Source organism: Benincasa hispida, chromosome 12 (genome assembly GCF_027475165.1).
Source record: "Benincasa hispida cultivar pf3 chromosome 12, pf3_genome.v1.1, whole genome shotgun sequence".
NCBI classification, from domain to species: domain Eukaryota; kingdom Viridiplantae; phylum Streptophyta; class Magnoliopsida; order Cucurbitales; family Cucurbitaceae; genus Benincasa; species Benincasa hispida.
In genome coordinates, this window is record NC_143489.1 from 70,761,939 (window position 1) to 70,834,027 (window position 72,089).

At 34.4% G+C, this 72,089-nt stretch overlaps 3 protein-coding genes and 1 non-coding gene across 5 annotated transcripts; 2 read left to right on the forward strand and 2 right to left on the reverse strand.

Moving 5' to 3' along the window:
* The first annotated feature begins 7,609 nt into the window (after positions 1–7,609).
* On the forward strand, positions 7,610–11,541 carry LOC120067932 (BTB/POZ domain-containing protein POB1-like). The gene is given in 7 exon segments (XM_039019575.2): positions 7,610–8,166; positions 9,065–9,190; positions 9,311–9,426; positions 9,525–9,588; positions 9,701–9,980; positions 10,511–11,174; positions 11,176–11,541. Coding segments are annotated over 7 exon segments (1,653 nt in total). The 5' UTR covers positions 7,610–7,913; the 3' UTR covers positions 11,326–11,541.
* Positions 11,542–24,438: 12,897 nt separating this feature from the next.
* On the forward strand, positions 24,439–25,754 carry LOC120067733 (transmembrane protein, putative (DUF1191)). Its single transcript, XM_039019295.2, has 2 exons — positions 24,439–24,572; positions 24,654–25,754. The coding sequence occupies exon 2, from the start codon at positions 24,714–24,716 to the stop codon at positions 25,623–25,625; it is 912 nt and encodes a 303-aa protein (XP_038875223.1). The 5' UTR covers positions 24,439–24,572; positions 24,654–24,713; the 3' UTR covers positions 25,626–25,754.
* Positions 25,755–26,487: 733 nt separating this feature from the next.
* Positions 26,488–33,498, reverse strand: LOC120092699 (GDSL-like Lipase/Acylhydrolase superfamily protein). Of its 2 annotated transcripts, none has more exons than XM_039050852.2 (5): positions 32,930–33,498; positions 30,529–30,753; positions 30,105–30,262; positions 29,318–29,588; positions 26,488–26,839 (listed from the first exon to the last, which is right to left on the reverse strand). In XM_039050852.2, exons 1-5 carry the CDS (start codon positions 33,183–33,185, stop codon positions 26,571–26,573), a joined length of 1,179 nt encoding a protein of 392 aa, XP_038906780.1. In that variant the 5' UTR covers positions 33,186–33,498; the 3' UTR covers positions 26,488–26,570. The 2 variants fall into 2 exon arrangements, with proteins under 2 accessions (XP_038906780.1, XP_038906779.1); XM_039050851.2 differs by having other exon boundaries at positions 26,488–26,842.
* Positions 33,499–48,064: 14,566 nt separating this feature from the next.
* On the reverse strand, positions 48,065–48,171 carry LOC120068611 (small nucleolar RNA R71). The gene has a single exon (XR_005479249.1). It is a non-coding gene; the product is annotated as a small nucleolar RNA R71 (small nucleolar RNA).
* Between the last annotated feature and the right edge of the window lie 23,918 nt (positions 48,172–72,089).

Genomic DNA, 72,089 nt, shown 5'->3' on the forward strand with positions numbered 1-72,089 from the left:
ATATTAGGACTATGTTGTATTGTTCATTAGAGGGACCAGTGGTACTTAAGGAGGAAGATGTAATTACAGGGACAAAACGGTAAATTGGCTTGCTGTAATTACGAGCATCTGTGAAGGGTCATCGTACTGATGATTGGTTATATCCAATGGACATAGAAATATATCTATGGCAAGTAGAGTTCAACTATCGGTCTTTAGTGGAATGCCTAGCAATTAACGGATGGTGGATGTCGTGACTAAAGAGTTTAGTCAGCTATTCACGTACCGTTGGAGCTTTGAGCCATAGGTTCATAAGATCCCCTTGGTAGCTTGGATACAAGTTGAGAGTCAGTTTTTTGGGTCAATTTGAAATATTCAAATTGACAAAAGGGAGTTCGATTATATATGATTAATTGAACGAGTTAATTAAATATGATATAATTAACTTTATGTATGAGATACATTAATTTGGAGGAAATTGGATATAAATATGATTTATATTTAGTAGAGAAAATATTATAATTAATATATGATATTAATTTATATGTTATGAATGTGATAAGATCACATTCATTGGACGGTTATAAAGGAAATGGGACGGCGTCTCTTCTGTTCTAAATAACGGATGAGTGCATTATAAATAGCTGATGGTGTGTTGAGCATGGAGGTGCGGACATTGTGTTAAAGAGAGTGTCATCATTTAGAAAATCAATGCCTATACGATAGTGCCTGCACGATCGCTTATATATACAATATTGCTAAGCGATCGCTTACCGATTACACCTTAGCGCGCTATTAACTAAACGATCGTTTACCTTTTTCCTAAGCAATCGTTTAGCTCCCGATATTTACTAAACGATCGTATAGACGATCACTTGATTTTTCCTACGCGATCATTTAGACGATCGCTCACTCTTTTCCTACACGATCGTTTATACGATCACTTACCCTTTCCTACACAATAGTTTAGACGATCGCTTACTTTTTCCTACACAGTCGTATACTTCACCTAAACGATCAAACATCTTGTCTATACGATAGACGATCTCATCTCTCACTTGCTTAATCGTTATGTATGGTCTCTCTTCCTTCTTCCCTCTACCAAATCTGAACAAAGTCCACACTTTGGATTCTCACTCCAAGAATATTGAGAGTTGTGAGTGGTGGTGTCATCTCCGTTTTCTTCTGTCCGAGTGGTGATTGTTCGAGGTAGACGGTTGAGTTTTAGACTCGCTGTGAAGAAGAAATCTTCATCTGGTATGATTTCTTGATCTCTTTAGCATTATGAATGCATATTAGTATTTTTGAATGTATACGTGATAATTTTGTCACAATGAATTGGAATGATCCGCTTCCGCTCGTAGGTACTCTTGAATAAGAGTTCCTTCAGCATAAGCATGCAATAAAATTTAATAATGCAATTATATATACTATAACATTTATAATATAAATGATGCATGAATAATGCATAACCTATAGTGGGATTTTACTATAGGGCATACATTATGACATATATAATTAAAAATAAATCATACATCAAATGTATAATTTAAACAACAATTTATGGATAGGGATTGGACTCCTAAACCATTAATTAAATTAATATAACATTTATATTAATTTAATTAATCAAAAAACTAACTATTACATAAATAATAGCTTGACCGGTTCAAAACACCTTGAATTGCATGAACTAGACCACCCAAAACCCTAACTGATTGCGAACCACTCAAACCAAGCGAACTAGGCACGAACCAGCTGAGCCACGAACTGAACCGCGCGTGAACCGGAAAATTTTTTTCGTCTCGGAGCATTGCAACTCTGTGACCTAGCGTTGCAACGCTCGTGGAAAAATGTTTCGTCCGCCTTATCGCAACGTTGCAATGCTATTATATAGTGGCAATTTGCTTCGTTTCTTCTTCGATTTGGGCTTCGATTTCTTCAGAAAAACACCGGAATCATCACGGACGACTCAATATAACAAATTTACAAACTCGATCGCAATTAATACTGAAAAACAACGAGTCTTTACAGACCAATTGTAAAGAAAGCTGTAAATCTAAAGCTTAATCCCGTAAACATCCACATATTGCAAACCATTTAACATTCATCAACATGAATAGAATGCAACCCACCAAAGCACTGTAAATAAATTCTCGAAAAATAAAATTGGGACCAAGAACCTAACTCTGATACTAATTGAAGGAACTGTGAGGTCCGCAGTGAAAGCAAGATCGTTTTCAATTTCTATTTTTCATAAAATTAAAATTCACATAACAAAATTATGCATTACAAGGAAAAAATACAGCATTCATAAAAGAGAATTAAAGAGGAAGAAGGGTTACGAATTTAACTCACCCTTGAAGAACAACTTCTTCATGAAATTCCTCCTCTCCAAATGGTCACGAACAATCAAAATCAAATCACACAGAAACAAATCTCAATGTGGACACCACCACAAGTTGAACCTTCTGTATTCTTTGTAGGAGATGAGAATTTTAGGAGATGTGGGTTCTGAATTCTTTTGGAAAGTGGAAAAGAATTTTTTTAGAGAGGAATAATTCTTTCTGTGAGTTCTAGAAGAACAATTGAGACCATTTTGTGTGAAGCCAGAGGAAGAAGATCCAATCTTCTCCAACTCCCCACAATACACGTCTTTCACAGAAAAGAGGGGGAGGGAGTTACAACTCCCTCCTAAAATTAATTTTCAAAAAATTAATTAATTTTTAATAAATTATTTAATATATATATATATATATGATAACAACCTTATCATATAATATATATTGAACTATATGTTATATCAAATATAATACATAACCTATAGTTTTTATATTGTATCAAATACAATATAACTTATAGTTTTTATTTCTCTCAATAATGCATGGTATTTAATATAAATCACATTTATACTAAATATAATTATATGAATCTCATCCATATAATTAATATTCGAATCATATTCAAATACTTAATTCCTTTCAAAATAAATTTTATATTATAATGTATCAAATACATTATATTAATTATATCACTATAATTAATTTTAATTAATTATATCATATATAATTAATTCTCAATAGTACCTGTTGAGCTACAGAGGAAACTTTATGGACCTGTAGATTAAAGCTCCAATGGTACTCGGATAATTAATTAAACTCCTTTAATTAAATTATCCAACATCCATTAACTGTTGGTCACTCCACTAAAGACCAACAACTGCATTCTTCGCACTACATATATATTTCTGTGTTCATTGGATATAACCAATCAACAGTGCGATGACCATTCACAAATTGCTCGTAAGTACAGCTAGACCAAGATTATCGTTTTCCCTCAGTAGTTACATCTAACTCCTTAAGTACCACTGATCCCTCTAATGAACAATAAGTCATAGTCCAACTATGACCAAACCCCTCTCGGGCCAAGAGAGGGTGTGGCGCCACATTGTTCAAGTCCCAGAATCAGCTCTTAAAGGAGCAATTTATCTACTTACCCCGACATTGGGGAATGGGCGAATTCCGTCTTGTGTAGTTGTGTTCCCAACTCCCCAATCATACAAATCCCCAAAATGGTAGGCTTATTGAATCGATGATCCAGACACTCTTACCCATACAAATCAAAGGATCGCCTTCATCGGCGAGAACTCACGACTCGTTTAGGATTCAGGTCATGTCACCTATGGCCATCCTAGTGAAATGTAAGTTTCTACTATTAACGGCGTTATATAATGAGACTATTCTTTTCGTTGTCCGATCTTATACAAACCCTTTTATATAGAACACCTTCGCTCACATGTCGCCACATGAATGATCAAGATCATATCATTTGTAGCACTTTACCACAATTATAACATCTACAAAGCGGGTCGTATTTTTAGTGCCACCAGGATAAGGTATCCAACCTTATCCATCTACTACAGACCATTTATGTTATCACTTAAACATGATCCATCTGTATGTCTCTACATACATGTTTAAGCTACAAAAGATAACCTTGGATGTTAGTTTATTGGTTTTGTGGGTTAATGCTACTAAATTTTGAAATAAAAATATCTCATATTTTATTAAATAAATAAATCGTTTGTACATTACAATTACAAACTACAAAACCTACGAGATTTAGGGCATCAATCCTAACACGAAAAAGATGTGGAGGACACCCCACCGACACTTGAAGATGGTAGTCAATCCATTGTGGATGAACTTAAAGAAGTGAATCTTAGTACGGTAGAGGAACCACATGAACTTTTGTTAGTGTGTCCTTTTCTAGTGAGGAGGAAGGTGAATACGTGTGTTTACTCACCAAGTACAAGGACATATTCACTTGATCATATAAAAAGATGTCGAGACTTGATCCAAAAGTAGAAGTCCATCATCTTGCGATTAAACAAGGGTATCGACCAGTTAAACAAGTTTGACGATGCTTTTGACCAAAGCTTATTCCCCAAATTGAAACCGAAAAACATATAACTTGTATTTTGACTCAAACTTTATCTTTTTTCAAGATTCATCCACCCATACATGTACATAAATCTTGAAAATTGGACATTTCTTGAATGAGAAATTTTGGATCAATCACAAACACCACGTCATTTCCCAAATTATTGACGAAATTGCAAATTATCAAATTTGGGACCAATTAAAAAGTTGACATGTGTCTTAAATTGAAATTGAAGACATAAATTTGCAAATTTCAATGATGCCACTTGTTTTATCATGACCATTGGATTGAATAAAATTAATTTAGTCCCATTTAATATTATAATTTGGGCAAAAATCCAATTAAGCCAAAAAAAAATAGGCTTAATTTGACCCAAATATTAAATTAGGCCCAAATTCAATTAATTAGGCCCAAGGGCTAGGTCCATAGACCAACCTTGTCCAAGCCCATAAAACTCATTAAAGAACTCTATAAATAAAATAGTTCTTTTCATTTGCAGGGGACAATGGTTTTTCATTCCAGAGAGCTTAGAGAGAATTCTCTACATTAAAAAAACTCCTTGACTCCTGAATATTAAATCACTCCTTGAAGCTCAAGTTTTGAAGATACAAAGATTCTTTCAAGATTTCAACTTCAAGAACATCACGCGCTTCGCTTCCCCAAGTCAAACGTATACATTCAACAGAGAGAGAATCAGAGGATCAAACATTAAACACCGAACTACATTGCATCAAATTAACACAAACACAAGTTCAACTCCATGAAACAAGTTTCTCCGAAAACCTTATGCGAACAGGGAATTTTTAAAAATAGAAAAATAAAGGAAACTATTTACATAAAATAACAAAATTTTAATCTTTTTTTATAGAGGCTGATAAAAGTTTATCAGTGTTTAACACAGTGATAGAAACTGATGAAGTCTATCACTAATAGACATTGATAGAAGTTTATTAGTGTTTACAATAATTTTTTTTACCATTTTTGTAAATAGTTTGACATTTTTTTCTATCCAGTGAAAATTTTTCATTAATATATAAAAGGGAGTTAATGCTTCATTCCAATTGTTTTGAATAGAATATATGCAATAAGCTTCGAAAACCATTCAAAATATGAGGTTAAGAACTACCCATATTTTAGCTCTAAAAATGCAATGGCGGCTCAAAATATTTTTTTTAGATTAAATTTAAATTTAATAACCTTATTTTAAGTTTGTTTGACCATCTTTAAATTCATCTATTATTTAACTAATGTTTTACTTATTATGGATTTATTTCACATTAGGTTATAATATTTCATTATTTTTTTCCAAAGTAATATTTGAATCATCATAGGTTGTAACCGTTAAATTTTTGTATAGTTCACGTACTAACTACACAATTAAAAAAAAAATAAGGAAATTTCTTAAAAAAGAAAATAAGAGGTCAAAGTAAACTTGACCTAATAGTATTAACATGTGTTTTGATTTCAGAGGTCAAAGGTTCAAACTTTCATTTAAATTTAAAATCATCTCATAAATCTATTTAAACTTTGACATTTCATTTAGAATCATTGAAATTTTGATGTGCTTTAAGATTGCGTCTCATGTACTTTTAAACGTTTAATTTTCATCTACATATTTTTAATAAATCTTAAAAACTCGATTATGTAGTTAGTTTATTGTTGATTCGTTTTTTTAAAAAAATCTGGTCTCTACTAACATTCCCTTTATCAATTGTGAATTATATTCATATAGTATATTTTTTTCATATGATTTTTTTATAATTATTTAATAAATTTTGATAAAAATTAGCATTAGAATATAAAATTTGAAATTTATTAAGAGTTCATGGACTAAATTTTAGATTCTATCAAAATTGAACAACTAAAAATACATAAACTAAAAAATGAAATAGAACCGAAAAATAGAATAACCAAAATAGTATAATCAAAATAAAATACCAAAAGGACCTTGTAATAATTAACTTAAGAAGAAAAATAATCAATATATTATAAATTTCTAAGAAGTTGCAGATGACCTAAATCCATCTGCTTCAACAAGCCTGCCAAAATTGACAATTTGACTTTGTCTAAGTTTGATCGTTCAAATTCATGGAATTTTATACTTCAAATAAATCCCTACGTTTCTGATTATTTTAAATCTTAAATAATAACTTTCCTTCCCCAATCTTAAATCAATTTCAATTTGAATTTCTGAAAACTTTTGATTATTTCATTTTGTTCTCTCTTTCCTATGCATTTTTCTTTTTAAAATAATAAAGCACGTGACCTAAATCAGTAATTTTCCTTTTTAAGTTCAATATTGCAAGTTGTGACTCAAATAATAACAATATTTTAGCTTGAATTATATTTAAGATGGTGTATAATTCATTCTAAAAAAAGACATTAATTTAAGTTTTGACAAATTAAAATATAAACTTCTTTTAAAAAACAACAGTTCTTTATATTATATTTACAAGACAATCCCCATCATTTACATAATTTTATTTAAGATGGTGTATAATTCATCTCTAGAAGAAGTTGATTTTGTCTAGTCCTATATATGTGTATCCCTCCTTATTTTTTTTCTTGTTTAGTACAATTAAAAGTAGATGATTCAGACCACATATCTCGTGATTTTTAGTACATTCGAATGTCAATTGAGCTATCCATGATTTGGTATATCCCTCCTTAGGTTGATTTCTTTAATTTGGGTAAGGTTTGTTGTTTTTAGTATTTATTAGGTTTAATGAAATCAATTTTTTTAAAAAATAATAATACATACTTTTTAAAATTTAAACACATAATTAAAACTTATGCCAAAATTCATATTACCAATATTTGATTTAAAAACCAGAAACACAAGTTAAATATAAAATGGGGCGAGGAAAAAAAATCAATGTTGAGTAATAATTACGTTTAAAATATTAAAATAAATATAAATCAAGTCAATTTTATTTGTTAGTAAAGAAAGAAATTAAATATACAAATTCGTTGATTACAAGAATGAAAGATTATATCAAACAATTATAATTTAATATTTCAATATCAATAAAATGTTATAGATTTTTTTACCATTATTATTTTATATCATAATAAGTATAAATATTAAGTTATTATAAATAAATTATGATATCTTACTATTATTTATAAATATTTATTTTTGGCAGAAAAAAGAATATAGTAATTAGCTAAGATTTCTGGTAAAGTCAGTGATGAGCAGCCGCGAGTGAGAAGGACAAAATTAACAAACCAAACGGAAGCAGAGCGGATATGGGGAAAAATGAAGGGTTTTGATTTTGAATCCAACTGAACCCAAATCACTCGCCTTCTTCCTTCCAATTATCTCTCTTCCAATGCATAAATTCTCATCTTTGATTCCTTCTTCTTCTTCATATTTTTCCACCCTTTTCCCCCTGCTTTCCTAAGGGTTTTAGGGCTTCAAGATCAACACCCTCTTATATTTCATCTGGGTTTCTGTTCAATCATTCCTGTTTTGTTTCATTCCACCAAATATGAAAGATCCCAACACTGATTTGTTCGACCCCAGAGCCGCGATTGACTCCGATTATGTGCTCGGTGCTTCCACTTCGTCGCGGGATTCTGATTTTAGGTTCGCTTTTGACGATAGTAACTTCTCCGATCGCTTGCTTAGGATTGAGATCGTTGGTGGGTCCGATGAAACCGAGCAGGAATTTGGTGGGTGTAGCAGTGTTCTCGATTGGGCTCGCCGAAAGAGGAGGAAAGAAGAAAAGAAAACGGAAAACAGTGAGTTTTCTACCCAATTGTCTTGGTTTCTCTTTTGGGTTTTTTGAGAATGACTTTTTTTTTCCCTATATTTAGACTAGTTAGATTTTCTGTTGGATTAGTGTAGGGAGCTCCATTAACGATTCTGGTTTATGAGGAACCTTTAAGAATTTGTGGAATCTCTTTCTTTTCTAAAAATAATTGTGGGTTTTAGGTCTGTTTCTAGTAACTCACGAGAGTTCGTTAGCTCAAATCCATCTGGGTTTATGGATGTTCATATGTCTCTGGCTTTGAGTCCATACAAAATTGTTTTTAAAATTCAGAATCTCGGGTATATGAGTTTCCTTTGGATGCACGTTAAGCCGAGGAAACGAAAGAGGAAATGTACAAATTTAAAGTCTACGTTCTTAATTTTTAATCACAGGCTTCTGTACTTTGGATGGATTCCAGATTTTACCAAGGTCCATTTTCTCTATTTTAAACTCTTTGCGTAAGGAACACTTATGTTGGAGTTTTTTTATTTTCCAGTTGCCACGAATAACAATTTATTTCTTTGTTTTGTTCATACTTTACAAAGTCTCGTACAGGGTTTCTAATATTAAAACTTGATGTTAAATGGTTATAATGGTCGATTCTTCCTGAAAGAACAGATAAAAAAAAATTAGGGGAATTGGTGGTTACTTTGATTGCAGTTGTCTATGGGAAATCTGAAATTTTTCTTCAGTGTCTCTGTCTATGTATAAAACATTGGAACATCGAGAGATCAATTTATGTTTTCAGTGTGCAGAATTTTCATTTTCTTCCAATATTTCAGTGGGATTACTTACTTGATGCATTGATGGTGTAACTGTTCTTTTGACAACTTCGTGCATTGAAAAGTCGGCCAGAAAAATTAATTCCTTTTCCTTTTTTAACACAGCTCTGGATCTCAGTAAATGTCCACAGCAGCAAGTTTTAACATGTAATCAGCCTGATATGGTTGATGTCTTGTCCTTTGAAAATCCGGACGAGGAACCTGTGGCAATGATTGAAGAATCTCTATCAGGTAATAGAAACTGGAAAGTCTGTTCAGAATTTCAGTGGTCAAATAAAAGGTTGATTTATTCAGGTTTTAGGGTTTTATCTGAATTTCGAACATTGTGTTTGATTCATAGTGTTATTGTAGGTGATGAAGCTGCCAATACCAATGATTTAAATTTGGATTCTTCTACTGTGATGAGGGTGAAGACTTTGCATATTAGCTCTCCTATTTTAGCGGCCAAAAGCCCCTTCTTCTATAAGGTAAAGGTTAATTGTCTTTTTTTGGTCTTGTTTCATAACTATTATGCATAACAATCCTAAGACAGTTCCTTTTCTTATTCCATCTTGTGAACTTCTAGCTGTTCTCAAATGGCATGAAAGAATCAGACGAACGACTTGTGACCTTACGGATCAATGCCTCTGGTGAGAAATAACAAAAAATTTCTTCCAATTAAAAACTGTTGATTGATTGTTTTTTGGTTGTGTTATACAGAGAAATCTGACTTGTTATATGATGTCTTTTTACTTGGAACAGAGGAAGCTGCTCTCATGGAGTTGTTGAACTTTATGTACAGCAATACCCTGTCTGTTACCACAGCTCCTGCTTTATTAGACGTGTTAATGGCTGCTGATAAATACGAGGTTTCTTCATGCATGAGGTATTGCAGTAGACAATTGCGAACTTCGCCTATGACACCTGAGTCTGCGCTGCTCTTTTTGGAGCTTCCTTCCAGTGTTTTAATGGCTGAAGCTGTCCAATCACTTACTGATGCAGCAAAACAGTACCTTGCTGCTCGTTATAAAGACATAACTAAGTAAGTTCACATTTCACATGAAGATCATTTTTTTAATTATAATTATTTTTTTCTTGACAGTTTGTGCTCCATAATCTATTATTTTAATCTAAATTGAAGAACGTATTAAAATTATGACTTTTAAATGTCCATTCCGTCAGTTGTTTTCTAAAGTTGAAAGTTTTGGGCCTATCACCTATTGGGCACTTTTTGAAATTTCGGGAACCAAGCATATACAAACTTGAAAGTTCAAGAATGTAAAATTTTCAATCAGAAATTTGAGTTAGGATACCAGAGTAGTCAATCTGAATTAAGTAAACCTGAGACATTGGGAATTTTTTCCTAATGTAGATTGTTGTTACTTGGAAATGACCATAGGTTTAGCTTGAAATCATACTCTTTATGCCTTCTTTTGATGTTACATTTAGGCTGCTCCTAAATCTTTTGGGTACTCAATCCATTGGGCATGTAACAGTGGCAGAGTTAGATGTTTTCATAAGGAGAGAAAATTTTACGGTTCTACACTTCTGACTATAACGTGCATATGTCAGGTACCAAGAAGAGATATTGGTGTTCCCCCTTTCTGGGATAGAGGCAATATTATCTAGTAATGATCTTCAAGTAGCATCAGAGGATGCAGTATTTGACTTTGTTTTGAAGTGGGCAAGGGCACATTATCCTTTGTTAGAGGAGCGGCGGGAAGTCCTTGGTACTCGTCTTGCTCAGTTCATTCGCTTTCCTTTCATGTCCTGTCGGAAGCTTAAGAAGGTATTGACATGTATTGACTTCGATCATGAGGCTGCTTCCAAACTTGTGCTCGAGGCACTCTTTTTCAAAGCGGATGTTCCACACAGACAGCGAGCCTTGATTACTGATGAGTCTACTTCGTCAAATCATCGCTTCATTGAAAGGACCTACAAGTATAGGCCAGTTAAGATCATTGAATTAGAACTTCCACGACAACAGTGTGTGGTATACCTGGACTTGAAAAGAGAAGAATGTACGAATTTGTTCCCATCTGGACGAATTTATTCTCAAGCATTCCATTTGGGAGGACAGGGATTCTTCTTATCTGCTCATTGCAACATGGACCAGCAGAGCTCCTTCCATTGTTTTGGATTGTTTTTGGGGATGCAGGAGAAAGGATCTGTGAGTTTTGCTGTGGATTATGAATTTTCAGCGAGATCGAAGCCGAGCGAAGAGTTCCTCAGTAAATAATAAGGGCAACTACACCTTTACGGGCGGGAAAGCAGTTGGGTACCGGAACTTGTTTGGTGTACCTTGGACTTCCTTCATGGCTGAAGATAGCAATCACTTCATAAATGGCATTCTACATCTCAGAGCAGAGCTTACCATCAAGTCATGACCTTCCCTTTTGTTTCCCATCTCACATTTTCTATATCATAGCTCATGATCAAAGGATTTCTTTTCATGCTGACTAGTCCCTTTTAGATAATTTTATGTATGGCAGGAGAAAGAAAAAAAATGTAGGTTCCAGATTTATACTTAATTCTATAACTTTTGTAAGTGTACCCTTCTTGAATGTGTTCAGCAATTTAAGAGAATATCTCCTCCTTCTACACCTTAACCGTGTTCTACCTCTCTTGTTTTTAGGTTGATGAAGTGAACTTTTATGGATATTATCAACAATTATGTGACGTTTGTTCATTGGGTGGAGCCAAAAATTTCCATGAGGGAAAAAATCTTACTTTCTTGTTATTATGTGTAATCTTAAAATATAAAGGAATTTAGTGGGCAATGAAATATTCACCAACTTCGATGAAGAATTTTTTAATCTTAATAATCACATGTCATGCTACATACATGGTGATTTTATGTCTGCTGGGTTATGTTCAATTTATTTAGAAAAAATTGTCTTTTTGTCTAGATTTTGATATTTGGACAGTAGGTTTTAAAATATTATACATTTAGTTCTTAAGTTCTAAATTTGGTTTCAAATTTAGTCTATAAATTTCAAAATTTTGCAATTTTATTTTGAGATTTGAGTTTTGTTTCAATTTGAATGTTTCAAGATTTACACTTAATACTCATTTGTCGTCTTTAATGTTAATTAGGGGTGTTCAAAAAATTCGATGACTCGAGAAAACCGATCAACCCAACCCAACCCGTGTAGTTTTGGTTGGGTTATCAACTCATTTGGACTGGTTGGATTCAAATAAGTGAAATTTTATGGGTTGGGTTGGTTCATGGGTTCACCTAATATAACTCAAACCAACTCGAACTAACCCGAATTTATTATTAACTTTAAACTATATATTTTTTGTTACTTATAACACAATTATTTATACATATATTGGTTTTAGTTTTATTTAATTTCAATATTTTTTTGAATAATTTATTCTTCAATTAACTTTTAAAAGTAGTTTCTTTGCACTTTAGAAATAAAATTTTCACCATATAAATTGAAATTGAGCAGTTAATCTTAATTCAATATATGAAAATAATTAAATTAAATTTTTACATATTTACATTTTGTTTCTTTTTAGAATAAAATTTTAAATAAATGACCCAATTAACTATTTAGGTTGGGTTGGGTTGGGTTCATTTTTTAATAAAGGTTATTTAGGTTGAAGAAATTTACAACCCGAATAATTGGGTTGGGTCTAAAAAATCTTTCAACCCAACCCAACCCATGAACACCCTTAATGTTAATGTTTGTAATTTAAATAATTATAATTAGTTAAGTTTCACTATTTTTTTATCACTATGAAAATTAAATCTAAAACTTCATTTTATAATTATTTTAAATTAATTAATAGACATTGATATGAATGATTGAAAAGAGTATTTAATGAAAAAATGAAGTTAAAAGTGTAAAATCTTGAAACCTAGGGCCAAAATTAAAACAAAACTCAAATTTCAAAGATAAAATTATAACACCTTGAAATTTAGGGACTAAATTATATAATATTTTAAATTTACGAACATAATGAAAACAAAAAATATAGGGACCAAAAAGTTATTTTTTCAACTCAAACTTTTATATATAGATGTTAATACTTAATAGAGGGATAAAACAGAGTGGCATGATACTTTGTACTTATTCAGCTATTTTGACCAAAACAACTTTATTTTATTTAGTTGGTTTACTTCTTTTATAAAAGAAATAAATATATAAAAAGGCATTTGGTGAAAAATATGCAAATATAAAGAAAAGAGGTTGAAAGGGACACAATGGAAGAAGAGAAATTAAGGGTTAGTTTGACAGAATTTTGTTTAGGGGTGTTCAAAAAACTCGGTAATCCGACCAATCCGGACTATTCAATCCAAACTGCAAGAGTTGGGTTGGGTTAAAAATGTTAAAAAATATTAAATTGGTCGACCCGACCCGACCCGACCCGAATATATATATATATATATATATAAAAGTTAAAAAAAACAGTCAAATTAAAAAAAAAAAAACAGAACCGTTGACCCAACTCGACCCAACCCAAAAATTTTGGGTTGGATTGGGTTGGGTTGACTCTCCAAAAAAGAACTAATAGGGTTCATTATTAGCCAACCCGAATTTTTGGGTTGTCCACAAAAATCTTCCAACCCGGTTCAACCCAGACTATATACACCCTTAGTTTTGCTATTAGAAATATATAAATAAATTAGTATTTTGTAAGTTTCAAATCCAAGCATCAAGAATTAGATTAGTGTATTATGAAATTACTATGATGATAAAAATTAGATACAGATTGTGTGAATATTTGTTTGACAAAGATTAAACATAAACTTATACACATATTTAAATTCAAAATTATATAATTTAAATTATAGGTTTTATTTGTTTAAATAATTTTATAAAAACATAACAAGGAAAAATAGGCTAACATTTAATCGGCATACAAAATCATTTTCTTTTGATTTTATAGTCGATTACATGTATCATAACCAGTTGATTGATCAAAATCATTAGTAATTAGTCTAATAGATGCATGTCATTTTAACATTCAAATGGACAGCATTGAGATTCAATGAACCAATCAAAATAAAAATGTCAATTCTGTAAAGAAAAAGAAAAAGAAAAAAAATGAGATTGTTGAAACTTTCTTTTTGAAAAATTTGTTAACTAAATATATAAATTATATTTTTACAGCCTTTCTATATCATTTGTAATAATAATAATAATAGTAATAATAATAATAAGGTTAAATTATAAAAAATAACTCTAAACTTTATACTTTGTGTCAAAAATGCCCTTGGAGTTTCAAAAGCTTCAAAATTACCCTTAAACTTTTAAAAAGAGTTCAAATAATACTCCGCAGTTAGTCTTGGATAGAAACCGTTAAAGTTTTGTTTAAAAACTATCCCTGAACTTTCAAAATGTTTAAGAAATACCAATAATTTAATAAAAGTTCAAAAATACTTTAACTGTTAGTATGTGAACAAAAATCGTTAATTATTCGTGTAAAAATGACTTTAAAAATAAAAAATAAAAAATGCACCTACTGATCAATTTGTTTGAAGTTTCCTTAAGTTCAGAAAAACCAATTTAAAAATAAATTACATAGATATCTTCACTTTTTTCATATCGGTACTCTCATTTTTTTATTTTTTTTTTTTTTTCAATTCTTAGCTTACATCAATGTTCTCAATAACCACAATAGAAACAAAAATTTTAAGTTAAAACATAAAATACCACAAAACTTCACAAAACTCCAAAATCAAAATCTCCTCTTAAAAGGACCTTTAATATTAATATTGTTGTTTTCAAAACTTATTAGAGAAATATTGTTGTTTTGAAACTTATTAGAGAAATATTGTTGTTTTGGGAGTTCGAGGCTATAAGTCGAGGGTTGAGGATTCAACTAATGTACAGGTCGAATGTTGAGAACTCGACAAACAAAGAAAAAAACTTGGAAACAATATGTAAATTATGGTTGTCGAGGGTTGAAGTTTCGATATACATAAGTTGAAACTTCAACCCTCGACAAGAAAAAGGAAATCTCGCTAGTTTTACATAAGTCGAAACTTCAACCCTCGACAAGGAAAAGGAAATCTCTTGAAAGGACCTTTAATATTAATATTGTTGTTTTCAAAACTTATTAGAGAAATATTGTTGTTTTGAAACTTATTAGAAAAATATTGTTGTTTTGGGAGTTCGAGGCTATAAGTCGAGGGTTGAGGATTCGACTAATGTACAGGTCGAATGTTGAGAACTCGACAAACAAAGAAAAACTTGGAAACAATATGTAAATTAGGGTTGTCGAGGGTTGAAGTTTCGACATACATAAGTTGAAACTTCAACCCTCGACAAGAAAAAGGAAATCTCGCTAGTTTTACATAAGTCGAAACTTCAACCCTCGACAAGGAAAAGGAAATCTCTTGAAAGGACCTTTAATATTAATATTGTTGTTTTCAAAACTTATTAGAGAAATATTGTTGTTTTGAAACTTATTAGAAAAATATTGTTGTTTTGGGAGTTCGAGGCTATAAGTCGAGGGTTGAGGATTCGACTAATGTACAGGTCGAATGTTGAGAACTCGACAAACAAAGAAAAACTTGGAAACAATATGTAAATTAGGGTTCTCGAGGGTTGAAGTTTCGACATACATAAGTTGAAACTTCAACCCTCGACAAGAAAAAGGAAATCTCGCTAGTTTTACATAAGTCGAAACTTCAACACTCGACAAGGAAGATAAGTGGGTGAAGCAGATTGTAAGAGAGAGCGAGATTGTAGGAGAGAGCGAGATTGAAAGCGAGATTGTAGGAGAGAGCGAGATTGTAGGATGGGACAATCTCCAACGTCTATGGAATGTATGCGTCTCGTTCTCTCCTACAATCTCGTTCTCTCTCACAATCTTGCTCTCTCTGAACATCTCGCTCTCTCAATCTCGTCCTCTCTTACAATCTCACTCTCTATATCTCGCTCTCTCTTACAATTCAAAATTATATTATTGTTGTTATTTTTTCATTAATGATTACTAGTTTTTTTCCTCATTGGTCATGTATATATATATTTTTTTTTCAACGATGGGATTTTTTTTTTTTTTTTTTTTTTTTTTTTTTTTTTTGTAAATCAATTTTTTCAAAGATTATTAAAATATATTATTTCTTAAATTTATTATTGAAATATAGTTGGCAAAAAAACCAGACAATTTTTTTTTGCCGTTTTTTCAAGAATAATTATTACATTTCTTGCATTTTAATGATAATTTTTAATAATAAAAAATACCCCGTAATAGCACTAAAATGATTTGTTTCTTTTCAAAAAAATAAGAGAAATTTTCACAAATAGAAAAAAGTTCAAATTTTTTACAGAAATAACAAAAAGAAAAACATTGATAGACGCTGATAAATTTTTATCAACATCTATTAATGCTAAACTTTTATAAGTTTTTACTTCTATCAGATTCTATCAACCTCTATGAAAAAATATTAAAATTTTGTTATTTTGTATAAATAGTTTCTTTTTTAGTTTTAAAAATTCCCCAAAAATAAAGAGAAAAAAATCTTCTATTGTTGATTAATTCTTTATATTAACATTAATATATAGAAGTTTGTACGCACAATGAGTAGATGATGAATAGGCATCATAAATGTAAAACTAAATTATAATTTAAAATTCTTCAAAATATATATATATATATATATATATATATATATATATATATATATTTAAAAAAAATCTTATTCATATTTTTACTTTTCATATATAAATATTATGAAGAGAAAGTAAGTATGTAATTTTCAAGAAAATATATATATTTGAGAATTTACTATTTAAAAATTTATTAGTAATGTTTGCATATAGGCTAATAATCAGATATCCATATATTTCTTCAAATATATATGTCCATATGTGATTGATTGTTCTTTAATTGTTTGGTTTTCCCTTTACATCATAAAATTGTTCTATTCAGTCAATAAACGACACCAACTAACCCTAAATACTTATATATATTATGATGGAAACCTATTAATTATTCAGCCTCAATTATTTGTAAAGAAATTATTTTCAATGATAAAAATGTTAAAAATATTTAACAACAATAATAAAATATTACAGTTTAACTCTAATAAACTACAATAGATCATGATAGACTACTATCGCGATTTATCGCAAATAAATAGTGAAATTTTGTTATATTTGTAAATATTTTGATTTATTTTTCTATATTTGAAAATAGCTCTTATCTTTATCTACCCAATAATCCCATTTCAAAATATAATAAACATAATTTAAAAAAAAAAAAACTACCTCGAGATATTTTATATATATGGTTTGATTTTCTTTTTATTTGTAGAATATATACATAGTTGAATTTTCCCTTGATACAAATCTAGTATAATTTAAATAAAATATTATAAAGATAATAGCTAAAATATAATTATTGATCTCATAAAAATTAGAAAACAAGTCATGTTAATTATCAATTCCAATTATTAGGATCAATCAATGTTCTGTTTAAAAAAAAAACAACCAATCAACATTCAACCTTTTTATTTACTATATAAATTAATGATTAATCATTAAGAAAAGAATACATCTTACTTACTTCTATGTTTTATTTGGTCCCTCAATTGTGCATAAAAACCTGCTTTAATTTTAAATATTGGTTTTATTTAAAAAAAATGTTTAAATATTGGTTTTTGGTCATCATTTCATCATAATCTAAGGCTATTTTGAAACTTAGATATATAACTATTACCCTTGGTTTCAAATATTCTCTCACATAAATGTCTATGCTAGGTTATTTATTTAAGCAACTTGTATAAAAAGAGATTAATAAATAAATAAACAAAAAGTGATGCCTTTCAAAATTCAAAGACCAAAAAGTTGGGAAAATAATAACTATCGTCAAATTTTAAAACTAAACTAGGATTTAACCTTAAATGATCGGTTAAAATTTTGTATTATATATTTATCAGAGGCTTTTGGAGATTGAAAATATTGAGAAAGCTAGGATAATGTGACTAATATTTTGTTAACTTTAGTTGATATATCCTTAATTTGGAGAGTTCCTCTTAAAAAAAAAATAGAGGGATTCGACATCAATAATTTTTTTATATCTTTTATATATGTTCTTAATATCAAAATAAATATGTATGTTTGTGATAAGACTGTATAACTTAAATTGATGGGTTATTTTCAAATATAGGAAAATAATCTTATTTACAAATTAGCAAAATGTCACTATCACAAAATTGATAGAGATGTATAAGTATCATAACTTATATATGTATATTCGTATCTAATTTTCATTTAGATGTGAGTGTCTATTACTATCTCTCGTTGATAGACAATCAAATTTTTTTATATTTGAAAATATTTTGAGAAATTTTATTATTTAAAGTAATTGTCCTAATTTAAAATTTAAAAAAATTAAGAGAGAATTTAAACAATTTAATTATTAATTTAAATTATTTTTTGTTTTTTATTTATAGGAAGGAGGAAGAGAGAGAGGGAAAAAATAAAAAAAAAAAAATAAAAGAAGTGCCGGCTGATGTAGGAATTGGACGCACGCAACGAGATCGGATTTGGGCGATTTCCACCTAAACAAAATATCTCCATTTTCTCCGTCAAACTCAAATTTATTTCTTTAAATAATTTGGTCTAAAACATTCTTCTTCTTCTTATTATTATTATTAGGTTAAAATATAAAAAATGCCTATGAACTTTATTTTTTTTTATAAAATATGATCTTGAAGTTTCAATAGTTTCAAAATTACCCTTAAATTTTAAAAGAAAAAAAGTTTAAAAGATATCTTTGTCGTTAGTTTTGGATAGAGACTGTAAAAGTTTTGTTTCAAAATACCCCTAAACTTTCAAAACCTTTCAAAAATACTCTTAACTTAATAAAAGTTCAAAAATATCTCCACCATTAGTATTTTAACAAAAATCGTTAATTCTTCGTGACAAAAATGATTTTAAAAATTAAAAAATATATATATGAAAAAGGAAAATTCTTATAAATAGAAAAATCCAAAAAATATTTACATTCTATAGCAAAAGTTCCAAAAGTGCTTTGTACTTTTGGAACTTTTTGCTATAAAGTGTAAATATTTTTAAATATTTTTTTTATATTTAAAAAGACCCCTATTAAAAATGCTCCTACGGATCAATTTGTTCGAAATTTTTTTAGTTCGAAAAGAACTAATTTTAAAATAAATTATATACATATTCTCATTTTTTTTCATATAACTACTACCATATTTCTTTCAATTTTTCAATTCATAACTTATACCAATTTTCTCAACAATCAAAATAAAAACCAAAATTTTAAGTTAAAACATAAAATTTCACAAAATTTCACATAATTTCAAAATCAAAATATCCTCTTGAAACATACCAAAACGATAAATAGTCAAATAAAAAAAGTATCAGCTTATATCATGTTGGTTCTTAGAATTTAATATTTATTGTTCTCAGATAGGTTGTCGAGCAAAAGAAGCCGTCGGGATATTTCGGATGCAATTCTGGCTTAAATGGAGCAATTAGCAAGCAACGAGAGGCAAAACGATGAAATTGAACAAAGGGAGGCACGACGTTGCACAAGTGCCAGGACACTTGTACCCTGCGACATTTATAGAGACAGTCTGCTAGGCAAGTGTTACAATTCTGTCCTGTGACACCACATCACTCTTCATTTGATACGTATGCATGAAGAGACACTCCTTCTAATTTGCTTTCCAAGGCGCTTTATGAGGGGACCTTCAGCGTCGTAGTGTTTTGGAATGTTTTGGTTGTTGAGAAAATTGGTGTAAGCTAAGAATTAGAAAATTAAGAGAAATATGAGAGTACATATACGCAAGATAAATAGTCCAATACTTTTTTATTTATCGTTTTGGTATGTTTCAAGAGGGGAAAATTAAAAGGATATTGTCCTTTTAGAAACTATTTAGGAAAATATTGTTGTTTTCAAACTATTTGTAAAAATATTGTTTTTTTTTTTTAAAATAAGTCGAAGGTTGAAAATTCGACCTAGATGGGTCGAATTTTGAACCCTCGACCTTCCCCTTTCGCTTTACATTTGCACATCGAACTTTGAACCCTCGACCTTGCCCTAACATTATTATTGAGTTTGTTTAATTATCATTCCGGAGACCTTCCTCATAATTATTTGATGTGGAGAAAACGAAAGACCTTCCTCATTTCGGAGACCTTCCTCATAACACTCATAATTATTTGATGTGTTAAAAATAATTTTGTATTGGGAGAGAACAAAAGAGGGAAGAGTAAGAGCTAGAGTGAGATTGTGAGAGAGAGCGAGATTGTGAGAGAGAGCGAGATTGTGAGAGAGAGCGAGATTTTGAGAGAGAACGAGAGTTTGAGAGAGCGAGATTTTGAGAGCGAAAGCGAGATCGAGATTTTGAGTGAGAGCAAGAGCGAGATTTTGAGCGAGAGCGAGATATCCGTACAAATTTCCCATTTTTTTTCTTTTTTTAATTATTACACATTCCACCTTCTTCTTTCTTTCTTCCTTTCTTTTTTTTTTTTTAAAAAAAAAATTTCATTTTATAAAAACAATTTCTAAAAATATTTTTTTATTATTTATAATTTTTTTAAAAAAAGAAAAAAAAAACTCCTTCAAAATCTTGGTACCAAATGTACAAAAGGAATCCAAGATCATTATTGTAAAATCTTTTAAACTATTGACCTCACTACTGTGATTAAAATTTCTATTCTTTATATCAATAATACAGTCTTATTTATAGACTTGCATGTGAAGGTTTTGAGTGTTGATTTGATTTATTATGTCCCCAAATTATTATCTAAAATATGTAAATTTGAATATTGAAGTTTTTTTTACCTAACTTTTTAGATTTAGACTATCTGATTTATTATTTATGTCAATGATATTTAAAAGCTTCTATATCAAAATAATTACTATTCATAATATATAAAAATAATAAATTAAAAAAATAATATCTCATAAAAATAAAAAAAATGTAAATTAAATATCTCATTTATATAAAAATAATTACAAAAATCAATGTGTTCCACAAGGCGGACGTCGTCGATTTCGAGCTGGTTGTTGTCGTCGACTTCGAACTTGAGGTTGCTCGAGTTCTTCTTGATGTTGCTCTGATACCTCTGCAGGCACTTCATAATATAAATATTCATTATGCTCTCCACGACCCCGACCATGTCCATGCACGTATGAAGATGAAGGACCAACCTCTGAGTCATAATGTCATGAACCAAATGCTTGCATCATCACCATCAGACTAACATAATCAATTTGACTCTGCGTCTGCATCATAGGGGGCAACTCTTCCACATTATGTGCAACCTCATCAAACTCATCCTCTTCCCAAACAGGTTCTCTACGTCTAGGAGCTAGTGGAGGAACAATAGGTATATCGTACATATAATGAATTTCCTCCATATAGCTTTGATTGTCACTACATATAGCAATAACCTCGTTCGAATCATTCCAAACCTCACGGAGTCTACGGTTGTTCGTTCTTTGTGAGTTATAAAATAATTAAACAATATTTAAAATAAATTTAAATTAAAAATAATTAGATAATATTCATTTACCAGATGATCCATAGCTGCTCCCGGACGAGTGACGTAGCGCCTTGTGATATTATTATACCAATGAATATATTCTGGAGTGACATCTATGTCAAACTGTTCAAGAGAAACCCCCACTGCAATAAACCTTGCACGATAGTGCCATCGCACTACCAAATGTGCAACTTTTTCGGACCAATCTCCAGTCCTTAGGTCAATATCATGCAGTACGGGTTCAGTATTACAAGGCGATGGGACATTCTGCTGAAAACCGAATTGTCTCATCACCCTATCAAGAAGATGCCACTCACCAATGTGAAAACATATGAGAGGACTCATCGTCTCATATGTTTTGACCATTCGTACAAAAATTAGGCAAAGTATGCATAATAATTTTTTACGGCTCCCAAATAACCTGAAACACAAAATATTATATTAGATAATATTAAAGACAAATACAATAAAAATGTGTATAAAATAATCAATTAGATTTAGTGTAATGTACCTGTTTAAGTTGAAGCAGATCAAACATGTATCTATACTGGCTGACTACATGTGTGGTTGTCCTAGTCACACAAAATTTGTCTCTCCACCTAGATTTTTAAATTGATAATTTGGAATTTAAATTAATTAGATCAGTGATATAAAAATTAAATTGAATTAAAACAACATACCCAGAACCATAGGCTCGTCCAACTAACTGAGCGTCATTAACATGTTGTAGCTATGAAGCCATTATTGGAAATTGCTCCCAAGCCCATAGTTGCAAAAGTATGAGAGGCCCAGCTATCTCTCGAACCTCAGGTCTTGTTGCTTTGCATAGTTGTCTATACAACCATGCCAAGCATGCTCCACCCTACGAATACTGCCCCGCATCATGGAGGTTAGCTAACAGTGGCAGGAACATCAAGTGAACAAAATGACTTGATTTATTTGAAAACAGACTTCCACCCATCATTTGTAGTATATATGCTCGCACATGTCTTATGACGGTTTCCTCGTCTGCATCATCTGTGAGCTCATGAAATTGTGTTCCTAACCATATTAAACTTAACCTCGATCCTTTAATCTTGTTGGCAGGTGGGGTTGCACCGAGGTACAGTTGACAATCTTTTAATCAGTCATCATATATCACTCCGGTGACCGACTCACCGTCAACAAGTAACCCCAACAACACTTCTATGTCTTGTAGAGTGATAGTGCACTCTCCAACAGACATATGGAATGTATGCATCTTGGGCCTCCATCTCTCGACCAAGACTGTGATAAGATGCCAATCCAACTGAATAAATCCTAATCTGGCAATCCCATAGAATCCAGATGTGCGTAGTAGTGGTAGTATTCGAGGGTGGAGCAGGATAGTGCATTGGAGAATTGCCTCTCGACGCCTGCAAGATATTTCTCCAGTAGTACGATCTCGCCATACAACAGATGATCGATGAATGGACTGGTCATACAAAACATCGGGATCAACAGGTCCTGGGTTTAAAGCCATGATCTGAAAAAAAAATTATTTCTCAATTAAAAAAAAATATTTTTTTCAATTAGAAGAATAATGTACAACTTAATTAAAATAATAATGTACAACTTTATAATAAAAAAAAATTGAATATACAATAAATTTATTTACTTTCCATAGAAATATATATATATATATATATATATTTTTACTTCCCATCGTTATGTCCTTAACTAACCTGCCATTTAACTACTAAAGCAATATTCAATGTTCATCATTTATTCTCTGGTTCATTTATGTTGTGAAATATCAAAAATATAGAAAACAATTTTAATGAAGGACTAACTTTTTCCTTTTTCCTTTTATTCTTGTTATAATTATTAATAATGATTTTTTTTGAGAAATAATAATTAAAATATTTATTACCTATACCAATTAAGCATAATTCAATATTAAAAACACAACTAACTTCTTTACGTATATATTTGCAAAGGTATTGAATTATATACATATATGTATTGGTGTAATTGTTTTAAATGGTAAAATTGTTAAAAATATTTTCAAATATAGCAAAATGTCACTATTTTTTAGTAATAGACAATGATAAATATTGATAGACATTGACATTTTGCTATATTTAAAAATAAGTTGGTTCATTTTCCTATATCTAAAAATCGCCATATATATTGTGGAGGGAGATTTGAATCACTCATCTCTTGACATGACCTTCCTACTTAGGAGGTGGAAGGTTCGATTTTTCATGTCTGCACGATTGTAATAATAATAATAAAAAAAAAAAAATTAAAGGATCTCTCATCTTTTAATCGAAAACAAGCCAATATTTCTACATTATATTATGATTTGATTATGACATAGGTTAACTGATTATGACATATATATGTACTTTAGACCATACACTTCTAAATCCTCCACCCAACATGTTGTTGAACTAGAAAAAATCGCTATACTCTTTAACTAGTAGAAATACTTAAACCATACACTTTCGAATCCTTCAATCAACATATTTTGAAATAGTCAAAATCATTTTTAAAATTACTATGAAACATGCTTTTAATAATTCAAAACTAATTTTGATAACATGAAAACTGCAATTAAAAGCATAATATTAAATATTGAATTAATTTTGACTTTTAAATTGGAAAAAAGTAATTTAAATAATTTTAAAATCAGTTGTAAACATACCCTTAATGAAATTATTTTATAACAGCCATTCAATATATGTTCGAGATGGATTAAACGAGTATAAAATCGTCAGCCACATTGTAAGCGAAGGGCATGGGCATAACCTATGAAATGGCCCTCCTCTCTCTTTTGCCACAACCAACCCCAGCTTACTAGGAATCAAAATACAATTGTAAGAAAGAGAGAGAGGAAGAGAGAGTACCATAAAAACAACTCAAAAGGCAAAGTTCATCTTTCCAATGGGTGCCAGGCTAACATGGCTTCTTCTCATTAATCATAATCATAGAATATATATATGCAATCAACAAGCCAGAGAAACCTTCTCAAATCCCGTTAATGCCAATTCTTAAAAATCATTACTCTTCTGAATCATTCTTCTCCCTTCACTCCCCTCTCCAATTTAACACACCCGCCACCGTCCACGGCGGCTCACGACGGCCATACTCCGATCGGCGACAAAGCTTCAATCCCAATTGAGGTGATTTTTGCATTCGATTCTTCAAACTACCCATTTGGATTTCTCAATCACACCCGTCATCAATTTTGGCCTTAAAATCAGAAATTCTGGCTTGCTTTTCAAGAAACAGCTTATTTGATTCATGGGTTTTGCTTCTCGCTAATGGAGCTAAGGAGAAACTGGTACGATTCTAACATCTGGGTGGTGTTTTTTTGTTTATTGATGTTGATTTCTTGCTCTGTTTCGTTTGAAGATGCTGATTCTTTTGGTGGGTTTGTTCATAAATATGCCAATAACTCTTTGTCAAAGCCTAGAACAGGGATTGTATATAACATCTCTTTGCCTTCAAATTATTCTGGGATTCAAGTTTCTTATATTAGATTGAGGAGTGGTAATTTTTGGGTTAGAGGAGCAAATTTGAGCTGGATTTCTATTCCTCCAAGAGTTACTTCTGTTCCATATGTAAAGAGAATAGCCATAATTTTTGAGAATTTAGGGAATTGGTCTTCAACTTTCTATAAAGTACCTGGTTATACTCTTGTTGCTCCTGTGATTGGATTCACTGTTTACGATTCTTCTACCAATTCAAGTACATTGAGCAATCAAAAGCTTCATTTGGTCATCTTGGGAAGAAACCCCATTTTGGTGATGTTTCCTAAAGTAAAATTGAGAGAAAATGATGGGAAGAAGCCACAATGTGTGAAGTTTGGAGCTAATGGAACTTTTGAATTGAAGAACATGACAGGACCAAGCTTGTGTTCTGCAAGTGATTATGGTCATTTCTCTCTTGTTATTCCAACTCCTTCAATGGAAAAGGAGGAGGAGAAGAAGAAGAAAGGTATGTTGTGGGTATGGTGGGTCGTTGGATTTGGGGGTGGTTTGGTTGCTTTAGCTTTGATGGGTTTAGTTTTAATGACAGTTTTGAGGTTAGTGAGGAAGAAAAACATCATGCATATGGAGAGGGAATCTGAAAGAGGAGTGAGTTTTGATACTGTTTGGATTGGTAAGAGTAGAATGCCTTCTGCTTCAATGGTAAGAACACAACCAGCTCTTGAAAATAGTTATGCTCCTTAATTTTTTTTCTTTGGGTGGGAGAGTTTTGTCTTTGTACTTCTGTTCTAATGTTTACAGTTCTAGATGTGTTCGTTCATAGCTTCACATCATTTCAATAAAATCATTCATACTAGTGTTTCATTTGCTAAACTATACCTATTCGTTTTACTTTTTGTTCTTTATATCGCTACGATGTAATCAAATGAATTGAATTTCATTCAAATCGAATGACGAACGGTTTCTTAGCTCTTTCTTTTTTATTAGAGAATCTGTTTGGTTGAAGTTTACCAGAGTGGATATAATTTAAAAGTTTGGTAGAACACAACACAACAGGTTAAGTTGAAATTAATTAAGGCAGTGGCAGAAAGAATCATCCAAACATAAGAAAATGTTAGCTTCCAACTATGGATATGAGTGAATAAACAAACTTTCACATGGGAATACATTATTATTAAGACAAACCAAATATTAGCTTTTGGAGCCTACTTATTTTTGCAGCCAATGCATGAAGGGAATTTTTCCATTTTTAGTATATGATGAGAGAAACACGAAAGAGAAGAGCACGAGAAAGAACGTTTAAATGTAATAGAAATCTTATTGGCTAAACTATATAACGTGTGTCCGAAGTATTCAACTAGTTTCAATTTCAAAAGATTTCATTTTGACCTGTCGACTTTAAAATTATCTGAAAGTTCATTTCTCCACCGCTCCTCGTCATAAAATAAAAAAGAATGCAAGTGACTATCATTTTTCTTCACTCTCCCTCCCTCTTACTATAAGAAAACTAAACATATTAAGATTTAAAGAATATTAAATAATAATTACTTAAAATGAAACATTCGAAAGGGGTATGATTGAAACCAACGTTACGCTTCAGAGGCAATTTATATAATATAGTTAATCTTATTCCGAGATCAACAAGAACAGGGAAGTCTTTGTTCACATTGAACAGTTTTATCGATTTGATCAATCTAAAGGTCGGAGATCACAGAGATTTTGAAAGGAAAAGGGAGGGTGAGAATAAGAACCATTGAGAATTGCTAAAGTAACAAGTTTGTTTGCAGCTTCAGTGGCATGAATTCCATCCCAACTTACATAGTTATATGGATCAGAGCAAGCTGTTGCTGTTAAGATTTTGTTGTTTATGTTCTTACTATTTCCACAGAAAAGTGTTGGGTCAAAATTATAGGGACCTCCACCATGGCCACAACAAGCTTTGGTACCATATTTAAGACCTGCTGGCCATCAAATCAAAGCAAAGCCCTTTATATCAAACATACAAGCAAATGAATAGGTATATTAGTGCGTGTTTTACATGTATTTTAAAGCGCGCTTACGATAGATTAAGTGCATTTCTGGAAGTGAATTAAGATTGTTAAGTTCACTTTTGATAAGTTCAAAATCACCTCGAAACATGTTTTTGATAACTCAATATTAATGTAATTTTCATATCATTAAAATTGGTTTCAAATGATTACAATTATGTTTCAGAGCGATTTTAAAATGACAATAGTGATTTTAACCAGTTTTGAATCTCTCATGTATGTCTTAAAACTTTTATCTATCTTTTTAATTTTTTTTTTTTAAATTTTAAATGAGCAGTAAACTTTTATTATTTTATTTTTTATTTTTTATTTTTTTTATGATCATGAGTCGTTTGAGAAATTATAAAATTGGAGGAAGTATTTAAGTAATTTTCTTTCAAAAAGAGGCTTAAATGATAAGTATTTCACTTAAATATGCTTTTTTTTTTTGTTTTCTAAAAACACCTTGGAATGACTTAAAAGTGCTTTTTAATATATGACCAACTTTTCTATTAGCACCTTTTCAATTTAGTGCAATCAAAGATTAAAATATTCGTTGATATCTCGACATATCCTTCGAAAATATTTATCAATATATTTATAAATTATAGGATTTGACATTAATATTGAGAATTAATAGATTATCTCTAATATCTTACAATTTACATAGATATCCATAAAATAAAAAATAATATATAATTCTCAATATGATTCTAAAAAATTAATAACAAATTATTATTAATCTAAATAATTTTGAAAAATTTTATGGTTTACAAAAATATGTGTCGGTGTTAATATTTAATTGATATATCATATGTGAAATTGAAATATTCACATCGAATTTTAATCTTTGAATACAACCTAACAATTTTATTACTAAAAACACTATTCAAAAGATAGAACCTAATGCATAATTAAAATCATTTTAAAAAAAAGTGCTAAACCTTAAAAAAAAAAAAAGTGAAACCAAAAGATATGCCAAAACTTTATATATATATACACACACACCTAATCAAGAGTTGTTCTACTTGAAACCCAATAATTTAAATTAATTGAAGAGTTCAAACCAACCTAACCATATTAATACTTGGAATGGATTAGGTTTATAGATTATTTATTTTAAATTTAGAGGCTGAAAATGATAATATATCTCTATTTGGTTCCTTTCAATTTCAAGACCTACCTTCATTTTCTCAAAAAAAAAAAAAAAAAAAAAGAAGAAGAAGAAGACCTACCTTCTAATAAATCAAATCCAGGAAATAAATCAATGTCATTACTTTATAATTATTTTTAAATATAATTTTCTTGGAAGATGTTTGAAGTTTTGAACTTCACATGTTTAGTAAATGTCTTGATTTATATAGTTTGAATTTATATAATATATTTCAAAATTTAAAATGAGATGGGTTATATAATCCTGGATTTTGTGTATACCCTATGGTTAATTTGTGGGTAACTTTGTAAAAGTAATTATTTAGCTTGGGAGGAATATTTTTTTAATAACAAATTATACATTACTTTGAGATTACCAAACTCAACACTAAGATAATTAAAGTCTCATTTGATAACAGTCTCGTTCTTAATTTTCTGTTTTTGAACATTATATTTATTTCTTTCTATTTTATTTCGTATGGTTTTTATTTCTCTTAGATAAAAATTTGAATTTTAGTTAAATTTTAAAAATAAAAATAAGTTTTTAAAAACTTATATGATTTATAATTTTTCAAAATATGCATAGATTTTAAAACCACTCTTAAAATGTAAGTAATAAAACAAAGATCAAATTTATGCTTAGAAGTATTAAAAAACGTATCCAATGAATTATTAAACATAGCCTAAATAAAATCATTCTAAAAGCAAGTTTGGTTTCACTACTTTAAACTACACAAACCTAACATACAAGCCTAGCAACTTTTAAAGTTAGAGTAAAAAAGAAAAAAAAAAAAATCTAATACTCGTTTAATAACTATTTAGTCTTTTTAAATTTAAAATTTGAAATCTTTAATTTTCTATTTTTGAAATTTTTATTCCCTTTTTTTCCTCCATAATTTCTTACTAATTGTCTAAACAAATTTTTAAAAACTATATATATATATAGTAAGGGTTGTTTTTAAATATGGAAAATTGAACCAAAATATTTATAAAATATAGCAAAATATTAGAACTATCAATGATAGATGCTAATAGACACATAGACACAGATAGAAGTCTATCAGTGTCTATCATTGATAGTTCTAAAATTTTGATATACCTTATAAATATTTTTAACAGTTTTACCATTTGAAATAATTTTCCTTTAAAAAACATAGCTTGAATTATGAAATCCTTCCTACTTGGACCGAAAAGAGTTAGATTTTTCAAAACCGCGCCCACAATTCTACTTTGCCCTAAAAAATCCATGATACGTACCATGAGAGTTGGGATGTTGGAAGAGTTGGAGCAAAACAGAGTGAGTATCGAAATAAAGGAGTGAAGCTTTAGGGAGAGCCCTTCTTGCTTGTTCCAGCTCTTTCTTAAGCATCACATTGTAGTCTGATACAGCTTTGTTGTAAGAAATAAAGCAGCCATATTGGTCGATGTCTGAGCTTCTGTGTGGAAGCTCAACCAAAAGGGCAGGGTAACACCCCACCGGAGCCATATTCATCACTACAAATGTTCTTCCTCCCAACTTGTATACCTCCTAAATTACAAAACTGACAAACTTAAGTATTAATTGTTTTTATTCATTTCATAATACCATCGATTGGTAATTTAACATGATATTAGAACTGTTACAAAATCAACAATTAAAGAACACAAAAAGGAACGTAGAGGTAGAGAAGATCGACACACAGATATACGTGATTCACTAATAGTGTGTTAGTTACGTCCACGAGTAGAGGGAGAACAGTATTATTAGAGAGAATTTTTTTAGAAAATTACATTAAAACAACACCTCTAGGGTTAGAGAGTTTATATAGCGCACTACTCTAAACCCTAGGGTCATAATTGTTAATAACTACAAATAAATAAATATGCTGAATACAAATTTTGAATAGGTTTCTGAATTTTGAATAGGAAAGTCTACTTTCCTAAATTACTTTTCTATTATTTCAAATTTAGTTAATCTTTAAAAATTTGGTTTAAAATCTAAAGAATTGATAATAAATTACCAGCATAATTTTCATAAGTGCATGAGAAAAAAAAGGATACTGACCTTGATGGTATCAACAATTTGGGAAACAACTTGAGGAAGATACTGCTTAACCCCTTCTATTCCAATAGCTTTTAAGTTGGAGGTGAAATCATTTTGACCAATGTAAAATGTATACAAAGCTTTTCCAAAGATGTTGGGTGGAGGAAGTTGAGTCCATCCTTAAATGAGCAACACAAACATTATCATATGTATATATTAGGATATAATAATAATAAAACTATAGATTTCATTAATTCTTTCAAAACGAAGTTTGTTTTTCAGTTTTAGAAAATTAAAAAAAAAAAAAAAAAAGCTTCTCTCTTTAAATTCACGATTTAATAGACATAACCATCAACCAAAGTTGAGGAACTAATTAATAACTTAACAAAGTATATATTAGAATGAGAAGAAATTAATAAAAGAGAAAAAAAGAAATGATGATTACCTTTTGGATGAGAAGAAGAAGAATGGTATTCATCGACTCTAAACTTGAATTCCTTCATTTGATTGAGCTGAATGGCCAAAGAAAAGGGGCTAATTCCAGTGACAAATAAGGAAGTGTTTGGCAACAACACTGTTGAAGCTAATGTTGCGAAGTTTGCTCCATGTTTGAAATCTGAACCTATTGATTTCAGATATGGGCTTATAAATGGAAGTCCAAGTGACTTAGCTGCACCCAAAGTTAACGACTCAAATATGTTAGGAGTTGAAGAAATTTATTTTAATTGGAAAAAACATGTGTTATGAAATCGACAAATAAATAAAGCGAGAAAACATAAACAATAAATATTAATATAGAAATTTACGTGCTTCACTAACAATATTGTGTTAGCTATATTTACGGGTAAAAGGAGAGATCAGATTGCAAAGATGCAATAGGGTTAAGGGTTTATATTTAACTACTGTTCATGAGATTGTGTTTATGTAGATTTGATGCAAATGTGATTCGATCTCTAGTATTTGATCCTTTAATTTTCTCTCACCTAAATGCGTAAACTTGATTTAAGAAAGCGAAACACGTGATGTTCTTTAAGTTAAAGTCTTGGAAGAATATTTGTATATGAGTGTTTAGTTTTAGGAGTTAGGGAGTCTTCTAATTGTTGATGTGGAGTGAAAATTTTTTGAACCCTCAAATGAAATAGAACTCTTTTATTCGTAGAATTTTCAAGTGTACTTTATGGATTTGGGCTTAGTTGGTTCATGAATCTAACCTTGAACCCAACTATTTGGATCTTGGGCCTTAGTTGATATTTTTAATTAGTCCCAAATTTGATAATTTGTAATTTCGTCATTTATTTGACAAATGACATGACAATCTATGATTGATCCAAAATTTCTGATTTAACAATGACAACTCTAAACTCTAGGTCCAAAATCATAAGTAACGCATAGAAAAAAAATACAAATTAAGTTTGGGGGCATTGGTCATTCAAAGTACCAGATAACAAACTCATAGCATTTCAACATGCTATAATAACAATAACAAATAAAAACTATACGTACAATTCAAATATATAAAGTATGTTAAACTATAAATATATTATCGAATTTTTAAAGAGATATTTTATTAAGAGGCACTTTTATAAAACTTTGAAATCACATTTTTGAAAAGGTTAAAGTTAATTAAATAGCCACAAATCTAAAAATTTGAGGATATGATTATATATATATATAGAACTACAAAAAGTGAGATCATATGGAGATTTATATAGTATATATGGCAGTTGACAAGAAATATAATTCTTTTTTTCTAAAAAATATAAGTATGGTATTTCCATATTTCCATCATAAATACATTACGATTAGCATGATTGAATAATTTTCATTATCTGTTTGTATAACTTATGGTATATGAGAGAGAGAGAGATGAAAAATGTGAAAAGAGCAGTGAAGTAGGACCAGATAAGGTCTCAAAAGTTCCTCATTGGCCATTTCAATTTGTTGGTCAAATTGGTGCAATTCCTTTTTAGCTCATATATACTTTATGTGGAAGGATGTGCTTGGAAATATGTTCAAAAGCATCTTCAAGGAAAAATAAAAAACACTACTATTTTTTTTTCTGTAATAGAAAAAAGAAAAAATATAAATTAAACAAATGTCAAAATTATCATTTTTAGTGTCTGTAATTTGCAAATATGATCTCTAAAAACCTTCATAGCAAGCATATAGCATCAATATAAAGGCATTTTAAGAGAACAAGTTTTTATTTGAAAATTTTATCAACATTTGATAAGTGAGTGAGAGTTTTTTTAACCTCTAGAGTTGGTTGAAAAATATGCTTTATATTCAATATTCATGTTTAAAAAAAAGTGCACAAATCTTCTTATTTTTGACCTTTCGTGTTTATTGGTTTCTCTACTATATTCTCTCTCATTTGCAATAGATCCCAATAGATACTATCTGTGGTTAAACCCTAAAATTTTGTAGAGGACGGTGATATTTTACTATTATTTATAGATATTTTCAACAATTTTGTCATTTAAAATAATTTCTTTAATAATAATAATAAATGAATGAAGGAATGTTTCACTTGTTAAATAAATGTCTAACAAATATTCAAATGCAAAATCAAATCTAGTCTTGATCTAATTAAATAACTAATAGAAAATTAACTAAATAAGAAAGGTAAATTTTGAGGAATATATAGAAGTTAGTAAGAATTGTAGAACTGATCACCTGGTCTGAAATTATTTATAATAAAAGGTTCGCATAACATACCTCTTTTAAAAACTATCTAAATTCACTTAGCTATATGTGGATTTGAGTATATAGTTTTGATCAAATAACTTATAAATCTACCAAATTTCATTAGGAAAATGGGAAAATGGAAGAAGATTATATATTACCTAAGAAATCGAGAATAAGCCTTCCGTCGGTGGCGCGGCCGGTGGGTTTCTTGAAGAAGGTCATGCCGTTAGGTCCATGCTGCGCCGGAAACACCGCCCAGAACCCGCCGGTGTCGGAATTGGAGTCTCCGAAGTTGAAGATGGCTTTGAATTCGCATTTCGAATGGGCCGCCGCCGCCGCCGACGCGACGGCTAGTAAAACAAGGACAAAAATCTTGAGGAATGGAGGTGAAGATTGCAGCAAAAGGAGAGTCATGGTTTGGGTGTAGCAGTAAAATATAATATGGAGAAGAATTTGCGGAGCGGAGGGGACTGTGATTGGAGAAATTTGGGTCTCAATCGCTAATGGCTTTAATCTTTGGACTCGTGTGTTTAAGGCCGAGGGTCCATCTTTTCGGTCATCTAAAACTCTGGTTTAATGTGATGGAGTAATAATTTAAGGGAAATTGTAATGGGTGATAAAATAGATTATTTGGATTTTTTTTTTTTTTAATTTTACAAATACAGCAAAATACTTCCATTCTGATTTTAATTTCTCTGGTATTCCCGTTTTACCCTTTTTAATAAATCTAAAGTGGGATCCCTATTTTTTCTGATGTATCATTGATTAATGTGGTATACTTCATTATCAATGATATATCAGTTAATAAACATTCAAGTGTACCGGTAGTATATCTAAATATTAACATTCAATTGATAACTTCTTTTTAAGTAAAATATGTGTGTTCTATTTTATAAGTATAATATTTCAAATGTATCCGTTGTATATTAGATATAAAATATGAGTGTAGGAGCGCAACAAAAAACTGAAAAATCAAAAAAACCAAACCAATCCAAATCGATCCAATGGTTTGGTTTGATTTTTTTGTATAGAATTGGACATCTTGATTTATATTTAGAGAAAACCAAAAAGTAGTGGTTCAGATCGGTTTTTTATTAGAAAACTATCAAAACCAAACCCATCCAATGGTAAATATATACCCTTAAAAATAAACTATCTTTTAGTATTTTAATTATCATGGTGTATGTATATTTGTTATTTGGAAAAAAACCAATTATTATGGAGCCGATATGTTTTTATTTTTTTATTTTTTTATTTAGAAAAATGCCAAGAAATAAAAATGTTAAATTTCAATTTATGAAAAAGAAATAGACCCAATTTTAATTTTAAATTAGCAAAAAGGACCAATTCAAGACAAAGTGGAAATAAAAATAAAAATTGGAAAAAAAAAAGAAGAAAAAGTCAAAAATCGAGAACCAAACCAAGAATAAACCGATCCAAATAAAATCAATCTAATGGTTTTGTTCTTTATTGGACATTGTGGACATTGATCTTTATCTCTTCTTTGTAAAATCAATTGGTTTGGTTCGGTTCTTGGTTGACCTCAAAACCGACAAAAACCGAACTGACTATCACTCTTACATGAGTGTATCAGATAACTCTCCTAAATTTTTTCACTCTCAAAGCATAGCAGAATCCTCGAAGTCATTTTTATTCAAATACACCTATTCTTTTTTAAAAAAGGAAACAAGTCTCTCCATTGATGTAAGATACAAATAGTTCCTCCTCCGATTGTAAGATAAACAAATAGTATATGTAGAGAATTATGTTCATACACGCCATAACTAATTGAAGAATTGCACATCTAGCAACTATAGTAACACATATAATTAGATGCAAAATATTAAGGAACAAACAAACCACAACGCTACTAAAACACCTTTGACTGAGGGACCTCGTTGATAAAAATTTGCAATTAGTAAACAAGAAACATAAAAAATTTCACCATGAAACATGCAAGAATATCAAAGATTAAGTTGTGAAGTAAATATGGTAGCTTAAGTCCTACCGAGTTAAAGCACAGGAAAAGAAAACAATAATTGCATTCACATTATAACATCGAATTAATGGTCGTAAAGAGATCTTGAAAATGAAAAAAATATGCATATATAATTGTGATATAAACAATGAACAATGAACATCTAACATTAATATCTCAGTAAAGCATAAATTTAAGATATAAAATAATATTATAGAATCTAGAAATGGGTTAAAATTGAAAAAAAGTATTTTACTGATAAAAAAAACATTACATAACAGAGTATGCAACATTCTGATGTGGTCAACATACCAAACATTTTGATCTAGAAGTTATTTACAAATACCAAACCATTTTGATCTGGACAGGATACTAAATCTGGTAAATGATAACATAATCTATGAAAGAAACACATTTAGAGATAAATCTACACTGCTTGTGGATAAACCAAAATTTAACTATAAATGATACCCCAAAGAAGCAGTAATGCGTACAACACTTAAAATCTACAAAGTTATTTTTTTTCTTTTTTTTTTTTTTTATAATTATTTTATAATTATTTTAATTTTTAATTTATGCATCAAAAGAAGTATACTTATTCAATAGAGTTCGCAAAGCTACTATTGGGTTAACCACTCTTCACTAGGCCCACATATTCAAGATCAACACCGGAATGATGAAGAAAAAGGCTAAGAAATATTTTACCAAATCCTCGATGATCGATACTCGACGCTCGATATCTTCCTACTCGATGCTCGATGAGAAATCTCTTCTTTGTCTGACAAGCCTCGATGACAACTGAACTGATACTCGATCTTACTCGATGATTCTTGATCAATACTCGGTACAACTCGAAGGTGAAAACGATCAACTTAAAGCTACTTGATAGCGAGAATCGATGCACGATTCAACTCGATACTCTACTATTCGATACGATTTGAAACGAAGCTATATTGCGTGCGATTTACAGAGAGATTGAAGACGAATGAACAATAAAGATAAAGGCAAGAAGATGAAACACAGAGGTTTACGTGGTTCGACAAGATTGCCTATATCTACAGGAAGATTCAAGTTCTTTACTATTTGAAGATTACGAACAACTTTTGTTGTTTACAGAAAACTAGGAAATTATGATAACTCTCTTTGTTTTTGTTTTACTGATCAAGGGTATTTATAAAGCATACCAGCTGGCCGTTACATCACAAAGTTAGTTATAAACAAATAAAAGCTGAGGAATTTGAGTCACAGCTTCTTCAAATTCTCCATCTTGACTCTAATGCCTTGCAATCTTCTGATCTTCCTGATTCTGATTGTTCTATCTATCCTGTGTCTGGAAGCTCGAAACCAACCTGTTCTAGACACTTAACCAATTTAAGCTTTGAAATAGGTTTTGTTAACATGTTAGCTACATTGTCTGAAGTATGAACCTTTAGAATTTCTATCTCCACTATCTCAATTTTATCTCTAACGAAATGATACTTGATATCAATGTGCTTTGTTCTAGTGTGGTATTGTGGATTTCGGGACAAATTTGATTGTCAAATTAGAGTTTCACCACTGTTTGTTCTATTCCAAAGTCTATTAGCAATCCCTTAAGTCACAAAGCCACTTTGATTGCTTATGTTAAAACTATATATTCAGCTTCTGTTGTAGATAAGGCTGTAACGCTAGAATATGTCTCTTACTTACAGTTGCGAACAAATATGAATATGGATGAATGAACGACAAGCTCATGTTTCCATAAACTTGATGACGTAATGATAGAAATGGAATGTGGATGCTGTGTTATGCATTACTATTTCTAAATATGCGTTGTTAACTATATGCTTGTAGTATGCCATGGAGTAATGTGTTGTCACAAGTTTCCTTGCACTGAAACCAAGTATAATTCCAACGTAAGTTTCTCGGAGTAATCCGAGGTCGAACACAGAGATTGTTTTCATTAATGTGTTACATTCATGATATATGTGACCAGTTTTTATAATTAATAAAGATTGTGTGTTTGTACAGGAAAGCAAATTGCGGTAAAGTAAAACTGTGCAGATAAACTAAAGTTGCGTTAATAAAATAAATTGCGATGAAAATAAACCTAAGCTAATGTGATACAAGATACAAGATACATGATATACATGATGCTGAGTTCGAGACTGACTGTGAAGTTTATACAAAGGATCGTGGTATACGATGGCAAGTCTTTATGGATGAATCAAAAGGAGAAAGAATAATTAGTATAAATGTCACAAGTTTGTTAATTGCATTAAAGATGTAACTAAGGTTCTGCTTTCCTTTGGCGTACACCTCTCGGTGATCGGCCGCATTCCTATATATCTATGGTGAAACAGGGATGAACATGATGAACGCAAGGTTGCTTCCATCTTTGGAAGTACTTCTCGCTTTAGTTAATGCATTCTTCCAACCCTCTCTCGATAGGCGGAATAACATCTTCACTTCTGCTCTCACAGGTAAAGATGTCGTTTAGCATGCCTTAGCTAAACATAATTATTTCCTTAACCCAATTAATTTACTTGCTTAATTCTTGCTAATTACCCATGGGATTAAGAAAACGTCATGGAGAAAATGAATTATGGGTGAACGGAAATCGACAGAGAAATGATAATGGAAATGATCATAACATTCAATACTAAGATTAAGCATCTGATACATGGTGTGAATGATAGACATTAAGAAGGTGAGTACAAATGATGATAAAGAGAAAGAAACAAATATAGAAGAGTCTCAACGTCTTGACACAGATCTGGACGGTGGTTTTGCTTGCTGGCGTGTGGAATGGATGAAGAGAAGAGCTTCCCTCTCAGGCTTGCTCATCTGGTAGAAGTGACCTTCGTATAGAGCTTCGACGGCGGGGATCAGAAGGATTCTTTGCCCGGAGACTCACCTCTCGGCTTTGTCTTAATTCTTCCCGGATTTACTCTGATTAGTCGCTCAACCAGTCTCTCTCTCAGATCAGTATATACACTTTTCTATGTATTCAAGCACCTTGTATATCCTTTCAATGGAATTGCCGGAGCTATTTATAGGCTCAGCTTTGATTCTCTGCCTTGTGGTCCCCACTTTATTGTTAAGGCAGTTCCGGAAATGGTGGAGTGAATATTCCTTCTGTTACACAATCAATCCCGTCAGAAATGCACAACGGTCAGCTGTACATGCGTCAGAATCCTCCACAATTGCGTTACTCTTCACATCTTCGATCGTTTACCCGCATGTGGTGTTGTTTTTGATTACCACATGCGGTTGAGATTGCGTTGATCGCTTAGCTCTTGATCGATTGTCGCATGCGCCGTCATTGCGTTGATCGTCTATTCATTTCTGAATAATGGGCGCAATGCGACGGAGATGCGTTGTTCAGTTTATCTTGAGCCATGAATGCATGCGGTGACTTGATTTCCTGTAAAACAGACTTGAAATATTCTTTTCTACCATCACAATGATGTCAGTGGGCGTATTGACGACAATTTATAATTCTCGCATTTCTTAGTTAATTTCTATAAAATTGACGCAACTTTCCTTTCTTTTGGACGCAATATCTTAATAAAACAATATAAATAACTTGTATTTCTGCAAGTTATCAAAGGCTACTATAGGCTATAGTATTGCTTTCTAGCTGATTAGATTAGGAAAAAAAAAGAATAGGTAGCTTGTTAAGGACCTCTTTTTGTCCAAATCATCAGCATAGTCAACATCCACATATCCATAAAGTTCTAATTTTGGTTAGGCTGACCTTTGATAGATTAATCTTGAGGTTTTAGACCAAACCAAGTACCTTAGGATCCATTTAGTAGCCTCCCAACGTCTCTTACCAGGATTAGACATATATCTACTAGCTAAGCAAGCTGAATATGAGAGATCAGGTCTGGTAGAAATCAATAAATATATTAGTCTTTGATAACTGGCAGAAATGCCAGTTGTTATAAGCCTTTTATTTAGAATTATGAGGGTTAATAAGTAGAAAATACTTAGAATTTACGAAAAATTGAGTTTTACGTCGATTAGCACCTAAATCCTCACTGACTCCAATATTATGCGTTACTTCGTGCCAAAGTGTCTATTTTTGTAGCTATCGCAGGAATCAAACGCATATATTGGAAATAAGCAATCGCAGACAAACACATGCGCTAAAGCTAGGCGACCGCAAAGACAAATGTATGCACTGAAAACCGAGCTATCGCATAAACGAATGCATGCGGTGATCGCATGCGTCCATCGCATGAAAGTTACAGTGATCGAATGCATCCATCGCATGGAAGTTGCAGTGATCAAGCGAATTCGGTGATCACTTGGAGATTGCGGCCATGGAGTGACAACCATATTAGAAGGGCGATCGCAAGATGGGTAGAATGCGTTGATACTTCAGCTGAATCAAGCTCGGACGCATACCTTGGGAGTATCAACAAGATAAGACGATGTGACATTACCCATACCACAACAAAGCCAACAGTGAGACATAATGCAATCATGATAGCTGTCGACATTTAAACTCTATAAATAGCCCCTTGGACCTTCATTTCAAAGCATCCGAACTTCTGTCTCAAGGCAGAGGTTTGCGATCACATATGAGAGCATGGGCGAGATTTTCAGTGAGAATTCTACATCTCCACAAACCAGACCGAGTGACGACCAGAGCTTTTACTGGAGATAGAGCTCGAGAGAGACATCTCTACCATTCATCCATGGCATCACTGGCAGCCTTGACGCAAAGTCTTTCATTTCTCCTCTAACCTCCATATTGTATTACATTTTAGCTTAAGATATTAAGACATTTTGTAATCAATGCATATCTTGATTCCTTCAATGCTATTTTCTTCATCATCTTTATTTTCATTTACCTACATCGTTTATTTATCAAAGCGATTGTATACTTAATCGTGTAGCCTAGAGATAGGACGCATGTAGCAACCCACCGAGAGGTGTCCGTTGTGCGAGTATAGTGAGATAATCCTCTTTGCTTGGTGAAAGGCTATAGCAACGCTTGTTAATGGGTTGTTGCAATGCTTGTCTATAAGTTAAGTAGCTGCGTCTAATTGCCTAAGAAGGTAAGAGATGAAACGTACTAAAGCAAAGTATGCATTATTCCTAGAGATAGGCGCAATCTTATTCTCGACGCAACCATGCACTATAGAGATATATTCATGCGGCTAACCACCGAGAGGTGTGCGATACGTTAGTGTGATGAGCTGGGATTACTCGAGCGATTTAAGATAATAAACATTACTATGCGTTAATAGTTGTTGTATATCAAGTCTTACATTGCTCAATCTGTTTAGTTAGGAGTAGGAGTAGTGTGTAAATCCATTAAACTTCTTCTTTTTACTTTTATTCATCGCCTCAAACTCATTGCTTCACAAGCATTATTGAGTGACAAGTCCCTGTGTTCGACCTCGGATTACCCGAGAAACTTGTGTTTTCGTTATACTTGGCGAGAAGGCAAGAAAACTTGTGATAGGAACGCGTGCTCATTGCATGCTAGATTAACATATATTTCCATTCAAACGCATGACCTCCGACGCATGGGCATAAACGCATAGCTTAAGACACATACAACACACGCAGAATTGTGTTTACATCCCATCAAATTTACATCCAACAGGCTTCCAATTGCTTGACTATAGAGTATGACAACCATCTATTTCTGATGTTCTTGGTCAGAATCTTTAGGGGAGTTAGCTAAGGAAAACTTGAAGTACTGAGTAATAGGTAAGCTTACAAGTTTAGCATCATTCATGTTGAAACTTTTAAGGATATTCTCACTGTAATTGGATTGATTGATGCTTAGAATAGACTTCTCTTTGTTCTTTTGGATCTCAATTCCTAGGACCTTACTTGCTTCTCCCAAGTCCTTTATACAAATTCACTTTTTAAGAATTTTTTAACATGGGTTAGATCTCCTTTGGACCTTCCTGCCAGTAACATATCATCTATATATATGAGTAGGTAAACCTTGTCCTTGTAAGATCCTGTATTTATATAAACACATATGTCAAATTAACTTGTTTTGAATCCAATGCTAGAAATATAGTCATTGAATACCAGCACCTAGATGGTTGTTTTAACCCATATATTGACTTGTTGAGTAAGCAATAAAGATTTTCTTTTCCTTTAACTTCAAATCCTTTAGGTTGCGTCATATAGATTGTCTCCTCTAGATGTCCATGAAGGAAGGTAGTTTTGACATCTAGTTGATACAATTCCAAATTATTTTGAGCAACTAAGGATAGAAGAAGTCTTATAGAAGTTTGTTTGACAACCGGAGAGAAAATCTCTGAATAGTCTATTCCTTCCCTTTGAGCGAACCCCTTTGCAACCATTCTAACTTTATATCTAGGCTTTTGATCGCAGGATACTCCTTCCTTAAGTTTGAAAACCCATTTAGATGCAACTAGTTTTTAACCTTTAGGTAGAGGAACTAAAGACCAAGTGTCATTCACTTTTAGTGAATGCATCTCCTCATTCATAGCTTCTATCCAATCCCTTGCATCAGCACAACTTGTTACTTCCTAAAAGTTTGTTGGTTCTTGATTACTAGAAGTTACAACAACATTTAAAACTAGATTCATATAGTTCATTTCAGTATATCTAGCTAGAGGAGTAATGGTTCTCCTTTGTCCATCCCTAGCTAAGACATACTGGCTTAAATCAGGTTGCTCATTTTTTGTCTCCTCATGTTCCTCTATGTCTTCCTCAATTTCTTCTATGGCCCTAGGTTGGTTAGATTCTAATGCTTGCTTAGTGGGTAACTCCACCTCAATTCCTGTGTTGGATGACTCACTTTCATCCTCAAACTTTTTCTCCTTTTGCATAAACATCTCCTCTTCCCTAAAGGTGATGTCTCTACTCACTATGAACTTCCTCTCAACCAAATGTCACATTTTAAACCCTTTGACAGCCTTTGTAAAGCCTACAAACATGCACTTGACTGTTCTGGCCTTTAACTTTCTCTTATTTTGGTGTACAAACCCTTCTCATCCAAAGACCTTGAGATTATCTAGGTTAGGAGGATGATCAGTCCACTTTTCCTCAGGGGTAAGCAACTTTAAAGATGTGTGAGGACACTTATTCAAGGTATACACTGTGTAAGTTGCAGCTTATGCCCAATAATTTTCACCTAAGATAGCATTAGATAGAAAACACCTAACTCTTACCATTATGGTTCTATTTAACCTCCCAGCAACCCCATTTTGTTGAGGTGTATACCTCATAGTTTTATGGCTAGTTATACCATTCTCACTACAAAATTTGTCAAAATATTCATTGCAAAACTCAAGCCCATTATCGGTTCTAAAGTATTTTAACCCATTAGATGTTTGATTTTCTATCATGGCTTTCCATTCCTTAAACTTCCCAAAAACTTGGTCCTTAGTTTTAAGAAAGTATATCCAGCTCTTCCTAGAAAAGTCATCTATAAAGGTTAGAAAATACCTTGAGCCACTAAGACTTGGTGTAGAAGATGGTCCCCATAGGTCAGAATGGTAATAATCCAATGTTCCTTTGGTGGTATGCTGAGATTTTGTGGAACTTTGTCTGGTTGCTTTACCTAGAATGCAGTGTTCACAAAAGGAAAGGTGCTCACTGATACCTTTGGGTAGTATACTTTGTTTGGACAGTGCTTGCATCCCTTTTTTACTGATATGGGATAGTCTTTGGTGCCACAAGTCAGTCTCTGTTAGGTTTGCTGTTGAAATCGTGTAGGCACTTGTCATCATTTTTACTCCTCTCATAATATAAAGGTCATTGACCTTTTCCCCAATCGATACAACCTTAGAATCCTTAATCACCTCAAGAACTCAGTCCAACTATGTGTGAATACCTCTCGAGCCAAGAGAAGGTGTGTGGTGCCACATCGTTCAAGCCTCGGAATCAGCCCTTAAGGAAGCTATCTATCTACTTACCCCTGCCTCGGGGAAGGAGTGAATTCCATCTTGTGTAGCCGAGTTCCCAGCTCCCAAATCAGACGAATCCCCAAAATGGTAGGTTTGAATCGGCGAACTGGCCACTTGCACCCATACAAATCAAAGGACCGCCCTCAATGGCAGGAGTTCCCAACTCACTCAGGACTGAGGTCATGTTACCTATGGTCATCCTAGTGAAGTGAAGTCTCTGTCATGAACGGTGTTATATAACGAGATGTTAACACTTTGTGGTCAGGTCTTATACAAACTCTTTGTATAAGACGCCCCTGCTCGCATGTCCCCAACACGAATGATTAGGATCAAACCATCTGTGACAAGTCACAAAACTTATGACCATTCCACAAAGCGGACCGCGTCTGTAGCGTTATCAGGATAAGGTTTCCCTTCTTTATCCATATACTACAGACCATTTTGGTTATCACTCAAGACATGATCCACTTGTATGTCACCACATACATGCTTGAGTCACATCGAGATAACCAGGGATTTTATGTTTATTGGTTTGTGGTAAAGCAAATAAAACAAGTAAATGAGCAAAAACAAAGATGTGAAGTAAATATCATATATTAATAACACAAGCATTCATACATTCTGTTTACAAACTACAGAACACGAGACTTTAGAGCATCAACCCCAACAAGTTTTATATGACAATTTGAATTTGAAGATAAATTACTCAAATTTTGGCCTAAAAAAACTAATTAACTTTTTTAGTAGAAAGAAATAAATGTTCAAAATTATTCACATATATAATCTAAATTTAAATATTCAATTTAAACATATTTATTATCTTTCCCTATAAATAATCAAATTTGAAATTTAAAAGTAATAGTTATATAATAATAATAATAATAATAACATAACATTAGATAACTATACTAAATAAATATGTAGAAGCTAATCGGGGCGGGGATGGGACGGGGGGGGGGGGGGGGGGGGGGGGGGAGGGGGGAGGGGGGAGGGGTGGGGGCAGGGACGGGGAATGCATTTCCGTCCTTGTTTAGCTCATGGGGAATTTTCCCCCCTACTTCCTCCCCCATTCCCTGCCTAATCGGGGAATCCCCGACCCATTTAGGGTGGGGCCCCACGGGGCCCCGTTCCTGTGGGAAAATTGAACATATCTAGATGACCCAATATTTGATGCCAGAGAATAGCCTTTTTTATCAGTTACAACATATATGTGATTCAAGAAGGTACCAAGACTCTGTGTATTCAAGAGATATAAGCCTCGCACAAAATTGACACTACCAATCTTCCTCGAAGTGTACTTGTCCTAAATTATGCAACCATTAGTGTCAAATTCAACAGTCACTGATGATAAGTTCTTTATAAGAGCACTTACTGATAAGAGGTTGAATGAAAAATCAAGCAAGTAGAACACATTGCTGATGATTAAATCAAATGAAAGAGGAACAGTTCCAACCTTTTTAACTAATATAGTCTATTTATCAGGCAATATGACAAAAGTTGAACAAGTAGTCATGGTAGAAAATAGAATCTTTGAACAATAAACATGAGCAGATGCACCCGAATCAACTATCAATTGAAAAGAAGAGTGAGTACTGATAACAAAGGCAAGATGACCGCATACAATCATATCCTATCTCTAGGATGCATGCGATGCGTTAATAACAAACAATGCTTATCCCTAAGCTCCTATCTCTTGATTATGTGTTCTAATCTGACTCTCTCGAGCCTAGATTCTAACCTAACTTTCCCAAGCCTAGATTCTGTCCTTAAGACTACCCTCCCGAGTATCTCTAATGGACGAATGAATCATACATAATACAAGATAATCACATAGAATGAAGATTCCTAGTTGTGCTAGCTAAATGCTTCTCAACCCATTTAATAGATTTAGCTACTTATGTGTAAATAATAGAGAGTGAACAGATATAGAGAAGTAAATTCCATTTCAATAAATGAGTTTGAGTACAAAATAACAATGGAAGATAAAGGTAGAGAGCTTGGTAGCAATCCCTTGCTGACCGAGGCTTTTACACTGGCAATCTCTATTCGGTTCAAAAGATATTCATGCTTCCGTAGGAGCTGGCCCTCTCTCTAATCTTGAAGCTTCTGGCGCTCTCCCAAGCTTACCGGAACAATCTGTCGACACAGCCTCCTTCTCTCGTGTCCACCTTAAAATAAAAGAAAAATCTAAGAACAAGGTTAAACTATCTAAGGAGAAATTCTCTAACTCTTCGAACTGGTGAACTGGTGAACAAGTCAACTCCTTTTCTTAAGGGTACCTTTGGTATTTATAGAGCTTTGGGTGAAGGGTGGCTTCTTTCTTATGATTGCACAGATGGGATGGCTTTAATTCCCTGATTGATGTGCCGAATATTTGTCACCGAAAAGTTGAATGTACTTGTTATCGTTAGTAGCTGTCAACTTAATTCGGATTTGACCGTCATCAGATTTCTGTCCCATCATGATTAATTATGCCTTTCACCCAGATGCGCCCACCAAGTTGCACCGACCAAGTTGTAGCAATCCTTATTGAGCAAATGTTTGCGAGAAAAATCACCGCAAAGCCTTGCGGTAATGCTGCGCTCGACCAATGACTTCCTGTGATCGCTATTTTTGCTTTGCGTCAACGCATATTCTGCATAAAAATACAAAAATCCACTGTTTCTATGCGATGAACGCATGCGACCGCAATGTAATAAACTTAATGCTTTTTGGATGCAATCTAACACATTTTATCAACGCAAGCCAGCATTGTTTAAGAACTTAGCACTATGATAACGTGCATTTCTGCCTGTTATCAAGTTGGGATGCAATCCCATTTTCTATCATAAAGTTCTGGAATTGGAGGTCCATATACTCTCCACCACGATCAGATCGTAGTGTTTTTATCTTCTTACCTATCAAGTTGTCAACTTCAGCCTTATACTCCTTGAACTTGTGAAGGGCTTCAGACTTACGTTGCATTAGGTAGAGATACCATACCTTGAATAATCATCTATGAAAGAGATGAAATATTCATACCCACCTCAAACCCTAATATTTATTGGACCACAAAGGTCTGAATGTACAAGCTTCAAGTCTTCCTTGGCTTTGTAACCTTTTCCAGTAAAAGGTCGTTTGGTCATCTTGCTTTCGAGGCATGATTCACATATGATAACGGGCAGAAATGCACGTTATCATAGTGCTAAGTTCTTAAACAATGCTGGCTTGCGTTGATGAAACATGTTAAATTGCGTCCAAAAAACATCAAATTCATAATATTGCGATCGCATGCATTCATCGCATAGGAACAGTTGATTTTTGTATTTTTATTCAGAATATGAGTTAACGTAAGCAGAAATTGCGATCATAGGAAATCATTGGTCGAGTGCAGCATTACCATAAGGCTTTTTGGTGATTGTGTTCGCAAACATTTGCTCAAGAAGGATTGCCGCAACTTGGTCAATGCAACTTGGTGGGCGCATCTGGGTAAAAGGCATAATTAATCACAATGGGACAGAAAGCTGATGACAGTCGAATTCGAATTAAGTTGACAGCCGCTAACAATAACAAGTACATTCAGCTTTTCGGTGACAAATATTCGGCGCATCAGTCAAGAATTAAAGCCATCCCATCTGTGCAATCATAAGAGAGAAGCCACCTTTCATCCCAGAAGCTCTATAAATATCGAAGGCAACCTTCAAAAAAGGGGTTCGAAAATTCATAAGTTCGGATCACATGTCTTTGTCCATAGTTTTCCTTTTTATTTTAAGGTGGAGCAAGAGAAGAGTAGAGATGCCAGAGATCGCTCAGGCTAACTCGAGAGAGATCCCTGAGGTGTAGAAGTGGAGAGTGGGCCGACTCTCGTGAGAGCGAGATTATCTTTTGAACACGAGTAGAAAGACAGTGTAAAAGCCTGGGAATCAAGAGATTGCCACCAGGCTCTTTATTCTATTCTTGCATTGTTGTTTTGTACTTCATCTTTATATTTATACAATGGAAGTTCTCATTCTACATCTATTCACTCTCTTAGTACGCATGAGTAGCTAAACTAGTCGAATGGGTTGAGAAAAACTAAGCTAACATGACCTAGGAAGTTCATTGCTTTCGATTATCTTGTGTTATATTGTGCCAAATATCCTTTTAGAACTACTCGAGAGAGAGTCTAAAGAAAGAACCTAAGACTGAGAGAGCTAGGTTAGAATCTAGACTCGAGAGAGCAAGATTAGAACTGCATAAACAAGAGATAGGGACTTAGAGATAAGCTTTGTTTGCCAATCTGCATTGCATGCATCCTAGAGATGGGAATGATGATATGTTGTCGCCTTGTTTGTGTATCATCGCATAGATAAGAATTAGAGGCTTATGTGTAGGCCCTATAGACACCTTTGCATGTACATCGCATGTGTTCTAGCCTTAGAACCCATGGCATTTGCACGGAGAGGTGGTTTACTGTTGTATGCATGTTGCATGATCGCATAGCATGAACGCATCCTAGGAAGTGTTAGCCGAAACTTTTCTCAACACCCATTTTTCGCATATTCATCGTATCTCCCGTTTTATCAACTCTTTTCAAACTCCACCACATTTTTTTATTTTTCATTAACATAAACAACAACCTCAACAACTATTGATTTATTTGGTTACCGCAAAGTTTTCCCTAAAAAATTACCACCGCAACCTATTTTCCCAAGTACTTGAGTTCGACCCTGGACTTACAAGGAAACTTAGTGGGGTTTACACTTGGATTTCACTGAGAAAACTTGAGTGCTCAACGCAATTCGATCATCGCATATCATCTGAAATTCCACATCATAAAATAATGCATCAAGTTTTTGGCGCCGTTGCCAAGGACTTCGGCAAAATAGTGTGCTAACAGTAATTTTCTGATTTATTTGCAGACTCTCAATCTCTGGCTAATTACGACCCAGAGATGGAGAGAACATTTCGATGCAGATTAAGAGATAACCACCGACAACAAGAGAGAACACTAAGAATGGCGGAACAACCAGAAGCAAGGGCCGCAAACACGAACAATATTATGGGCAACCCAATCCTTCTGGCGAATGACAGCAATAGACCCATTCGTGACTATGCGTCGCCTAACCTCTATATTTCTCTCCAGAAATCACGAGGTCGGCGTTAGATGGATTGAGGTTTGAAATGAAGCCGGTAATGTTGCAGATGATCTAGGCTGTTGGGCAGTTTGGAGGAAAGCGTGGCGAAGACCCGTACGCTCACCTCCGAAGCTTCATAGAAATCTGTAACACTTTTGTGTTCCCAAATATCTCTAACGAAGAAGTTCGACTAACTCTGTTTCCATTTTCTTTGTGTGATTAGGCAAGAAAATGACATATTCTCTCCAACTGGGAGAGATAACTTCGTGGGAACAAGTGGTGGAAAAGTTTATGAAGAAGTATTTCCCATCAACTGAGAATGCTAGGAGAAGGAAATTAATAACAAATTTTGAACAAGAAGATGATGAATTGCTCAGCGATGCTTGGGCTAGGTTTAAGTGGTTGGTTAGAGACTGTCCACATAATGGCTTACCAGATTGCTTGCAGATGGAGACCTTTTATCAAGGACTGAATCCCTCTTTGCAGATCGCCGCCAATGCGACAGCCACTGGTGGTCTGCTAGACAAAACATATAAGGAGGCAAAGAGTATACTTGATTGCATTTCCAGAAATCACGAGGATTGGCAGGAAAGCGATCAAAGGTTAAGAATTAAAGATAATGACGCACAACGGGGCCAATGCATCCTTTCAAAATCAAAGGACTGCGAGATGAGTTTGATATAAGGCATTGTAACTAACAACACGAGAACGAAGAAAGGGCAAGTCAACACAATTGCTCAAATGACCGCAAGTTGTGTCATTTGCTTAGATGCTCATTTGATGGAGGAATGCCCAGCAAACCCACAGTCATTGTGCTTTGTAAAGAATAACCCCTATTCCGATACATATAATCCCGGGTGGAGAAAGCACCCAAATTTTGCGTGGAAAAATCAACAACAAAACTTCCAACCAGTGGCACAAAAAGAAGGGCCACCCAAATTTTTCCCGCAAAACAACAGTCCAACACATAATCGCACTAGCAGCTTGCAAACACCGCAATCTTCGTCCTTAGAGAGCTTGCTGAAGTAATACATTGAGAAAAAAGAATTAGTGCTACAGAATCGATGGGACAAATTGCGGGCGAGCTGAAAAATAGACTGCAAGGAGCGCTGCCAAGCTCAACTGAGCTCCCTCACAATGCTAGGGGTATCGGGAAGGAACAATGCTTAGTAGAGTCCGTGCTAAGTGACAAAATGACTACGGAAGTAAGGGAGGAACACATCGCGGCCAACTTGAATACATTGACAGCCGAGGACACATTGACCTATAGTTCAGAAGAGCCCAAAAAAATGAACCCTGAAGTTGTGTCCATCCTCAAGCCTCTAGATTATGAGACAGAAGAAGTCCAACTACCACCAGCTCCGCAAAGACTGAAAGAAAAACAAAATGATGAAGAAAAGATCGCAATAGTGGCCGCAAGCAAAATGCTATGATTCCACTAAAAATGTGTGACCCAGGAATCTTCACGATATCATGTTCAATTGGAGGGGTCTATAGTGGCCAAGCACTATGTGATCTTGAGGCAAGTATAAACATAATGCCGCTATCAATTTTTAAACAATTGAATGCTGGCACACTCATGCCCACAAAGGAAATTCTCCTGCTCATGGACAGATCTCGAATACACCCTGAAGGAGAGTTGAAAAATGCCGCAATCTCAATTGACAAATTCATCTTACCTGCAGACTTCCTCATTTTGGACTATAAAGCGGATGAAGAGGCGCCCATCATATTGAGATGACCATTCCTTTCAACCAGGTGTGCTCAAATTGATGTGCGCAAGGGGGAGATTGTAATGAACATTCATGGGGAAAAGCTCCGAATTAAGGTAGTCAAGATCTCTGAGGATAAAGAAAAGAGGGAAAAGTCACCGTGGATGTGAAAAGACCAGCTTGGAATAAGCGGTCCCTAAGTTAATATATGACTCAACCTCATCAGGGATGCAATCCTTTTGAATATCCTTTCTCAAAATCAATATTTCATGAACTTTTATCTTTTTGTTATATCGTCTATTTGTCTGCATCTGACTTCTTATTAAAAAAAATGAAAAAAAAAGAGATTGCGGTAAAAGAATGTTGTTTTATTTAAAATTATTTAACCCTCTCACTGTTCTTCTTGCAACGATCGAGGCACAAGATTGTGGAGATGTATACGAAGAAGCAACTTATCTTACTCTGTCACCGCAATCCAAAGAAGACAGATCGCCGCAAAGAAGGATGCATCAATACACATACGGGCGACAACACAAATTTGGGGGTTGTATTCTTCCTTCACTTTATTTCAAATTTTGCGCTGCATTGCATTTTAGTTTTAAAAGTTTTATCACCGCATCCTCTTTGATTACCGCAATCATTTGACATGTATAAATTTAGTAGGTTACCACATACTGTTTCTTTGCCAATTATGATTTCAATGATGAAAAACATGCTTCTATTTCTTTCGTATATACTAGAGTCAACTTAACTTTAAGATAGTCACCTCATGAAATATTTCTAGAAGTTAGGGGTTTGCTAGCTTTCTTTCAAACTCTCTTTACAAAGCATTCTAAGAACATCGCATGACTTATTTCTATCTTTTGGTAATGAGGACATTGTCGAATTTTAAATTTGGGGGTGAAGTATTTATTTTCAAACTTGCTATTTTGAAAAAAAAAAAAAGAGGAAAATAACAACTCCACTATCAATGCAATGGGAAATCCATGTTGATAAGAGTTAAGTTGTGAAGGGCACTTACCCGTAGTTGGATGTCCGCATGACATACGTGAGGGTAGGCCAAAACGAAGGCAAGGCACTTGGATCATCGCAAGGTCAGAAAAAAATAGGTCAAGAAATATGCAAGGATTAATCAGTTGACACCCTAGTGGAAAAGTTTTCCTTTTGAAATAAATCATGCGATGTCCCAGAATTTAGTAAATCCCTTTTTAAGGTTAAGCTTGCGGTCCCTAGGTCTTAGAAATATTTTAAGAGGAGACTTGAACAAGACTTAAGGAAACTTTGGTATATAGGATTTGAACGAAGTATCCTTGAGAAATCTAGGAAAAGAACGTTGCGGTTGACTTGCTAAAGGAAATCTTTAGCTTATGATTGTGGAAAAGCATTGTTTCCTATATTCTTTTATCACATGATCCGTGCCCTGAGAATTTACCAAGTCCTGGTGTTTTGGTGGTTTGTAGACTCCTTCCTGAACGCTCCGCTTTGCTACCTGGGGGGGGGGGGGGGGGGGGGGAGGAGAGGGATAGAAGAAAACATTTGGAAGAGTGTGAGCTACTAAGCTCAGTGAATGGTGCTTTTAAAATAATAATCACTTTGCAAAACATATTTTTGGGAAGTCAATCACATAATCACAAATTCAGTATAATTTATGCATGATCATGTGAACATTCATTCAATCATCATCCTCCAGTTCCATGCTATACGTGGCATGTTCATATCATGTACATACTATCAATCATAACACTTTTTATGGAAACTTTCCTATAACCCACTTTTTCCGCCAATGTGCACATCGACAATTCTTTTCCCACTAGTCATGCTTAGGTAACTTGACTATATTTTCCGTCGGTCGTCACCGACTATTATTTCCCGCCGATCGAGGCTGACTATATTTTCCCACCAAGTACCTTTTATTAAGCATGCTCACTTATGTAGTCCAGGTATAATCTTAGTTTCTATAGAAATTTCACAAACAATATCATGGCAACAACATAACACCATAAGCATGCATCTTGCACTTATATATGCATTTATCCACATATCAATGCATAAAACTAAGTAAACACTCACCACAAGCAAGTTTTTCCACTAAAATCACCTTGAGAATACCTTCCTGAGAATTTCTCCATATCAATGAAAATTCCTCAATTAATACTTGTTATATCAATAAATAATGTCAAAATAGCCAAAATACCATTATATAATGAAAATACCAGCTTACCTTACTCTAATTTAGCCAAAATCCTAAAATTAGCTTCTTTAGAGGTTATTTGGACTGTGGTAGGCAGTTGGGCGTTTGGCAATAGGTAGGGTGGGCATGCTGTGCCGCACAGGGGGCTGACGCGTTGGGCGTGCGTTGCACGGTGGCTTGTTGTGCTGGGCGTGATGCGTTGCACAGGGGGGCAGCTGCGCTGGGCTAGCGCGCAAGATTTGTCGAGCGAGGCGCGTGGACGGATGTAGCGCTGCAAGGCGTGCGTGCAGGGTGTGGGTTGGCTGTGCGTCTGAGCTGACTCAATGCCTCACTAATGCAACCTTTGTTTCTTTTGATCTTCAATTAACTTGGCAGCCTAATAACTCAAACGTAACACTCCAAATATGCTCTCAACACAAGATTTAGGTGCTGGTATGAATAAATTCCTCTCGCCCAACCCCTCTATTTATAGCCATTCCAAACTCACCCCCTTGTGACAACTCAACTCCCATTTGTCTCACTTTGGAGCTGCCAACACTTAGTCTACACAGCCTAGCCTTGAGTTGTTCTCAACTCAGCTTGTCAGCCAAAATTTCCTTTTTTGCATGAAATATCCTTCACCCACCTCCTGCTTAGGGTGATAAGACTTCCATTGCATGAAATCTCCTTTGTCCACCTCCTGCTAGAACTTTGTGTGAACCTCCTTTTGCCACCTAAATCACTTAAATACTTAAACATATTTCTCTACTTAAATTGTTTAAGACTTATGCTCGTATAACTATTGGCATCTTCCCTTGGAGTTTTTTCATCAATTAGCCTTACCTTTTGTCCTTAACGCATAGCAAGTCAACCTTCCTTCATCAAAGTCCCACTTAGCCATCGCATGAGTCGGCCATCACCAATGCATAGGGTGGCCGCTCACCCTCAACGCATGCCTCCTGCCCGTGTCTGCAAGACTCATGTACGCCTTTGTGTTGGTTGTATGCAAGCCCTTGGACATTTTTCAAGTTTTCTTGCTTCCATCCTCCATGCACTCTTGCGTTCAACATATTTAAGCCTTCCATATGCGTTTAGTCATTTGGTTACCTTTTTGGATAATTTAGTATTAATGTTTTCCACTCTTTGCCCCAATATCCTTACTTAGGATTTTTCTTCTTTATTTAACCTCCCACTTTAGATTTAGTGTTAGGATCTTATAATTGCGGTCGCATGCGTTCATCACATAGGAACAGTTGATTTTTGTATTTTTATGCAGAATATGCGTTAACGCAAGGAAAAAATTGCGATCATAGGAAATCATTGGTCGAGCGCAGCATTACCGCAAGACTTTGCGGTGATTGTGTTTGCAAACATTTGCTCAAGAAGGATTGCTGCAACTTGGTGGGCACATCTGGGTGAAAGGCATAATTAATCACAATGGGATAGAAAGCTGATAACAGTCGAATCCGAATTAAGTTGACAGTCACTAATGGTAACAAGTACATTCAGCTTTTCGGTGATAAATATTCGACGCATCAGTCAGAAATTAAAGCCATCCCATCTGTGCAATCATAAGAGAGAAGCCACCTTTCATCCCAGAAGCTTTATAAATACCGAAGGCAACGTTCAGAAAAGGGGTTCGAAAATTCATAAGTTTGGATCACACGTCTTTGTCCATAGTTTTCCTCTTTATTTTAAGGCAGAGCAAGAGAAGAGTAGAGACGCCGGAGATCGCTTAGGGCAACTTGGTACGAAAATTTTGTTACTACTATGCATGTCCATGCAATCAACTTGTTATGACATAGATTTTATGCGATGATATAAATATGAATACGCATAGCGATATATGATGATATGTGATACTACTTCTAGATATGCGTTAATTAACAATGTTCTTCTAGTATGCTGTATGTTGTCACAAGTTTCCTTGCATTTAAACCAAGTATAATTTCACCGCAAGTTTCTCGGTGTGATCTGAGGTTGAACACAGGGACTGTTTGAGGTTATTGCATTATTCTTGTGATACATGTGACCAGGGGTTTTCAATTAATAAAAGTTGTTGTGTACAAGAATATAAACATGCGATAAAGTAAAGTAAAGCAGTAAAAATGCGATAATAAAATAAATTACGTGAAAGTAAATTGCATTAAAGTAAATCTAATCTAAGATGATACAAAATACAGGTTTCATGATACAAGATACTAAGGTCAAGGCTGACTGTGAAGATATACAAAAATCGTGTTATGTGGTGGCAAGTCTTATGTGTGAAACAGAAAGAGAAAAGATAATTAGTACAAACAGCGCAAGTTTCTTAATTGCGTTAAAGGCATAGATACGGTTCTGCTTTTCCCTTGATGTACACCTCTGTGATCGGCCGCGCTCCCACATCTCTGTGGCAAAACATGGACAAATGTAATGAATGCAAGGTTGCTTCCATCTCTGGAAGTACTTCTTGCTTTAGTTAACACATTCTTCTAACCTTCTCTCGACAGATCAAAATGGCATCTTTACTTCTGCTCTCACAGGTGAAGATGCCGTCTAGCATGCTTTAGCTAAACGTTCTTATTTCTTTAGCACAGTGTAAGTTACTTGTTTAATTCATATTAATTACCAAGGGATTAAGAAGACTTTATGAAGAAAGCGATAAATAGAGGAACGGAAATAGATAGAGAAGAGGATATGAAATCGATCAAGACACTCAATATTTCTATTCAGCATCTGATACATGATTTTTAAATGAAGAGATTAAGAAGATGAAATACAATGATGAATAGAGTTAGAAACAAATACAACTAAACGCCAACGTCTTGGCGCCGAACTGGATGGAGATTTGCTTGCCAATGTGGATGGATCGTGCGAAGGGCTGAGCTTCCCTCTCAGGCTTGCTCAACCGGTAGCAGGGATCTGAGTATAAAGCTTCGCGGCGGGGATCTGGCAGAATAGCACTGAGACTCATCTCTCGGCCTTGCCTCTTTTCTTCCCGGATTTCTTCCGATCAGTACTCAGCTCAACCTCTTTCTCAGTAATTCAGCAGCAATTAGCCATCGTATCAATTGTACCCGTATCAAGTATATCTTCTATGAATTCTATGGGGGTATTTATAGGTGAAAAGCTTTGACTCTTGGCTATGGACCTCACTTCTTGTTATGGAAATTTCGAAGATGGAGGAATAAATATTCCTTTTGTTATGCAACCAGACTATCAAATCTGCACAATGGTTAGTTGTACATGTGTCGTAATCCTCCGCCTTTGCGTTGCTCATTTGCATCTTTCGATCGGTTGCTCGCATGCGGTGTTGTTTTTATTACCACATGCGGTTGAAATTTAGCTCGGGATCGACTATCGCATTGTGTCGTCATTGCGTTAATCGTCTCTTCATTGTTGATTGACGGGTGCAATGTAACAAAGATGCGTTATTCAGTTTCTCGTTGAGCCTTGATCGCAAGCGGTAACTTGGTTTCCTGCAAAACAGAGTAAAAATATCCTCTTCTACCATCCTAACGATGTTAATGGGTGTAATCGCGTTAATTCATAATTATTGTATTTCTGAGCTAATTTTCATACAATCAACGTATATTCCTTCTCTTTTGGCCACAATATCATGATAAGGAAGCATAAATAACTTGTATTTCTACAATTTATCACACCCCCAAATTTAGATATATACTTGTCCTCAAGCATATCTTCTACTAAGACAATAATGCTAAATTCCTCTCCTATATTTTTGCGTCGATTGGCGGCTCCAAATGTTACACTCGACATATTTCTTAACAATGCAATTTCCTTCTATCCTTGCTAATTCTGAATATAACCCTACTTTATTCTTCTATATAATAAAATTCTACTCAAAGATGCTTTTCTAGTCTTGAAAACAGAATGTTTATCTCTTCTTTGTCAAAACAACTTGATATGTCTATATGCAGTGGTCAAACTTTGCGTTATTTAATAGAGACTATTGGTCATGGTTACACTCTTCGTTTTGGTTTGTTCCCACGGCTGTCATGCGAACATCCAACTACAGTTATGTGCCAATTTCAACTTTAACTCATGATATTCAGAGGAGTTGTCTCTTGCACTCTTTTATTTTCTCTTTTATTGCGTTGTTCTTGAAAACCTACCTTCGTTTTGGCTTGCTCCTATGGGTGTCATACAAACATCCAACTACGAGCAGGCTCCTTTCACAACCAAACTCTTATCAGGTTGGGAATATTTTTTTGGGTTTTCCCTTGCACTGACATTAGAGTTTTGTATTTCTTTTATGGAAAATGAATGCATTTTCTTAATCATCTCATATTCTTGATCTTATCTACTCAGACCTTCCCCACCCCCAAATTTAAAGATAAGCAAGGTTCTCATTGCGTTGTTTGGATAGACTAGACAAACACTTAGAATAAAAATTTCAAAAAGAAGGTTTGAGAAGAACTTTGAAAGCTAAAAGGTAAAGTACTGCTAAACTAAGAATTTACTAAGTGTTAGTCAGAATTTACAAAGTAAGGGAAATGTTTCTAAGTATAAACATATATTACATCATGGCAGTGCAATGAATAACGTAAAAAGTAAAAGATCAGAACATCGCAAATATTGACAAAGGATGATAAAGAAAAAGGCACAGGCAGAAAGGAATGAATATGTACTCAATTGTATTGAATATTAACAAAGTATACAAAGAATTAAGAATTAACGCAATACAAAAATTGTGCCTATAGAAAGAATCAAAGAATTTCGTTAGAAATTTGATTAAGATGGGTGCATGCTAAAATTTGACACCCCGCTTCTAATAATGCAAAAATATTTTTGCTGAGGATGGGCAACAACGCATGCACCCACGCAACACACCCCTTAACTAAACACTTTTCTGGAGGATACCTCAACATAGTGCATTTAGCTAAGAACAGGCAAAGGACATATACACGCACAACACACCCCTCAACGCAATGTATTTGGGTGTAATGGATGCAAGGTGTCTCTTGTTAACTCACAATGCACCCATCATTGCAATACATAATAATTTCCCTTCCTTTTATGTCATAAAAAACGCAAGTCGAAAAGACCTTGCGGTGTCTAATGTTTCATCCAATCATTCACAAAAATTAAAGAACAACGCCACTAATGTATATAAACTAAAAGAATTAAGCATGACATGAAAAATCAAATTGAAGAGAATTATCGAAAACATCAAATGCTACTTCAAAAAAACAGTAAATAACATGCTTTAGAAAGCAGTAAAAGAAAACTATAAAGAAAGCAAGTAAACATAGATAGGAATGTTGATTGAAAGAAGTTCCCAGAATTACCGCAATCACTTCCCCCATAAGTGGTTTAATCCTGCTTGTCCAAGTCAATGGTGTCCATGCGTCGCTCGAAGTCACCTCCGTAATACGGCTTAATCCGTTGACCATTGACTTTAAACGCATTGTTCCCGTCTAAAGTTTTTAGTTCCACTGCTCTATGAGGAAAGATAGTCTTGATTTTGAACGGCCCAGACCAGAGACAATTCAACTTTCGTGGGAACAATCGCAAATGAGCGTTAAATAGTAATACCTGTTGACCTTCGGTGAATGTCCGATCATTTATGCGGTCATCATGCCACTTCTTGGTTTTCTCATTATAGATCTTGGAATTTTCGTGGGCATTCCTTTGCCATTCGACTAACTGATTCAATTGTAGCTTCCAGACTTTCCCTGCACTTGCTAAATCAAACTGCAGCTTCTTACATGCCTACATCGCCTTATGTTCCAACTCGAGTGGCAAATGATAGCCTTTCCAAAGACCAGGGCATATGGGAACATGCCAATTGGTGTTTTATAGGCAGTCACGTACGCCCACAGTGCTTCGTCAAGCTTGGGTGACCAATTCTTCCTAGAAGTATTGACTACCTTCTCCAGGATAGTTTTGATCTCTCGGTTTGAAATCTCTGCCTGCCCATTAGTCTGTGGGTGATAAGTAGTCGCAACTCGATGGCTGACATTAAATTTAGTCAACAGGTTGGCAATTATGCGGTTAATAAAATGAGAGCCCTCATTGCTGATCAAGGGCCGTGGCATCCCATATCGAGCAAAAATATTCTTCTTAAGAAACTTCGCCACTGTGGTCGCATCATTCTTGGCACATGTGATAGCCTCGACCCATTTTGATACGTAATCAACCGCAACCAAGATATAGTGATGACCTTCTGATGGTGGAAACAGGCCCATGAAGTCCCAAACATCAAATAATTCCACTTCTAAGATTGATGTCAATGGCATTTCATTTTTCGTTGACATATTCCCTGTTCTCTGACATCTGTCGCATTGCACAACGTGGGCTTGGGCATCCTTGAACAGTGTTGGCCTAAAATAGCCACACTGTAGGCCCTTTTGGCAGTCTGCTACCGCCCAAAGTATCTTCCATATGGAGACTCATGATAAAGCTCTAGGATGTGCTTGACTTTGTGCTCAGGAACGCATCGACGTAATATATGATCAGGACCAAGTCAATATAGGAATGGGTTGTCCCAAAAATAAAATTTGACTGCTGGTAAGTGTAGTCATTTGGAATTTGACCGCAAACAATGAAATTCACGATGTTCACATACCAAGGAACATTAATGCCTACTGACATCAGCAGCTCATCAGGGAATCTTTCTTCAATATCTTTTTCATTACCTTGAACCTCGCAATTCTCAAGTCTTGACAAATGATCCGCGACTTTGTTCTCGGTGCCCTTTTGGTCTTTGATCTCTAAATCAAACTCTTGTAGTAGCAACCTGGCCGTATAAGCCTTGGTTTTGCATCCTTCTTTGTCATCAAATACTTGATCACAGAGTGCCGTATACAACGTTTGTTTCGAATAAGTATTGTCGAAATTTCTCCAGTGCAAATACAACTGCGAGCATTTCCTTCTCTGTGGTTGTATAGGTCTCCTACGCATCATTCAACATTTTACTCGCATAATAAATAGGATGCAATACCTTATCCTTGCACTGACTTAACACTGTGCCCACAGCATATCCGCTCGCGTCACACATCAACGCAAATGGTTGCGTCCAGTCTGGCACCACCAGAATGGGTGCGGTGATAAGCGCATCTTTCAATGTGTTGAATGCTTTGGTACACGCATCATCAAAATTATATTCTCGGTCAACTTCAAGGAGCGCATTTAGGGCCTTGCGATCTGGGAGAAGTTGCGAATAAATCTTCTATAAAACCCAGCGTGTCCTAGAAAGCTCCGAAGTGTTTTCACGTTCACTGGTGGGGGTAATTTGGAAATTGCGTCAATTTTTGCCTAATCAACTTCCAATCTTGCTTTAGAGATTTTGTGACCCAGAACTATTTTTTTCCAACATAAAGTGGCATTTTTCCTAGTTCAAAACAAGATTAGTTGCCACGCATCTCTTCAAGTCCTTTTCAAGGTTAGATAAATAGGAGTCATAATTATTACCGAAGACTGAAAAATCATCGTCTAATGCATGAAGCTAAACGATCATTTAGCTACTGAAGCTCAACGACGATATGAACAGAGACTAATCATCTGGAATATGCAACTCGGCCTCTTCGCTTGTTTCTTTGAATTACAGCTTAATTTCAACTCTAATGATTCCAAATAAATTATAGACTTTTGGGAGTACATAAAAGCTCATCAAGTAAGAGCCAATTACAAATTTAAATGAGAAATTAAAGAGAAATTAAAGGCCAAAACTCAGAAAACACCCACCAAACGAAAATTAATCCGAATTGAATGCTTACATGATGCTCTGATACCAATTGTTGGATCAGTAACAACATGCAGCGAAAGAGAGCAGGATCCATAAGCACTCTAATTCATTAATTTTGGCAGAAAAGAAACATGCTAAAACAGAGTATAATGGGTTTCAAGAAGATACCTTTGAAGAACCGTTGAAAACTTGATTTCCAGCTGCAAAATCCTCCAAATCCTTGTGCAGACCACCACAAGATCTTCCCTACTATTCTCTTGGTGCTCTAGATTGAGTTGTGGGACTCAAAATAAGCTGAAATCAAAGGGAATTTGGAGATAGCTCACTACAACAACCAAAAAATGAAGAACATCTTCTAAATCTGATTTTTTCAGAAAAATTCATTCGGTTGCATCATCTTCACTTCACTCCAATCCATTCAATATATTGCAGACTATCATGCAAAGAGATTTGCTGCATGGGATGCAGCTCATGCTTGGTGTAAATGAAGGAAGAGGTGGGTTTCATTGTGAGCTACTTTGAAGATGAACATGAAAAAACCTAATTTTCAATTTTGTGTAATTTTTCAATTTCCAAAATCTATTTTGATTTTAAAATCATATTTTATTTCTAAAATAAAAATTTATTAATTTTTAAAATTAATTTCTAATAAACTTAATAATTATTTAAACAATTTAAATAATTCTAATTAATTTAATATCCAATATTAAATTATTTTTATACAAATTCATCTTCATATATTTAAATATATATTTTCTCCAATGTTGTTTGATTCTAATTTGAACGTTTCAAATTAACTATCACGCTACTCTAGAGCTAATCCATTTCTGAGCTAGTAGGGGGACCTCATGGACCTACAATTCATGGGCTCCAACGATCCAAGATTAATCGGCTAAACTCATTAGACCGATCTAAGCCCCATTTGTTAACTAGTGAGTCACTCCATTAAAGCCCATAGTTGAACTCCCCTCACTATAGATATATTATGTCCACTCGATATAACCATGATTAGTAAGTCAACCCTTCACAGGTTGTTCGAAATAACGACTGGGTCAAATCTCTATTTTACTCCCGAAATTACCTCTTGTTCTTTAAGTCCCCACTGATCCTTAATGAACAATTGTTTTGTGATTGAATGAACAAAACCGAGTCCCTCTCGTGCCAATGAGAGGGCGGGGCCCCTTGTTCAAGACCCATAATCATCACTTAAGCGAACAACCTCTCTACTATCCCGAAAGCGGGTAGGAGTGAATTCCCTCTTGCACCCTATGTCCCCAGCTATCTATCCAGTCTTATCCCTATAATGGCAGTCTTATTGAGCCGATGCTACTGGGCGAACCCTCATCTATGCAAATCTAAGGGTAATTATGAATAAACAGGAATTCATAGTTAGCTCAGGATTAAGGTCAAGTTACCTAGGCCATCGCTTTGAAATAGTCAGTCTTAAGCAGTAAACAACGTTATAAAGTAAGAGTAACTCATTTCGTGGTCTGATCTTGTACAAACCCTTTTGCACAAGGACACCCCCACTCCTCATGTCCAACATGAACAAATTAGGATCACATCGTTTGTAGCACTTTACAACTCCTTGTAACAACTACAGAGCGGGTTGCATCCAATAATGTTACCAAAATAAGGTACCCAACCTTATTCATATACTATAGATCATTTTGACTATTTTCTTGAATCTGATCCACTTTTATGTCTCCACATAAAGTTCAAGTACTCATCCAATAGTCAAAGGACTTTTAGGTTTATTGGATTTCTATTCAAGCAATAGATCTATTCAAGGACACCTATATTGAATTTTTAGAATAAGTTCCATCGTTTACATACCACGAGTTTTAGGACATAAAACCCAACAACTAAGGATTTCAACTAAGTGACTTTTAGGTTTGCCTAAGAGTAACTTTTACCTTGGATAGTTAAACCACTTTTGATCATTATCCATTAAAATATTTTACAGAGTCTTTGACCAATTTTTGCATGCTTGTAGAAAATCTATATAATTCACCTTTCCAGCTAGGTTCCCAGGTAGGGGTGTTCCATTTTCGTCAGCTTAAGAACTCTAGTCTAGACAGAACCCGCCTTAGACAAAAGGTCCCTTATAGATAGATTTAAAGCAAATTTAATCTTTTATGCCAATCAATTTAATCCTATTAAACCAATTTTAAAAGATTAATCTAGGTTACTAGACTCTTTAAAACCATTTGAACTTAGGTCTATCTCAATCCAATTTTAAAACCCTTTTAAAAAACTTCAGTTCACCCTAAGTCCACATGCAACTCTTTCTTATCGATTTTAGTTCTAATTTCCTTTATAACGCTTATAAACGAAACAACCAAAACCACAACACAAAGCTAACACATGCAAGGCATTCATCACGATTATAAATAGCCTAAGTGTCATGCTCAATGCATTGTTCATTCATTGTTACCTTTTTATATAACGCTTATACAAAACAACAACGAAACAAGCACAACATGCTTCCATTCACCTTTAGACTATAACACTTATAATAAAAGGATGATGCATGATTATGCTCACTGCATGCAAAATATAACTCTTATATTTCATTATGCATGCGCATGCTTTCAAGTAATTTCTCCATGCAAGATTATAACACTTATAATACATGATCTTATATTTCATTATGCATGCGCATGCTTTCAAGTAATTTCTCCATGCAAGATTATAACACTTATAATACATGATGCATGAATAATTCCACAACCTAAGGTGGGTTTTAATCTATATATCAAACACTTTCCGATATAAACACCATACATCACATGTATAATAAAAAAATGTTGATGAACCAGGTAGAATTTCCTAAAATCCACAAAAACTAAAGCTAACTATTACAAAACAAGGAATCTCCAGTTCAAATAGGCAAACTGGGTCTTGAATCATCTAGGCAAAGCAATGCGTCTCCAACCATCGTGCATGAAACTCCCCGCGATCGTGTACACAAAAGAACAAACGCTTTGCTCTATCGTTTACCAACACTTCCAGAGCTAAACGATTGTTTAGCAACGATCGTATACCTTTTACTAAGTGATGAAGCACGAGGTACGCGATCGTTTAGTGAACTTTGCACAATGCCAACCTTACACAATCGTCTAAACGACTATGATGCGGCGAAGCATCATCGCCTAAACAATCGCTGAGCAAGTGCCTTTGTATCATATACCGTGTGATCCTTTAGGTAGAACTAAGCGATGAGGCAAGCTAACTACACGATCATCTAGCGCGTGCCTTCTACTAAATGATAAGCATCAAATGCTCCCACTTCGATTGTCTACCTCTAGCATCTACGCGATCAGGCACCAATGCTATGCGATAGAGTAAACAATTTATCCCATCATTTAGTAAATACTACACGATCGTATAGAAAAATTTACACGATCGTATAGAAAAATCTACACGATCGTTTAGATAAATCCCAACGATTGTTTACCTGAGGCTACACGACACGACCAACTCTTGGTCTTCTTCTTATCTGAGAACCGCATCTCCATGCTTCGAAACTTCATCACAAACGACTTGACTAACTCAAACTATTTGAATCAAATAAAGAAACGCACAAAACTGCCATCCTATAGGGGGACACTCCCAGGGTGCCTCGAGGCGATGCGCAGAAACTTTATTCAATCCAACGAGAGAGACCGTGGGATATGCTATCGCACTTCCCACTCCTACTTACTATGAACATTCTCTCCATCCAACTTGATATTGACCTACCCAAACACCATCCTTTAGGGGGACGCTCCCAGGGTTCCACGAGGCCGATGATAGATCTCATAGTATGGACAATAAGAGAGAAATGTGAGAGGTTTAAATGAAGCATCAAATACCCCAAGTACCTCCCACTAAATGTTCTACCTAGGGGTTCATTAACCTAGACAATCCAACGAGAGAGACCGTGGGATATGCTATCGCACTTCCCACTCCTACTTACTATGAACATTCTCTCCATCCAACTTGATATTGACCTACCCAAACACCATCCTTTAGGGGGACGCTCCCAGGGTTCCACGAGGCCGATGATAGATCTCATAGTATGGACAATAAGAGAGAAATGTGAGAGGTTTAAATGAAGCATCAAATACCCCAAGTACCTCCCACTAAATGTTCTACCTAGGGGTTCATTAACCTAGACAATCCGGCTACTAATTTTAGTCTAAGTCATTTATTAAGTCTGCTAAAAAACAACTTTTGTCTCTGAAATAAAACAAGTTCAAGTAGTCACATTTAAACTCTTTAATGGACTATCCTAAGCTTGCAAGCATGCATCAAATCTATCTAATTCACCTTTCTAGTAGGTTCCCAGGTAAGGTTGTTCCGTCATGCTTCTCTAAATCATAACACTTATAATAAAGAGAAGATGCATGACCAATGCATAACCTAAGGTGGGATTTTCTTATATGACATACCATATGACATAAAAAATATATCTCATGTATCAAACACAGATTAATGGACTGGATGAACCACCTCAAAATCGGAATGAAAAAATCTATCTATTACATTTTTCCACTAAGTCAACCGGTTCACAAGCGAATCAGGTCTTGAACCATCGGGTGAAGCTCCCATCATTTAGTAAACGCCTCCAAGTAAATGACCGTGTAGCACACTAGATGATAACGCGCGAATGCTAAACGATCATATAGATAACTACGAAACTGCGAAGCCCGATTGTTTAGACGATCGCTTAACACGCGATAAGTAAATGATTTACCACGCGATCTACTCCGCGATTGTATAGTTAGTAACTAAGAAATAAGGCTTGTTAAGCCATACGATTGTCTAATACACGTGCTCAAAACAGCACCCGAGTATCTGATACTCAGCGATCATCTACCCCATCTTCTACACGACCCGACCAATGCTTGATTGTCTTCATCCTCGAAGTTCAGCAACCCTTGCTTCGAAGCTTCTTCGCTAACGACTCACAGACTCAAACTAACTTTGAATACAAACTCGATAGCAGTTAATAATGGCCAAAAACGCAGGGGCCTTTACAATTAACTTGAATTGTAAAAGAATTTAACAAACCGAGGTTACATCCTAGAAACTCCATTAATCCACACAACCATAAACAAATTAACGCTTAAAACAGAGAATGGACATGCATTTACCCACCGTGAATGTAAATGCAATTCTTTGCAACAATGAATTTGGAATATAAGAAATCGAGGGCTCTGATACCAATTGAAGGATCTCTTATATAAGAGTACCTATGAGCGGAAGCAGATCTTTCCAATTCATTGGGACAGAATTTCCACATATACATTCACACATACAGATATGCATTAACAATGCTAAATTACTGACATGCTTAAAGGATAAATAAACAAGAGACCGAGAGAACATACCAGTTGAAGATTTTCTTCACAACAAATCTCGCTTTCGATGGAACGGAAAGCTATCGTTCAGCAACACCCAATCGTCTACCACGAACAGTCTCCACACAAACAGATGAAGAAAAAGGACGACACCACCACTTGGAACCCTTAATATTCTTTGAGTGAGAATCCAAAGAGTGGGCTCTATTCGGATTTGGTAGAAGGGAGGAGGAAAAGAGGTCGTATACAACAATCAAGTAAGTAGGAGAAAAACTCATCTATTGTATAGACAAAATGCTTGATCGTTTAGGTGAAGTATATGATCGTGTAGGAAAAGCTAAGAGATCTTCTCTATGAGCATTTAGTAAAGCTCGGGTGCTAAATGATCGTTTAGTAAAAAATAAACAATCGTTTAGTAAGTAGTGCGCGCAGGTGTAATCGATCGTTCAGTAAACAAACAACACTATCATATAGGCTCTGATTTACTAAGCGATGACTCTCTAGAATCACAACACACCGTGAGTTATTTAAGCATCTAAAAACGATTCTTAATCTTACTCATCAGTTACGAAAACAGAAGAGATGTCAGCCAATTATCCCATAACTGTCCAATTAATAAATAATAAATATAATCACATTATATTAATAACCTATGGTTTAATATCATATATTAACCATAGTATTTTTTCTCCATTAGATATAAATCATATTTATATCCAATTTCCTCCAAATTAATATATCTCATACATAAAGTCAATTATGTCATATATAATTAACTAGTTCAATTATATCATATATAATCAAACTCCCTCTTGTCAATTTGAACATTACAAACTGACCTAAAAACTTATTCTCAACTTGTATCCAAGCTACCAAGGGGACCTTATGGATCTATGGCTCGAAGCTCTAACAGTAGGTGAATAACTGACTAAACTTTTTAGCCACGATATCTACCATCCGTTAACTGCCAAGCATTACACTAAAGATCGACAACTGAACTCTTCTTACCACAGATATATTTTTATGTCCATCGGATATAACCAATCATCAGTACGATGACCATTCACAGATGTTCGTAAGTACAACTGGGCCAATTTATCGTTTGGCCCCTGTAGTTACATCTTACTCCTTAAGTACCACTGATCCCTTTAATGAACAATACAACATAGTCCTACTATGTGTGAACACCTCTCAGGCCATGAGAAGGTGTGTGGCACCACATCGTTCAAGCCCTGGGATCAACCCTTAAGGGAGCAATCTATCTACTTACCACTACTTCGAGGAAGGAGTGAACTCCATCTTGTGTAGCTGAGTTCTCAACTCCCAAATCAGACGAATCCCCAAAGTGGTAGGTTTGTGTTGGTGCTCTGACCACTTACACCCAAGAAAATCAAAGGACCACCCTCAATGGTAGGAGTTCCCAACTCACTCAGGATTGAGGTCATGTTACTTATGGTCATCCTAATGAAGTAAAGTCTCTGTCATGAACGAGGTTATATGATGAGACGTTAACACTTCGTGGTCAGGTCTTATACAAACTCTTTGTATAGAACGCCCCCTACACGAATGATCAGGATCAGACTATCTGTTACAAGTCACAACACTTGTAACTATTCCACAAAGCGGGCCGCATTCGTAGCGTTACTAGGATAAGGTTTCCCTCATATATCCATATATTACAGACCATTTTGGTTATCACTTAAGACTTGATCCACTTGTATGTCACCACATACATGCTTAAGTTATATAAAGACAACCAGGGATGATAGTTTATTGGTTTATGGTAAAGCAAATAAAACATCCAATGTGCAAAGTTAAGAAGTGAAGTAAATATAATATATTATACATCACAAGCGTTCGTACAAAATGTGTTTACAAACTACAGGACACAAGACTTTAAAGCATCAACCCTAACATATACATGCTAAAGTTTACATACAATAACCATGAAGCTTTGTTTATTGGATATGAGTATATGCCAGAATGAAATAACACTTATTTTATTCACAAAATAATGTGTATAATTACAAACAATGAGACTTCGGGAGAATTAGGACACTAATCCCAACACCAGTGTCTCTTACCAGGATTAGACATATATCTACTAACTAAGCTAGTTGAATATGAGAGATCAGGTCTGGTAGAAATCATTAAATATATTGGGTTTCCGACTGCTTGACTATAGGGTATGACAACCATCTGTTCTGATGTTTTTAGTTAGAGTCTTTAAGAGAGTTAGCTGAGGAAAGCTTGAAGTGTTGAGCAATAGGTAAGCTCACAGGTTTAACATAATTCATATTGAACCTTTTAAGGATCTTCTCACAGTAATTGGACTGATTGATGCTTAGAATAGACTCCTCTCTATTCCTTTGGATCTCAATTCCTAGGACCTTACTTGCTTCTCCCAAGTCCTTCATATAAAACCCCGTTTTTAAGAGGTTTTTAACATGGGTTAGATCTTCTTTGGACCTACCTGCCAGTAACATATCATCTACATATATGAGTAGGTAAACTTTGCCCTTGTAAGAACCTGTATTTACATAAACACATATGTCAAATGAACTTCTTTTGAATCCAATGCTAGAAATATAGTCATTGAATCTCTTGTACCAGCATCTAGGTTATTGTTTTAACCCATATATTGACTTATTGAGTAAACAATATAGATTTTCTTTTCCTTTTACTTCAAATTCTTTAGGTTGCGTCATATAGATTGTCTCCTCTAGATGTCCATGAAGGAAGGTAGTTTTGACATCTAATTGATACAATTCTAAATTATTTTGAGCAACTATGTATATAAGAAATCTTATGGAAGTTTGTTTGACAACTGGAGAGAAAATCTCTTAATATCTATTCCTTCCTTTTGAATGAACCCCTTTGCAACTGATGCTTATTTTTATGAAGTGAATTATGGATGATATGTGATGGTGAAATTGCGTTGAGCACTCAAGTTTCCTCAGCGGAATCCAAGTGTAAACTCCACTGAGTTTCCTGGTAAGTTCAGGGTCGAACTCGGGGACTTGTGAAAATAGGTTACATTGGTAATTTTTAGGAAAACTTTGCAGTAACCAAATAAATAAATTGTTGGTTTGTTATTGATTCCATTAATGAAAAATAAACAAATGCGGCGGATTTGAGAATAAGCAGTTGTGTGATAGATGCTCTGAGTATACGGATGAACGGGTTGAGAAGGTCTTTAGCTAGCGTTACTTAGGAAAACGTCGAATGATGCGATCATGCTACAACCATGTACAGCAAGTCATTTTCCAATACAAATGCGATGCTCCTGGCGCGGATGCATGTGTTGAATGCAAAAGTGTCCATAGAGCTTATTTCTAAGTCTCTACTATTTTCCTATGCGATGATGCAAAATGCATAAAGGCAAGGTGACCGCATACAATCATATCCTATCTCTAGGATAAATGGGATGCGATGATAACAAATAGTGCTTATTCCTAAGCTCCTATCTCTTGATTATGCGTTCTAATTTGACTCTCTCGAGCCTAGATTCTAACCTAACCTTCCCAAGCCTAGATCCTGTCCTTAGACTACCCTTCCGAGTATCTCTAATGGACGAATAGAGCATACATAATACAAGATAATCATATAGAATGAAGATTCCCTAGTTGTGCTAGCTAAATGCTTCTTTACCCATTCAACTGATTTACCTACTCATGTGTAAATGATAGAGAGTGAACAAATATAGAGAAGTAGATTCCATTTTGATAAATGAGTGGAGTACAAAATAACAATGGAAGTTAAATGAGAGAGCCTGGTAGAAATTTCTTGCTGATCGAGGCTTTTACACTATAAATCTCTATTCGGCTCCGAAGATGTTCCTGCTTCCGCTAGGCATCAGCCCTCTCTTTGTCCTTGAAGCTTCCGATGCTCTCCCAAGCTTACTAAAACGATTTGTCAGCACCACCTTCCTCTCTCACGCCCGCCTTAAAACGAAAGGAAAACTATGAACAATGACGTGTGACCCGAAGTATTAAATTTTGAACTGCTGAAACCCTTTTCTGAGGGTTGCCCTTGATATTTATAGAAAATCCAAGGTGAACGGCGGCTTCTCTCTCATGATTGCACAGACGGGATGGCTTTAATTCCCCTGACTGATACATCGAATAATTGTCACCGAAAAGCTGAATGTACTTATTATCGTTAGCGGCTGTCAACTTAATTCGGATTGGACTGCCATCAGCTTTCTGTCCCATCGCGATTAATTAGCCTTTCACCCAGATGCGCGCCGACCAAGTTGCAGCAATCCTTCTTGGGTGAATGTTTGCGAACATAATCACCGCAAAGCCTTGCAGTAGTGCTGCGCTCGACCAATGATTTCCTATGATCACAATTTCTGCCTTGCGTCAACGCATATTTTGCATAAAAACACAAAAATCAACTGTTCCTATGCGATGAACGCATGCGGCCGCAATATAATAAACTTAATGTTTTTTGGACGCAATTTAACATATTTTATCAACGCAAGCCAACATTGTTTAAGAACTTAGCACTATGATTAACATGTAGTTCTGCCTGTTATCACATCCTCAAATTTAAACAATGCTTGTCCTCAAGCATAAGCTAAAGATTTCCTTTAGCAAGTTAACCGCAATGTTCTTTTCCTAGATTTCTCAGGGCTACTTCATTCAATTCCTATATACCAAAGTTTTCTTAAGTCTTGTTCAAGTCTCCTCTCAAAATATTTCTAAGACCTAGGGACCACAAGCTTAACCTTCAAAAAGACTTTACTAACTTCCGGAACATCGCATGATTTGTTTCAAAGCGAAAATTTTCCACCAGGGTGTCAAATGATTTTATCCTTGCATATTTCTTGACATTATTATTTTTTTTTTCTGACCTTGTGTTGATCCAAGTGCCTTGCCTTCGTTTTGGCTTGCCCCCAGTGTGTCATGCAGACATCCAACTACGAGCAGTGCGCTCTTCCTCAGACTAAACTCATACCTACATGGCAGCGGAGTTGCGGTCATTTATTTATGCGTTGATCCCGATGACTTACTTTCATTTTGGCTTTCCCCCCACGTGTGTCATACGGACATCCAACTACGGGTAAGTGCCCTTCACAACTTAACTCTTATCAACATGGGTTTCCCATTGCATTGACAGTGGAGTTGTTATTCCCAATATGTATTTATTTATTTAAATAGCAAGGTCGAAAATAAATACCCTCACCCCCAAATTTAAAATGCGGCAATGTCCTCATTGCCAAAAGATTGAGATAAGTCATGCGATGTTCATAGAATGCTTTGTAAAGAGATTTTGAAAGAAAGCTAGCAAACCCCTAGCTTCTAGAAATATTTCATGAGGTGACTATCTTAAAGGTAAGTTGACTCTAGTATATACGAAAGAAATAGAAGCATGTTTTTCATCATTGAAATCATAATTGGCAAAGAGACATCATGCGACAACTTACTAAATTTATCCATGGCAAATGATTGCGGTAATCAAAGAGGATGCGGTGATAAATCTTTTAAAACTAAAATGCGATGCAATAGTGCAAAATTTGAAATAGAGATAAGGAATAATACACCCCCAAATTTATGCTGTCGCCCGTAGTGTGTATTGACGCATCCATTTTTGTGGCGATCTCTCTTCTTTGGATTGCGGTGATGGAGTGAGATAATTTGCTGCTTCATGTAACATCTCCGCAATCTTGTGTCTTAATAGTTGTAAACAAACATGAGAGGGTCAAATGATTTTAAACAAAACAACATGTGTTTTTTTTTTCAGAAGTAATAATGAGTAAAATGAAGATAGATAAATGACGATTAAAGTGATGAAGGAATGAGAGTTCAAGAATTAGACAAAGGGTATTCCGGGTTTTTCAGCTTCACGGAGGTCATTTCTGGCTGAAAATCACCTCCGCAATATGCCTTGACTTGCTATCCATTAACCTTAAATGTACGGCTTCCATCCTCAGTGATCAACTCCACCGCGCCATGTTGGAATATTTCTTTAATGATGAAGGGCCCGGACCAATGTGATTTTAATTTTCCTGGGAAGAGTCATAGACGTGAGTTGAAGAGTAAGACCTTTTGCCCGACTTAGAGGTTCTTACCACATATGCGTTTGTCGTGCCAGCGCTTGGTGCACTCTTTGTAAATCTTCGCGTTTTCATATGCGTTAATCCTCCATTCTTCTAGCTCGACCAGTTGTATTTTTTGCGCTTCTCCTACTTTCTTTAAATCAAAGTTCAGCTTTTTTACTGCCCACAATGCCTTATATTCCAGCTCCAGAGGTAAATGACACACTTTACCAAATACCAACGCATATGGGAACATACCTATTGGTGTTTTGAATGCAGTCCGGTATGCCCATAACGCATCGTCAAGCTTTGTTGCCCAATCTGTTCGTGAAGGCCTTACTACCTTCTCAAGTATCAACTTAATTTCTCGATTAGACTCTTCAGCCTGATCATTCGTCTGCGGATGGTATGCGGTGGCCACTTTGTGGAAAATGTTACATTTGCGCAGCAGCTTCTTGATATTATGGTTGACAAAGTGGGACCCTTCATCACTTATGATGGCACGGGGAGTGCCAAAACGAGTGAAAATATGTTTCTTTAGGAATTGAGAGACGACCGCCGCATCGCTTGCGGCGCATGCTATTGCCTCTACCCACTTGGATACATAATCGACGGGTAATAAAATATAATGTTTACCATTCGAGGGAGGGAATGGTCCCATGAAATCAATCTCCCATACGTCGAACAATTCAAGCTCCAAGATGGTGTTCATTGGCATTGCATGTTTCCATGAAATGTTACCTGTGTGTTGGCACCGATCACATTTCATTATGTAGTCAGCTGCATCCTTAAAAAATGTAGGCCAAAAGAATCCACTCTGTAAAACTTTAGCGGTGGTATGATGCTTGATTTTTATGAAATGAATTATGGATGATATGCGATGGTGAAACTGCGTTGAGCACTCAAGTTTCCTCAGCAGAATCCAAGTGTAAACTCCACTGAGTTTCCTGGTAAGTCCAGGGTCGAACTCAGGGACTTATAAAAACAGGTTGTGTTGGTAATTTTTAGGAAAACTTTGCGGTAACTGGTAACCCAATTAATTGTTGGGTTGTTCTTGATTCTGTTAATGAAAAATAAAAAATGCGGCGGATTTGAGGAAAGTCAGTTGTGTGATAGATACACTGAGTATGTGGATGAACGGGTTGAGAAGATCTTTAGCTAGCATTACTTGGAAATGCGTCAGAGTATGTGATCATGCTACAACCATGCATAGTAAGCCATTTTCTAATGCAAATGCGATGCTCCTAAGTCTAGGATGCATGTGTTGAATGCAAAAGTGTCCATAGAGCTTATTCCTAAGTCTATACTCTTTTCCTATGCGATGATGCAAAATGCATAAAGGCAAGGTGACCGCATACAATCATATCCTATCTCTAGGCTGCA

Bases quoted from the DNA above. Each gene is read 5' to 3' on its own strand.
- LOC120067733 (XM_039019295.2), top strand. From the start codon at position 24,714: ATGGAGCTAAGGAGAAACTGGTACGATTCTAACATCTGGGTGGTGTTT.
- LOC120092699 (XM_039050851.2), bottom strand. From the start codon at position 33,185: ATGACTCTCCTTTTGCTGCAATCTTCACCTCCATTCCTCAAGATTTTT. The intron at 30,263-30,528 runs GTAATCATCATT...TGCTCATTTAAG, and splicing joins TTCTTCTTCTCATCCAAAAG to GATGGACTCAACTTCCTCCA. The intron at 26,843-29,317 runs GTACGTATCATG...TTTGATGGCCAG, and splicing joins CCAACATCCCAACTCTCATG to CAGGTCTTAAATATGGTACC.